General features: G+C 48.2%; 3 protein-coding genes across 4 annotated transcripts; 1 reads left to right on the top strand and 2 right to left on the bottom strand.

The window, feature by feature from the left end:
- The first annotated feature begins 25,197 nt into the window (after nt 1-25,197).
- LOC125513991 (dehydration-responsive element-binding protein 2B-like) lies at nt 25,198-28,800 on the top strand. Of its 2 annotated transcripts, XM_048679231.1 has the most exons (4): nt 25,198-25,414; nt 26,544-26,596; nt 26,708-26,795; nt 27,560-28,800. In XM_048679231.1, the coding sequence occupies exons 1-4, from the start codon at nt 25,344-25,346 to the stop codon at nt 28,518-28,520; spliced, it is 1,173 nt and encodes a 390-aa protein (XP_048535188.1). In that variant the 5' UTR covers nt 25,198-25,343; the 3' UTR covers nt 28,521-28,800. The 2 variants fall into 2 exon arrangements, with proteins under 2 accessions (XP_048535188.1, XP_048535195.1); XM_048679238.1 differs by lacking the exons at nt 26,544-26,596; nt 26,708-26,795.
- Nucleotides 28,801-29,964: 1,164 nt separating this feature from the next.
- On the bottom strand, nt 29,965-35,815 carry LOC125513979 (sorting nexin 2B-like). The gene is made up of 5 exons (XM_048679220.1): nt 34,744-35,815; nt 32,372-32,581; nt 32,024-32,284; nt 30,896-30,982; nt 29,965-30,156 (listed from the first exon to the last, which is right to left on the bottom strand). Exons 1-5 carry the CDS (start codon nt 35,680-35,682, stop codon nt 30,061-30,063), a joined length of 1,593 nt encoding a protein of 530 aa, XP_048535177.1. The 5' UTR covers nt 35,683-35,815; the 3' UTR covers nt 29,965-30,060.
- A 12,151-nt stretch (nt 35,816-47,966) lies between these two features.
- On the bottom strand, nt 47,967-49,557 carry LOC125513968. Its single transcript, XM_048679209.1, has 3 exons — nt 49,071-49,557; nt 48,714-48,976; nt 47,967-48,329 (listed from the first exon to the last, which is right to left on the bottom strand). The coding sequence occupies exons 1-3, from the start codon at nt 49,408-49,410 to the stop codon at nt 48,273-48,275; spliced, it is 660 nt and encodes a 219-aa protein (XP_048535166.1). The 5' UTR covers nt 49,411-49,557; the 3' UTR covers nt 47,967-48,272.
- Nucleotides 49,558-71,119: the final 21,562 nt, after the last annotated feature.

Genomic DNA, 71,119 nt, shown 5'->3' with positions numbered 1-71,119 from the left:
TTCCATTTTTGAACTACTTCAAAATATTGTCAAGGTATGTACTCATTGAAAAAACTTATCAAGCATCTTGATCTATCTCTATAGATTTTGATGCTTAATATGTAAGCAGCTTCACCGAGGTCTTTCTTTGAAAAACTTCTTTAAAAACACTCCTTTATGCTTTGCAGAATAATTCTACATTATTTCCGATCAACAATATGTCATTCACATATACTTATCAGAAATGTTGTAGTGCTCCCACTCACTTTCTTGTAAATACAGGCTTCACTGCAAGTCTGTATAAAACTATATGCTTTGATCATACTATCAAAGCGTTTATTCCAACTCCGAGAGGCTTGCACCAGTCCATAAATGGATCGCTGGAGCTTGCACACTTTGTTAGCTCCTTTTGGATCGACAAAACCTTCCGACTGCATCATATACAACTCTTCTTCCAGAAATCCATTCAGGAATGCAGTTTTGACATCCATTTGTTGGATTTCATAAAACGCGGCAATTGCTAACATGATTCGGACAGACTTAAGCATAGATACGAGTGAGAAACTCTCATCATAGTCAACACCTTGAACTTGTCGAAAACCTTTTTGCGACAATTCTAGCTTTGTAGATAGTAACACTACTATCAGCGTCCGTCTTCCTCTTGAAGATCCATTTAATCTCAATGGCTCGCCGATCATTGGGCAAGTCAATCAAAGTCCATACTTTGTTCTCATACATGGATCTCATCTCAGATTTCATGGCCTCAAGCCATTTCGCGGAATCTGGGCTCATCATCGCTTCCTCATAGTTCGTAGGCTCGTTATGGTCAAGTAACATGACATCCAGAACTGGATTACCGTACCACTCTGGTGCCGATCTCACTCTGGTTTACCTACGAGGTTCAGTAGTAACTTGATCTGAAGTTACATGATCATCATCATTAGCTTCCTCACTAATCGGTCTAGTAGTCACAGGAACAGATTTCTGTGATGAACTACTTTCCAATAAGGGAGTAGGTACAGTTACCTCATCAAGTTCTACTTTCCTCCCACTCACTTCTTTCGAGAGAAACTCCTTCTCTAGAAAGGATCCATTCTCAGCAATGAATAATTTGCCTTCGGATCTGTGATAGAAGGTGTACCCAACAGTCTCCTTTGGGTATCCTATGAAGACATATTTCTCCGATTTGGGTTTGAGCTTATCAGGATGAAACTTTTTCATATAAGCATCACAACCCCAAACTTTAAGAAACGGCAACTTTGGTTTCTTGCCAAACCACAATTCAGATTGTGTCGTCTCAACGGACTTAGATGGTGCCCTTTTAAACGTGAATGCAGCTGTCTTTAATGCATAACCCCAAAACGATAGTGGTAGATCGGTAAGAGACATCATAGATCGCACCATATCTAATAAAGTACGGTTATGATGTTCGGACACACCATTATGCTGTGGTGTTCCAGGTGGCGTGAGTAGTGAAACTATTTCACATTGTTTTAACTGAAGGCCAAACTCGTAACTCAAATATTTTACCTCTGCGATCATATCGTAGAAACTTTTATTTTCTTGTTACGATGATTCTCCACTTCACTCTAAAATTCTTTGAACTTTTCAAATATTTCAGACTTGTGTTTCATTAAGTAGATATACCCATATCTGCTCAAATCATCTGTGAAGGTCAGAAAATAATGATACCCGCCACGAGCCTTAACACTCATCGGATCTCATACATCAGTATGTATTATTTCCAATAAGTCAGTTGCTCGCTCCATAGTTCCGGAGAACGGCGTTTTAGTCATCTTGCCCATGAGGCATGGTTCGCAAGCATCAACTAATTCATAATCAAGTGATTCCAAAAACCCATTAGCATGGAGTTTCTTCATGCGCTTTACACCGATATGACCTAAACGGCAGTGCCACAAATAATTTGCACTATCATTATTAACTTTGCATCTTTTGGTTTCAATATTATGATTATGTGTATCACTACGATCGAGATCCAACAAACTATTTTCATTGGGTGTGTAACCATATAAGGTTTTATTCATGTAAACAGAACAACAATTTATTCTCTTACTTAAATGAATAACCATATTACAATAAACATGATCAAATCATATTCATGCTCAACGCAAACACCAAATAACACTTATTCAGGTTCAACACTAATCCCGAAAGTATAGGAAGTGTGTGATGATGATCATATCAATCTTGGAACCACTTCCAACACACATCGTCACTTCACCCTTAACTAGTCTCTGTTTATTCTGCAACTCCCGTTTCGAGTTACTAATCTTAGCAACTGAACTAGTATCAAATACTGAGGGGTTGCTATAAACACTAGTAAAGTACACATCAATAACATGTATATCAAATATACTTATGTTCACTTTGCCATCCTTCTTATCTGCCAATCACTTGGGGCAGTTCCGCTTCCAGTGACCAGTCCCTTTGCAGTAGAAACACTTAGTCTCAGGCTTAGGACCAGACTTGGGCTTCTTCACTTGAGCAGCAACTTGCTTGCTGTTCTTCTTGAAGTTCCCCTTCTTCCCTCTGCCCTTTTCTTGAAACTAGTGGTCTTGTCTACCATCAACACTTGATGTTTTTCTCGATTTCTACCTTTGTCAATTTCCGCATTACGAAGAGCTTGGGAATCGTTTCCATTATCCCTTGCATATAATAGTTCATCACGAAGTTCTACTAACTTGGTGATGGTGACTAGAGAATTCTGTCAATCACTATCTTATCTGGAAGATTAACTCCCACTTGATTCAAGCGATTGTAGTACTTAGACAATCTGAGCACATGCTCACTAGTTGAGCGATTCTCCTCCATCTTTTAGCTATAGAACTTGTTGGAGACTTCATATCTCTCAACTCGGGTATTTGCTTGAAATATTAACTTCAACTCCTGGAACATCTCATATGCTCCATGAAGTTCAAAACGTCTTTGAAGTCCCGATTCTAAGCCATTAAGCATGGTGCACTAAACTATCAAGTAGTCATCATATTGAGCTAGCCAAACGTTCATAACGTCTGCATCTGCTCCTGCAATAGGTCCGTCACCTAGCGGTGCATCAAGGACATAATTCTTCTGTGCAGCAATGAGGATAAACCTCAGATCACGGATCCAATCGGCACCATTGCTACTAACATCTTTCAACACAATTTTCTCTAGGAACATATCAAAATAAACACAAGGAAGCAACAACGCGAGCTATTGATCTACAACATAATTTGCAAAATACTACCAGGACTAAGTTCATGATAAATTTAAGTTCAATTAATCATATTACTTAAGAACTCCCACTTAGATAGACATCCCTCTAATCCTCTAAGTGATTACGTGATCCAAATCAACTAAACCATGTCCGATCATCACGTGAGATGGAGTAGTTTCATTGGTGAACATCGCTATGTTGATCATATCTGCTATATGATTCACGCTCGACCTTTCGGTCTCCGTGTTCCGAGGCCATATCTGTATATGCTTGGCTCGTTAAGTATAACCTGAGTATTCTGCGTGTGTAACTGTTTTGCACCCGTTGTATTTGAATGTAGAGCCTATCACACCCGATCATCACGTGGTGTCTCAGCACGAAGAACTTTCGCAACGGTGCATACTCAAGGAGAACACTTCTTGATAATTAGTGAGAGATCATCTTATAATGCTACCGTCAATCAAAGCAAGATAAGATGCATAAAAGATAAACATCACATGCAATCAATAAAAGTGATATGATATGGCCATCATCATCTTGTGCTTGTGATATCCATCTTCGAAGCACCGTCATGATCACCATCGTCACCAGCGCGACACCTTGATCTCCATCGTAGCATCGTTGTCGTCTCGCCAAACTTATCCTTCCACGACTATCGCTACCGCTTAGTGATAAAGTAAAGCATTACAGCACGATTGCATTGCATACAATAAAGCGACAACCATATGGCTCCTGCCAGTTGCCGATAACTCGGTTACAAAACATGATCATCTCATATAATAAAATTTAGCATCATGTCTTGACCATATCACATCACAACATGCCCTGCAAAAACAAGTTAGACGTCCTCTACTTTGTTGTTGCAAGTTTTACGTGGCTGCTACGGGCTTAAGCAAGAACCAATCTTACCTACGCATCAAAACCACAACGATAGTTTGTCAAGTTGGTGCTATTTTAACCTTCGCAAGGACCGGGCATAGCCACACTCGGTTCAACTAAAGTTGGAGAAACTATCACCCGCTAGCCACCTTTGTGCAAACCACGTCGGGAGAACCGGTCTCGTGTAAGCGTACGCGTAATGTCGGTCCGGGCCGCTTCGTCCAACAATACTGCCGAACCAAAGTATGACATGCTGGTAAGCAGTATGACTTATATCGCCCACAACTCACTTGTGTTCTACTCGTGCATATAACATCGACACATAAAACCTAGGCTCGGATGCCACTGTTGGGAAACGTAGTAATTTCAAAAAAATTCCTACGCACACGCAAGATCATGGTGATGCATAGCAACGAGAGGGGAGAGTGTAATCTACGTACCCTTGTAGATTGACAACGGAAGCGTTAGCACAACGTGGTTGATGTAGTCGTACGTCTTCACGGCCCGACCGATCAAGCACCGAAACTACGGCACCTCCGAGTTCTAGCACACGTTCAGCTCGATGACGATCCCCGGACTTCGATCCAGCAAAGTGTCGGGGAAGAGTTCCGTCAGCACGACGGCGTGGTGACGATCTTGATGTACTACCGTCGCAGGGCTTCGCCTAAGCACCGCTACAATATTATCGAGGACTATGGTGGAAGGGGGCACCGCACACGGCTAAGAATATGATCACGTGGATCAACTTGTGTGTCTAGGGGTGCCCCCTGCCTCCGTATATAAAGGATCAAAGGGGGGGTGCGGCCGGCCAGGAGAGGGCGCGCCAGGAGGAGTCCTACTCCCTCCGGGAGTAGGATTCCCCCCCTTTCCTAGTTGGAATAGGATTCGGGAGGGGGGAAAGAGGAGAGAGAGAAGGAAGGGGGGCGCCGCCCCCCTCTCCTTGTCCTATTCGGACTAGGGGGGGATGGGCACGCGGCCCAGCCCTGGCCACCTCTCCTCTCTTCCACTAAGGCCCACTAAGGCCCATATACCTCCCAGGGGGTTGCGGTAACCTCCCGGTACTCCGGTAAAATCCCGATTTCACCCGGAACACTTCCGATATCCAAATATAGGCTTCCAATATATCAATCTTTATGTCTCGACCATTTCGAGACTCCTCGTCATGTCCCCGATCCTATCCGGGACTCCGAACTCCTTCGGTACATCAAAACTCATAAACTCATAATATAACTGTCATCGAAACCTTAAGCGTGCGGACCCTACGGGTTCGAGAACAATGTAGACATGACCGAGACACTTCTCCGGTCAATAACCAATAGCGGAACCTGGATGCTCATATTGGCTCCTACATATTCTACGAAGATCTTTATCGGTCAGACCGCATAACAACATACGTTGTTCCCTTTGTCATCGGTATGCTACTTGCCCGAGATTCGATCGTCGGTATCTCAATACCTAGTTCAATCTCATTACCGGCAAGTCTCTTTACTCGTTCCATAATACATCATCTCACAACTAACTCATTAGTTGCAATGCTTGCAAGGCTTATGTGATGTGTATTACCGAGAGGGCCCAGAGATACCTCTCCGACAATCAGAGTGACAAATCCTAATCTCGAAATACGCCAACCCAACATGTACCTTTGGAGACACCTGTAGAGCACCTTTATAATCACCCAGTTACGTTGTGACGTTTGGTAGCACACAAAGTGTTCCTCCGGCAAACGGGAGTTGCATAATCTCATAGTCATAGGAACATGTATAAGTCATGAAGAAAGCAATAGCAACATACTAAACGATCGGGTGCTAAGCTAATGGAATAGGTCGTGTCAATCACATCATTCTCCTAATGATGTGATCCCGTTAATCAAATAACAAATCTTTTGTTTATGGTTAGGAAACATAACCATCTTCGATTAACGAGCTAGTCAAGTAGAGGCATACTAGTGACACTTTGTTTGTCTATGTATTCACACATGTATTATGTTTCCGGTTAATACAATTCTAGCATGAATAATAAACATTTATCATGATATAAGGAAATAAATAATAACTTTATTATTGCCTCTAGGGCATATTTCCTTCACATGCTAGGCTCTTCAAGTTTAACCCGAGTATTCCGCATGTGCAAAACTGTCTTGCACCCGTTGTATGTGAACGTAGAGCTTATCACACCCGATCATCACGTGGTGTCTCAGCACGACGAACTTTCGCAACGGTGCATACTCAGGGAGAACACTTATACCTTAAAATTTTAGTAAGGGATCATCTTATAATGCCACCGCCGTACTAAGCAAAATAATATGCATAGAAGATAAACATCACATGCAATCAAAATATGTGACATGATATGGCCATCATCATATTGTGCCTTTGATCTCCATCTCCAAAGCACCGTCATGATCTCCATCGTCACCGGCTTGACACCATGATCTCCATCATAGCATCGTGGTCGTCTCGCCAACTATTACTTCTACAACTATCGCTAACGCATAGTGATAAAGTAAAGCAATTACATGGCGATTGCATTTCATACAATAAAGTGACAACCATAAGGCTCTTGCTAGTTGTCGATAACTTTTACAAAACATGATCATCTCATACAATAACATATATCACATCATGTCTTGACCATATCACATCACAACATGCCCTGCAAAAACAAGTTAGACGTCCTCTACTTTGTTGTTGCAAGTTTTACGTGGCTGCTACGGGCTTCTAGCAAGAACCGTTCTTACCTACGCATCAAAATCACAACGGTGTTTCGTCAAGTTTGCTGTTTTAACCTTCAAAAAGGACCAGCTGCAGTCAAATTCGATTCAACTAAAGTTGGAGAAACAGACACCCGCCAGCCACCTTTATGCAAAACAAGTTGCATGTCTGTCGGTGGAATCGGTCTCATGAATGTGGTCATGTAAGGTTGGTCTGGGCCGCTTCATCCGACAATACCGCCGAATCAAAATAATATGTTGGTGGTAAGCGGTATGACTATGATCGCCCACAACTCTTTGTGTTCTACTCGTGCATATCATCTACGCATAGACCTGGCTCGGGTGCCACTGTTGGGGAACGTAGCATGCAATTTCAAAAATTTCTTACGCTCACGCAAGATCTATCTAGGAGATGCATAGCAATGAGAGGGGGGAGTGTGTCTACGTACCCTCGTAGACCAAAAGCAGAAGCGTTAGCTTAACGCGGTTGATGTAGTCAAACGTCTTCTCGATTCAACCGATCAAGCACCGAACATACGGCACCTCTGAGTCCTGCACACGTTCAGCTCGATGACGTCCCTCGAACTCTTGATCCAGCAAAGTGTCGAGGGAGAGTTTCGTTAGCACGACGGCATGGTGACGGTGATGGTGAAGTGATCCGCGCAGGGCTTCGCCTAAGCAGTACGACAATATGACCGGAGGAGTAAACTGTGGAGAGGGGTGCCGCACACGGCTAGGAACAATTGATGTGTGTTAGAGGCCCCCCCGCCCCCGTATATAAAGGAGGGGGAGGGGAGGAGGCTGACCTAGGCGTGCCCCAAGTGGGAGGAGTCCCACTTGGGCTCCTAGTCCAATTCGCCCCCCCCCCTCCCTTTCCTTTTACCGAAAGGGGAAAGGGGGAAGGAGAGGGATGAGGAGAAGGAAAGGGGGGCGCCGCCCCCTCCCCTAGTCCAATTCGGACTCCTTCCCGGGGGGCACCCCTTGTAGCCTTGCCTCCCTCCTATGGCCCATATGGCCCGTATCTTCCCCCGGGGGATTCCGGTAACCCCTCGGTACTCCGATAAATACTTGAAACACTCCGACACCATTCCGGTGTCCGAATACTATTAACCAATATATCAATCTTTACCTCTCGACCATTTCGAGACTACTCGTCATGTCTGTGATCTCATCCAGGACTCTGAACAATCTTCGGTCACCAAAACACATAACTCATAATACAAATCATTATCGAACGTTAAGCGTGCGGATCCTAAGGGTTCGAGAACTATGTAGACATGACCGAGGCACATCTTCGATCAATAACCAACAGCAGAACCTGGATGCTCATATCGGTTCCTACATATTCTACGCAGATCTTTATTGGTCAAACCGCAATGACAACATACATCATTCCCTTTGTCATCGGTATGTTACTTGCCCGAGATTCGGTCGTTGGTATCTTCACACCTAGTTCAATCTCGTTATCGGCAAGTCTCTTTACTCGTTTTGTAATGCATCATCCCGCAACTAACTCATTAGTCACATTTCTTGCAAAGCTCATAGTGATATGCATTACCGAGAGGGCCCAGAGATACCTCTCTGATACTCGGAGTGACAAATCCTAATCTCGATCTATGCCAACCCAACAAACACTTTCAGAGACACCTGTAGAGCATATTTATGATCACCCAGTTATGTTGGTGATTTTTGATAGCACACAAGGTATTTCTCCGGTATTCGGGAGTTGCATAATCTCATAGTCAAAGGAATATGTATAAGTCATGAAAAAAGCAATAGCAATAAAACTTAACGATCATTATGGTAAGCTAACGGGTGGGTCTTATCCATCACATCATTCTCTTAATGATGTAATCTCGTTCATCAAATGACAACACATGTCTATGGTTAGGAAACTTAACAATCTTTGATTAACGAGCTAGTCTAGTATAGGCTTACTAGGGACCCGGTGTTTTGTCTATGTATCCACACATGTATCAAGTTTCCGGTTAATACAATTCTAGCATGGATAATGAACATTTATCATGATACAAGAAAATATAAAATAACAACTTTATTATTGCCTCTAGGGCATATTTCCTTCAGTTAATAGGTTAGTTCCAAAAAATCATATAAAATAGCACAACAATGCATATAAAATAGACATGGAGTTTCTACATCCAGGAGCAAATACTCCTGGTGTGAACAGTAAAATCAAAAAAATCTGAAATATTTTTGTGGCATACTTTCACATATGTTTGTTGTGCATGCAAAATTTCATCGCAAAATCACAATGGTGGAAGGCGTGGTAAAAAATAAAATATATGCTCTGAAAATGTTACTTACAAAAGCATTTGGAGCTCTGGTTTTGTTTTTTTGGCACGACTTCCACCAATGAGATTTTGTAGTTAAATTTTGTGTGCACGACAAACATTTGCAAAAGTATGTCATATTTTTTTCAGAATTTTTGATTTTTTTTCTATTTTTTTGATTTTACTGTTCACACCAGGAGCATTTGCTACTGGGTGTAGAAAGACACTTTCGATATAAAACACCCAAGATTGATAATATAATGGCATGGAACAATAAAATATTATAGATACGTTGGAGACGTATCATCGACGTTCACATGACATCACTAAAGGAAGCAACAACATACATACTATCAAAATATCGAACGAATACCAAATTCACATGATTACTTATAACAAGACTTCTCCCATGTCCTCAAGAACAAAAGTAACTACTTATAAATTATGTTCATGTTCAAGATTAGAGGGATATTGAATATGATCAAGGATCTGAACATATAATCTTCCACCAAATAAACCAACTAGCATCAACTACAAGATGTAATCAATACTACTAGCAACCCACACGTACCAATCCGAGGTTTTCAGACAAAGATTGAATACAAGAGATGAACTAGGGTTTGAGACGAGAATGTGATGGTGAAGATGTTGATGAAGATTTGTCTTCCCAGGATGAGAGGATTGTTGGTGATGTCAATGGTTTCGATTTCCCCCTCCCGGAGGGAAGTGTCTCCGGTGAAATCGCTCCGCCGGAGAGTTAAGATGCTCCTGCTCAGGTTCTGCCTCGAGCCGGCGGCGATTCATCCTGAAAGTCCTCTCCTTATTTTTTTTTTCTAGGTCAAAACCCTTCATATAGCAGAAAATGGGGGCCGGAGGCCAACTGTGGACTCCACAAGGCATCAGGGCGCGCCAGGGGGGTGGTCGCGCCCTGTTGCCTTATGGGCAACTAGTGAGCCCCCTCTGGTAATTCTTTGCTCAAGTATTTTTTACATATTCCATAAAAATTCTTTGTGAAATTTCAGATCATTTGGAGTTCTGCAAAATAGATATCCCTGATGTAGTTTTTTCAGGTCTAGAATTTCAGCTATTGACAATCTTCCTCTTTGTGTAAATCTTACAAATTAAGAGAGAAAATGCATTAAAATTGCATCACAAAGTGTTATAATGATCAAAAATATTATAAATATTAGTAGGAAAACATGATGCAAAATGGACGTATCAGATATACATGCGTTCCCCGCCGCTGGCACCAGCACCCACCTCGTCAGCCCATGTGAGGAGTTGGCTTGGGCATCATGCTTCCCCTTCCCCTTCCCCTTCCCCTTCCCAAAGAAGCCAACCATGGCTAGGGTTTCCTGTCGCCGACAAGGGGGCGGGAGTTTGGATAGATGTGGACGGGAGTGGGAAGTGGGTGAGGCTGCCCTCCCGCACGCTTGCCATTTAAAATAAGCGTGGACTGCAAGCGCTTTCAGCGGCTGCCATGTGTGTCCGAGGTGGGTGGGTCGCATTCAATATGACCGCGGCGGTGGTTGGGTGGGCGACACGGGCGTCTGTGGACACAAATCGGATGCAAGTATGGACCGGGAATCCGTTTAGACAGTCAGCGATCAGACGGTATTTACAAGTAAAGAAACTCACTCGGCGAAGAATTAAGAATGGATCAAGGGACGACTGAAAAGGGAGTTGCTGTCATCACTCAGGTCCGTTGATCCGAAACAAGATATGCTCACGGCATAGAAAACGAGTCGGAGAAGTCCTCAACTCCTTCCCCACTCAAACCTCGATCCATTCGGGGGCTAATGATGAAGCTATGTACCTAGGGTAGGGTCACGGACCTGTCCTAACTGCCCTACCCAAGGACACCTCTAGAATAAATCACCTTTCAATCGACTTGGAGGTGTTCCACTCGACAGACTCGAAGACATTCGACCAAGAAGCAATTACTCGACCAAGATCCAACCACTCGACGGCCAGGAGACCTAAAGTCACTCCGCACGCTAACGGTCGGTCATTAAGTAGCTTTTATGGTCATCATAGCACTTTATTACTAGCGTTACCAGTAACGCCCTGCCTTAATGTACATTGAACCCTTCGTAACGTGGGCTGGCCGGGGTCCTGGCGCACTCTATATAAGCCACCCCCCTCCTCCGAGACAAGGGTTCGCACCTCTGTAACTCATACACACATAATCCAGTCGACCGCCTCCGGGCTCAGACGTAGGGCTTTTACTTCTTCCGAGAAGGGCCTGAACTCGTAAACCTTGCGTCCTTACAACCTCTCCATAGCTAAGACCTCGCCTCTCCATACTTATCCCCCTACATTACTGTCAGACATAGAACCACGACAGCTGGCGCCCACCGTGGGGCAGGTGTTTTAGCATTTTGTTGGAGGAGTTGCGATCTTTTCCGACCCGAATCATCATGGTTTTCGACGGAGTTTTGGTGGAGGGCCGCGAGATCCGTCTCGACGCGCTCACATTCATCGCCGACGACTCCGCCTGGCTTCAGGAGGCTCCGCTCGACGTGGACGCGCTCCCTGTCCGCGGGGCAACGCACTTTAGCGCATGCGTCCGCGGCGTTCTCCTGCGGCAACCGTCGACCCCCTACCGGTCGGCTCTTGTGTTGTCCTCCCTCCCCGCTTCCCGCCGGTGCAAGCGCTCCGGTCGGTCGAGGCTTCGGCGGTGGGTGAGACACGCGGTGGTCCGTCAGTCGGCCACCCCTCAAGTCGCGGCGATCGAGCCCGACGAATCCCTCTACGGCCTGTTCGACCTGTCGACTGGCTCCGAAGAGACTGCATCCGAGTGCGACAGCAGCGATCCGGCGGCGGAGGTTCTGATGGTCGATGGACCGCCCAGTCCCCCCGGTTTTACCTGCACCGACGGAGGCGCAGGAGGAGGCGACCCGTCGCGTCCCCATGAGGAGTATCTTCCCGAGCCTCTCACGTTGCTCCAGAGAGAAGAACTTCGCCGCCGGAACATGGATGCACTCCACACTCCTATCGTTGGAGAAACCCCCGAGGCTCGCGCCTTGGAGGACGCGCGCCTGGAAAACTTGGCCGAGTGCACTCGACTGGAGAACCTCCAGCGAGCACTCGACGAGCGGGCGCGACAACGGGTTCCCGAATCCAGTCGACGTCAGCTCTTCCTGCCCCAGCAGATATATCAGACTCCGATTCAAAATTTAGCAGCTGCGGCCCATATAGCGGAGTCGATTCAGCTTCCCAGTCGGAGGCTGGCAGAGGCTTGCTGCAGATCAGAGCATTACTCCGGGCAGCAGGAGATCAGAATTCCGCTGTTTCTTAGTCGCGGAACAGAATTCACAGCAGATCCGTTGCTGCGGACACAGTCCAGTCGGCTCACAGCCCGAGATCGCCCCTGAGGCGTGAGGGACGTGGAGACCGGCGTGACCAGTATGGGAACCATGAGCAGTATGATCACCGAGTCGATCGTGACGGTCGACGTCGAGTGCCCATGCCTCCCCCGAGGAGCGGGTCGTATGTGCCTCGCCAGTAGGATGACAGGCGCCCTCATAGTGGTGGGCGAAGGATTTCAGTCGACCCCAGAGGGCCAGGCTTTGACGCGAGATCTATCCTCGTCCAAGGTCTGGTCGACAGGAATAGGGCTCACCGAGAAGGCCACGACAGAGATGCGCCTGCAGCAGCAGAGTACATGTTTCGGGGCTAGGTGCTTTAGTAGAGCCATCAGGGCTGCTGTGACTCCTCCCAATTTCAGGTTGGCGACTGGAGTCAGTAAGTTCACTGGCGAGTCCAAGCCCGATACTTGGCTTGAGGACTACCGAGTGGCCGTCCAGATTGGCGGCGGCAATGATGAAGTGGCCATGAAGCACCTACCTCTCATGTTGGAGGGCTCGGCCAGAGCATGGCTAAACCAGTTAGCACCTAGCAGCATTTACACTTGGGAAGATCTCTCCCGAGTGTTCGTCGCCACATTTGAAGGCACATGCAAGCGACCGGCAGGACTGACAGAACTGCGGTCCTGTGTGCAAAAGCCGAATGAAACTTTGAGGGATTACATCCAGAGATGGATCACGTTACATCACTCGGTGGAGAATGTGCCTAACCACCAAGCAGTTTGTGCCTTCAAGGAAGGCGTCAAGTACAGAGAACTGAATTTGAAATTCGGTCGAACCGGAGATATGTCCCTGAATCGGATGATGGAGATTGCCACCAAGTACGCTAATGGCGAAGATGAGGATCGACTCAGGAGTGGCAAGCTCAAGTCAGTCGCCCAAGAAACCGGAGGCAATTCCAATCGGAAACAGAAGCGGAAAGCCGAGCCAGCGGCTCCCGGGGAAGCCTTAGCTTTGGCCCAAGGAAAGTCTAAAGGGAAACCTAAAGGGCCTTGGAACCCCAAAAAGGTTAAAGACCAGGAGGGAAATGATGTGTTGGACTTACCGTGTCTCGTCCACACGAAGAAAGATGAAGAGGGTAATTTTATTTACCCGAAACATACTACTCGGCAGTGTCGACTCTTGATCCAGCAGTTCCAGGGCAAGCAGCCCAAGGGTAAGGAAAAGGAGTCAGACAAGGTCGAGGACAAAGAGGACAGTGATGACGGATACCCTCAAGTCAATTCCACCCTAATGATTTTTGCTGATGTTGAGAGCAAAAGCCGACTGAAAGTTATTAACCGAGAGGTGAATATGGTCGCTCCGGCGACACCTAGTTACCTGAAATGGTCTCAGACTGCCATAACATTCGACCAGTCCGACCACCCAACGCACATCGCCACCCCTGGGAGGCAAGCTTTGGTGGTCGACCCAGTTGTTGAAGGCACTCGACTGACTAAAGTCCTGATGGATGGTGGCAGTGGTTTGAACATATTATACGCTGAGACATTGAAGGGGATGGGCATTCCGATGTCCAGACTCAGTGCCAGCAACATGAGTTTCCATGGAGTCATTCCTGGGAAGAAGGCTGAATCACTCGGCCAGATTGCTCTTGATGTGGTTTTCGGTGATTCCAAGAATTACCGCAAAGAAAAGTTGACATTTGAAGTTGTAGACTTCCAGAGTGCCTATCACGCTATTTTGGGCAGGCCGGCTTATGCACGCTTCATGGCCCGACCATGTTACGTGTATCTCAAATTGAAGATGCCTGGCCCCAAAGGTGTGATCACCATTACGGGCAATCGGAAGAAAGCGGAAGAATGTTTTCAGAAGGGTTCGAAGATCGCCGACGCACAGATGGCAGTGGTGGAGTTGCAGGAATACCAGAAGACTGCAGACCCGAGTGATCTGTTGCGAGCCAAGAAGCCCGCTACAGAGTTAGCTTTCCAGTCGACTGGCGACACGAAGACAGCTCACATCCACCCGACCGACCCCAGCGCCGCCCCGACTCATATCTCGACAACACCCGACTCCAAATAGGAAGAAGCGTTCATCCAGCTCCTCCGTGAGAACTGGGACATCTTCGCATGGAAGCCTTCTGACATGCCAGGTGTTCCCAGGGAGCTGGCTGAGCATCGCCTGAGAGTCGACTCAAAAGTAAAACCTGTCAAGGAACATCTTCGATGGTCCGCCATCCAAAAGAGAAAAGCTATTGGCGAAGAGGTGGCTCGGCTCTTAGCAGCGGAGTTCATCCGAGAAATCTACCACTCCGAGTGGCTCGCCAACGTTGTCATGGTCCCCAAGAAGGACAAGTCACTTCGCATGTGCATTGACTTTAAACATATCAATCGGGCCTGCCCAAAAGATCATTTTCCTCTCCCCCGCATCGACCAGATAGTCGACTCGACTGCGGGATGTGAGCGACTGTCTTTCTTAGACGCCTATTCCGGGTACCATCAGATCCGTCTGTATGGACCTGATGAGATCAAGACAGCTTTCATCACTCCATTCGGGTGCTTCTGTTATGTTACCATGCCGTTCGGCCTCAAGAATGCCGGAGCCACATTCATGAGGATGATTCAGAAGTGTTTACTCACTCAAATCAGTCGGAACGTGGAAGCATACATGGATGATATTGTGGTCAAGTCACGGAAGGGTTCCGACCTGCTGACTGACCTTGCTGAAACCTTTGCCAACCTCAGGAGGTATGATATCAAGCTTAATCCATCAAAGTGTACATTCGGAGTCCCTGGCGGAAAGTTACTCGGCTTTCTCGTTTCCGAACGGGGAATCGACGCCAATCCAGAAAAAGTTGGCACTATACTCCGAATGAAAAGCCCTGTGCGAGTGCACGACGTCCAGAAGCTTACTGGTTGTTTGGCCGCCCTAAGTCGATTCATATCTCGTCTCGGTGAAAAGGCATTACCTCTTTACCGATTGATGAAGAAGTCCGACAAGTTCGAGTGGACTCCTGAAGCTGATGCAGCGTTTGCAGAGCTCAAAGCTCTGCTCTCCACCCAGCCGGTGCTTGTTGCCCCAATCAGCAAAGAGCCTTTGTTGCTTTACATTGCAGCCACAGGACAAGTCGTCAGTATGGTACTTACGGTCGAGCGGGAAGAAGAAGGGAAAACCTTCAAAGTTCAGCGCCCAGTATATTATATTTCTGAAGTCCTGACCCCATCGAAGCAAAGATATCCTCACTATCAGAAGCTTGTATATGGGATTTATATGACCACCAAGAAAGTTTCTCACTACTTCTCTGATCATTCCATTACAGTCGTCAGCGACGCTCCATTGTCAGAGATCCTGCATAACAGGGATGCAACCGGTCGAGTGGCAAAATGGGCGATCGAACTCCTTCCCCTAGATATCAAGTTTGAGGCAAAGAAAGCTATCAAGTCCCAGGCAATCGCGGATTTCGTCGCCGAGTGGATTGAACAACAACTGCCGACTCAGGTTCACTCGGAGCATTGGACCATGTTCTTTGACGGTTCTAAGATGCTAAATGGTTCCGGCGCCGGAGTGGTGTTGATCTCCCCCAGAGGAGATAAACTCAGATATGTTCTTCAAATCCACTTTGATTCCTCTAACAACGAGGCAGAATACGAAGCACTTTTATATGGGTTGCGCATGGCCATTTCACTCGGCGTCCGTCGCCTCATGGTCTATGGCGACTCAGATTTGGTGGTCAATAAAGTGATGAAGGAATGGGACATCAGAAGTCCAGCCATGACTGGTTATTGCAATGCAGTGAGAAAGCTGGAGAAGAAATTCGAGGGGTTAGAGCTTCACCACATACCCCGACTGAAAAATCAAGCAGCTGATGATCTGGCAAAAATAGGTTCCAAAAGAGAAGCCATTCCCAGCAATGTGTTTCTGGAACATATCCACACACCATCAATCCAGGAGGATCCCTTCACTGAAGAGGCCCCGCAGCCAAAAAGTGCCACGGATCAGAGTGAAGTTGAAGTTCCAGCTGTGGTCGACCTGGTCATGGAAGTCTTGGTTATCACTCCCGTCTGGACAGAACCGTACATCGCGTACATCCTAAGGAAAGAACTCCCAGAAGACGAAGAAGAGGCTCGACAGATCGTCCGTCGATCCAAGGCCTTTACAGTCATAAAGGGACAGTTATATAGAGAAAGCGCGACTGGGGTCGGCCAGAAGTGTGTTACACCAGAAGAAGGTCAGATGATCCTTAACGATATCCACTCGGGGACCTGTGGTCATCATGCGTCCTCTCGGATCATTGTGGCTAAAGCATACCGAGCGGGGTTCTACTGGCCAAGAGCCAATGAGATGGCGAAAGAGATAGTCGACAAATGTGAAGGATGTCAGTATTACTCCAATATGCCGCACAAGCCCGCGTCAGCCCTGAAAACCATTCCACTCGTCTGGCCCTTCGCTATTTGGGGGCTGGACATGGTTGGGCCACTGAGAACAGGCAGGAGCGGCTTCACTCATGTGCTGGTAGTAGTCGACAAGTTCACCAAATGGATTGAAGCCAAGCCTATCAAGAATCTTGATGCTTGCACCGCTATCAGTTTCATCAGAGAGTTGATATTCAGATATGGAGTTCCACACAGCATCATCACCGACAACGGGTCAAACTTCGATTCTGACAAATTCAGGGCCTTCTGCGCCTCTCAGGGCACTCAGGTCGACTATGCTTCAGTCGCTCACCCCCAGTCGAATGGGCAAGCAGAAAGGGCAAACGGCCTAATTCTGAAAGGACTGAAACCCTGATTGATGCGTGATCTCAAGCACGCAACAGGTGCATGGGTCGACGAGCTTCCATCAGTCCTTTGGGGATTGAGGACAACCCCGAATCGATCGACCGGAAGAACCCCATTCTTTCTGGTCTACGGAGCCGAGGCAGTCTTACCGAGTGACCTGTTTCACAACGCTCCCAGAGTCGAGCTCTACTCAGAAGATGAGGCAGAACAAGCCCGGCAGGACGCAGTCGACCTCCTAGAAGAAGAAAGAGAAATGGCCTTGATTCGATCGACCATCTATCAGCAAGACTTGCGTCGATTCCATGCCAGAAACGTGAAGAGCCGAGCCTTCCAAGAAGGAGACTTAGTCCTCCGAGTGGATCAGCAGAAACCACACAAGCTCGCTCCTACTTGGGAAGGCCCCTTCATAGTCACCAGAGTTCTCCACAATGGAGCATACCACCTCTACAATGTCGATCGCCAGATTGATGAGCCACGAGCCTGGAATGCGGAGCTACTCCGCCCCTTTTATACTTGAATTCTCACTCGGATGAGATGTAATAAGAAAAACTCTTGTAGTTTATTTATCAAAGACAAGAGCGTTATAATTTTCCCAGTGATTATTATTGTTTTCCCCCAGTGGGTGGCTTAGTTGCGAATCCGCTTCGCCTAAGTTTGTAAAAACAGTTTCCTACCGAGTGGCGAGCCAGCCTCCCACTCGGGGGCTTAGCGGCGAATCTATTTCGCCTAAGTTTGAAAAAGTCCTACCGAGTGGAGAGCAATCCTCCCACTCGGGGGCTTAGCTGCAGTCCAGTACTCGCCTAAGTTCTCTCACTAGAAGACTTAGCTGCAGTCAGGCACTCGCCTAAGTTTGAAAAAATCCTACCGAGTGGAGAGCAATCCTCCCACTCGGGGGCTTAGCTGCAGTCCAGTACTTGCCTAAGTTCTCTCACTAGAAGACTTAGCTACAGTCAGGCACTCGCCTAAGTTTGAAAAAATCCTACCGAGTGGAGAGCAATCCTCCCACTCGGGGGCTTAGCTGCAGTCCAGTACTCGCCTAAGTTCTCTCACTAGAAGACTTAGCTGCAGTCAGGCACTTGCCTAAGTTTGAAAAAATCCTACCGAGTGGAGAGCAATCCTCCCACTCGGGGGCTTAGCTGCAGTCCAGTACTCGCCTAAGTTCTCTCACTTGGAGACTTAGCTGCAGTCAGGCACTCGCCTAAGTTTGAAAAAATCCTACCGAGTGGAGAGCAATCCTCCCACTCGGGGGCTTAGCTGCAGTCCAGTACTCGCCTAAGTTCTCCCACTTAGAGACTTAGCTGCAGTCAGGCACCCGCCTAAGTTTGGAAAAATCCTACCGAGTGGAGAGCAATCCTCCCACTCGAGGGCTTAGATGCAGTCCAGTACTCGCCTAGGTTCTCTCACTAGGAGACTTAGCTGCAGTCCGGCACTCGCCTAAGTCTGAAAAAAAATCCTACCGAGTGGAGAGCGATCCTCCCACTCGGGGGCTTAGCTGCAGTCCAGTACTCGCCTAAGTATGAAACACATCTCAATCCTCAAGGACGACGAGGGGCGGGTCGACTGCCACCTTCTCCTGGAGAGCTTCGCCACAAATACAAGACATGGGTCGACTACTTCCCTCTCCTTCGGAACTGCGCTGCGAGTGCAAAAGTTGTCTCGAATGAAGAATGGGTTCACTCAGCAGGAGATTCATAAAGATATTCAACGGTAAACCAAGTTCAGATAAATTCTAAAGGTTCCAGACCACAGATTGAAGTACTCGGGCATGCAGCCCGAAAAAGTTTAACGGTTACAAAAACCACTCGGCATTCCAAGGCAAATTTAAGGTGGGACATAAGAGTTTGTTCACTCCGCGGGAGGAGGGCTGGCAGGCTCGACGAACTCATCCAGGTCGACGCCGTCGGCTATCCGAGTGTCTGCAGCGATGAAAGTCTCCATAAAGGTTCGGAAGTCATGCTTCTGGGTGTTGGCGACCTTGATTGCTGCCAACTTGTCTTGTCGCACCTCCTTGCAGTGGACACGAACCAAGGACAGAGCCACATCAGCGCCACACCGAGCAGAAGACTTCTTCCACTCCTGCACTCGGTCAGGGATTCCGTTAAGTCGAGTCATCAGAGACTCGAGATCGTTTTGGAGCGTAGCCTCTGGCCAAAGTGCCTGGTCGATCCGTGACATGGCGACCTTCAGTCGAGCCAAGTAGTCCACGGCACCGTCAATGCGAGGTTCCAGTCGGAGCAGATTCATGGCAGTTTCATCTTTCACGGGAGAGTTGATTGGATCCAAACCTGGTTCGATCCGCCCAGTCTCCTCTTCAAAGTTCTGGCAAAACTCTGCATTCACGATCCAAGGATAAGTCAATTTTCATACACTGAGTCGACACAAAAAAACACCAGTCGGAACTAAATGTGCACCTTCAAGCTTGATGTACAACTTCTTGGCGAGGCTCCTCAAGTAGCTCTCCAGATCGCCCCTCCTGCGAGCGATGCCTTCCATCTTTTCGTTCAGGTTGAGGTTATCCTTCTTCCAACGTGTACACTCCCTGTTGGCTTCATTCAGAGCGGTCTTCAGCCTGGTATTCTCTTCTTCTAACTGGCCGACCGAAGCCAGCTTCTGTTCGGCCAGAGCGGTCTTGTCGTCAGCCTCCTTACGGGCAGCAGCCAAGTCCTGATCCTTCTTCGCTAGAGCTTCTCTCAGTTTTTCTGCAAAGAAATGATGATTGATTCGGAAATAGCAGAAGGGTACTCAAGCCTAAAACTAACCAGTCGACAAAATCGTCTTACCTGCGGCGCCGTCTCTGACCTTTTGCAGCTCTGTCCTGGCCAGCTCCAAATCAAGGTTCAGTTGAATCTGCTGCTTCTCCAAGTCAGCAAAGCGAGCTCCAAGATCGCAAGATTTCTGAAATCAAAGGGGAGATGTTATCGTTACAGCAAAAAAAGGCAATAAATACTAAGACTACGGTCGACTGCCAGCAGTCCACCATAGTCTCGGGGACTACACCCAGTGGGTGCACTTAGCGTGCCCCCACCGGTTCTGATCCCACTCGACCGGCCCGCCGAAGTCGAGTCCAAAAAAAAGAGAGAAAGAAAGTAGAACTCAGACTATAGTCGACTGCCAGCAGTCCACCATAGTCTCGGGGACTACACCCAGTGGGTGCACTTAGCGTGCCCCCACCGGTTCTGATCCCACTCGACCGGCCCGCCGAAGTCGAGTGGAAGATACAAACTACCAGTTTGGTTTATACATTCGCCAAAATACAAAGACTACAGTCGACTGCCAGCAGTCCACCGTAGTCTCCACTAGTCCAAAACTTCAATCGACGCACCCAGTGGGTGTACAGATGCAAAGATTTTCGGAAAGAATCTTCAGATAGCCGACTAACCTGAACGTTGCTCTGGAGAGCCGAGCTGGCATCATAGGCGGCTTGGCTGGCGTCCCGCACCATCTTCATCTTCTCCATCATAATGCCTGCCTGGCGTATGGCTTCCCTAGCAGCATTCACCTCATCCTCTGGGACATGATGGGTCGCAAAAACTGAAGGCGGGTCGATAGGGGCCTGAGCAGTCGAAGAAGAAGGCAAGGCACTCGACAGGGGCTCCGCGAAGGTAACAGAACCCCGATTGACGTGACCAGTGTCCTGAACGACTGGTTCCGCCCTCGGCGTCGACTGTAGCGCCTCACTTACAGGAGCTCGCCTACTCTTCCTCGTCAAAGACCTCTCGGGCTCTTCATCATCATCAGGGAGGTCAATAATGTTGGGAGCTGTGCAAAGTTCAAATTGCCAAAATCACATCACCCAGTGATGCACGATGCAGTTGAATCGACCAAAGAAAGATAGTATGGTAGAAATCATACCCGGATTAGAAGTGACCGCATCCTCCATTACCTCACATCATCCCTGTAAGCTGAGGTCCCGGAAGTGGAGCGCTAACAATTCCAAAGTTCGTCCAGTTAAAACAAGAAAAGCAAACAGCGCGGAGCGTCGAGTGAATACAAGGAGAGACACTCATGCGGAGGCGACAGGGATATCGATCTTGATCTTTGGCAGCGCCTTTCGAGTCTTCGGCTCTGCAACTTTGGGGTGCTTTGGCGCCTTCTCAGTCGGGGTTGGCGAAGAGACCCGGGGACGCTTCGAAGACTGACCAGCCTGAGCAGTTGCCTTGTCGCGAGCACTCGACCGTTCTTGGTCAAGCTTGGATCGTCTCTCTATGCGAGGAGGCGACTCGACTTCTTCCCCATCACTTGAGTCGTCACTTCCACCATCCCCTTCACCATCGGAAGTCCACTCGCCACTTTCGCCACCACTCGCCTCGCCTTCCAGAGCTTGCTCTTGCTCCCCGTTGGGCATCGAATACATTTCAATAATGGCCTGAAAGAAAGCAGGGAGAACAAAGTCAGTCGACGCAATACAGACAGCTGCGCGAGTGAATTCAAATTACAAGCAAAAACTCAGAATCAGACCTGCTCTGGTGCACGCGACTGGTCGAACGGGGGAACTCTCCTGGCTCCTCTGGGATTGTCCTTGTTCCCGGTAATGCTCGACAGCCACTTCTCCAGCGTGTCGTCATCGACCTCCTCCGGGTGGATCCGAGCGGAGTCTTCTAGACCCGAATATATCCACATCGGGTGGTCTCGGGCTTGGAGAGGCTGGATGCGCCGTTGAAGGAAGACCTCCAAGAGATCCATACTAGTGACCCCGTCACGAATGAGCTGGACCACTCGGTTGACCAACACCTTCACGTGCGCCTTCTCCTCCGGGAGCACCTTCAAAGGGGAGGGTTTTTCCACTCGGTCCATGGTAAAGGGAGGGAGGCCAGTCGATTGCCCTGGCGTCGACTGGTCTTTGCAGTAGAACCAGGTCGACTGCCATCCGCGAACTGAATCGGGAAGAATCATGGCCGGAAAGGAGCTTTTTCCCCTCGTCTGGATGCCAAGACCCCCACACATCTGGATCACTTGGGTCCTCTCGTCACTCAGATTAGCCTTTTTCACTGTCTGGGAGCGACAAGTGAAAATATGCTTGAAAAGACCCCAGTGAGGTCGACAACCCAAGAAGTTCTCACACAAGGAAATGAACGCGGCAAGATAAACAATTGAGTTGGGGGTAAAATGGTGGAGTTGAGCCCCAAAGAAGTTCAGAAACCCTCGGAAGAAAGGATGAGGGGGCAAGGAAAACCCACGATCGACGTGGGTGGCCAGAAGAACGCCCTCACCCTCCCGGGGTTGCGACTCGGATTCCTTCCCCGGAAGCCGCGCCGAGTCGTAGGGGATCAGCCCTCCCTCAGCCGGGTCGTCGAGGTCTTCTTGGGAGATCCTTGAGTGGATCCAGTCACCCTGGATCCAGCCCTTCGGCAGGCCAGTCCGCGAGGAAGATCCGCCCCGGCTCGTCGCCTTCCCCTTTGACCTCGCCGTCGCCTTCTTTGCCCGCTCTAGAGCCGCTGTCTTCTCCTTCACCATTGTCGCCGACGAGACGCGTGTGGCGCGGTGGCGCTGGAACGAGAGCGAGCGCAGAGGAGAGGCGTGAGGAGGAGAAGAGATAATGGGGCGCACTGTTCGGGAGACTCCGGTCCAACGCCTTATATGAGGCCGCTTCCGAGTGACTGACAGGTAGGCCCAGATGCCTCTGTCAAATCCCGTAATGACCGCACGAGCGATACGTGGCGAAAAAGGTGGCGCGGGGATCGAGGCGGCTCCGCTCTATCTCGTCCGATTACTGCGGCCTCCCCCGTCCCGCGCGCTTCCCAAAATTCGGATCCCACTAAATCCGCGGGCAGCAAATAACTTGTCAGACCAAAGATCTCCTCCGCACCGTCATTCGGAGCCTTACAAGTAAAGAAACTCACTCGGCGAAGAATTAAGAATGGATCAAGGCGACTGAAAAGGGAGTTGCTGTCATCACTTAGGTCCGTTGATCCGAAACAAGATATGCTCACGGCATAGAAAACGAGTCGGAGAATCCCTCAACTCCTTCCCCACTCAAACCTCGATCCATTCGGGGGCTAATGATGAAGCTATGTACCTAGGGTAGGGTCACGGACCTGTCCTAACTGCCCTACCCAAGGACACCTCTAGAATAAATCATCTTTCAATCGACTTGGAGGTGTTCCACTCGACAGACTCGAAGACATTCGACCAAGAAGCAATTACTCGACCAAGATCCAACCACTCGACGGCCAGGAGACCTAAAGTCACTCCGCACGCTAACGGTCGGTCATTAAGTAGCTTTTATGGTCATCATAGCACTTTATTGCTAGCGTTATCAGTAACGCCCTACCTTAATGTACATTGAACCCTTCGTAACGTGGGCTGGCCGGGGTCCTGGCGCACTCTATATAAGCCACCCCCCTCCTCCGAGACAAGGGTTCGCACCTCTGTAACTCATACACACATAATCCAGTCGACCGCCTCCGGGCTCCGAGACGTAGGGCTTTTACTTCTTCCGAGAAGGGCCTGAACTCGTAAACCTTGCATCCTTACAACCTCTCCATAGCTAAGACCTCGCCTCTCCATACTTACCCCCTACATTACTGTTAGACTTAGAACCACGACAGTGATATCAATGGTTTCGATTTCCCCCTCCCGGAGGGAAGTGTCTCCGGTGAAATCGCTCCGTCGGAGAGTTAAGATGCTCCTGCTCAGGTTCCGCCTCGAGCCGGCGGCGATTCATCCTGAAAGTCCTCTCCTTATTTTTTTTTCTAGGTCAAAACCCTTCATATAGCAGAAAATGGGGGCTGGAGGCCAACTGTGGACTCCACAAGGCATCAGGGCGCGCCAGGGGGGTGGTCGCGCCCTGTTGCCTTATGGGCAACTAGTGAGCCCCCTCTGGTAATTCTTTGCTCAAGTATTTTTTACATATTCCATAAAAATTCTTCGTGAAATTTCAGATCATTTGGAGTTCTGCAAAATAGATATCCCTGATGTAGTTTTTTCAGGTCTAGAATTTCAGCTATTGACAATCTTCTTCTTTGTGTAAATCTTACAAATTAAGAGAGAAAATGCATTAAAATTGCATCACAAAGTGTTATAATGATCAAAAATATTATAAATATCAGTAGGAAAACATGATGCAAAATGGACATATCAGATATACACGCGTTCCCCGCCGCTGGCACCAGCACCCACCTCGTGAGCCCATGTGAGGAGTTGGCTTGGGCGTCATGCTTCCCCTTCCCCTTCCCAAAGAAGCCAACCATGGCTAGGGTTTCCTGTCGCCGACAAGGGAGCGGGAGTTTGGCTAGATGTGGACGGGAGTGGGAAGTGGATGAGGCTGCCCTCCCGCACGCTTGCCATTTAAAATAAGCGTGGACTGCAAGCGCTTTCAGCGGCTGCCATGTGGGCCCGAGGTGGGTGGGTCGCATTCAATATGACCGCGGCGGTGGTTGGGTGGGCGACACGGGTGTCTGTGGACACAAATCGGACGCAAATATGGACCCGGAATTCGTTTAGACAGTCAGCGATCAGACGGTATTTGAATTTGCATCGAAGTGTTGGACCAATGTTTTCATCCGTTTTAACCCAAACAAACACGGGCATATCAAATACATCGGGGCGTTGGAGTTGCCATTACGACGGGAGAAGGAGACCACGCTGGCCACCACTGATCCATGCAACCAAAGACGTCTCATACCGTCTCAACAAAACAAAAAAAGATGTCTCACGATCCACCGTGTCATCCCGACCGCCCACGTGTCGTCTCCTATATCGACTCAGCCCCCCAGCCACTGGCCACACGTAGACCGACACGTGGAGCCCACCCAAGAGCAGCACGTCCAATCCACCCCGAAAGAAAAGCACTGGTAGCACTCGAAAGCGTGAAGGAGAAGCCGAGTTTCCTTCGGCACCAAGTCTCGGGAAGTTTCCCCGCACCACGGCACTGCTGACGTCACGCGCCCGCGGCCTCACCCCCCACGCACCGCGCCCACGCGGACCGCGTCGCTTACATCCGGGCCCCATGCGCCAACGCCCCGCACGCGAGTGACCTAGATAATTCCGTGAGCCCGGAGCACGGAGCGCCCCGACCCGGGCTATAAATAGGCGGCCCGGCGTGAGCCCCTGGGGTTTCCGACTTTTCTTTCTCTCCTCCTCCACGCCTCTCCCCAACTCTCTATCCAAGTCGACGCGGCGAAGAAACCAGGCGACAAGATTGCGAACGCTAGATATCTGGACCCGATCCGGATCGGGCCGGCCATGACGGTAGATCGGAAGGACGCCGAGGCGGCGGCGACGCCCTTCGAGATCCCGGCGCTCCAGCCTGGAAGGTGAGATCTTCTGTCCGGTGCCTGCTTCTTGTTAGGGTTTGCTCTGGGGGTTCGAAATCGATTCGGGATACGGTCCCGGGAGTGTTTAATTCTCTGTTGGCTGGTCGATTTGGGTGCTTGGAGTTGGGAATTGTGGGGTTCGGTGGTAGAGTTGGCCGGTCTTGGTGCCTGTGTTGTAGGGATTTGGGGATTAGGGTTTCCGGTTATGGTTGTATTGGCAATTGGGAGTTACTTTCTAGTTCCAATTTGGTGATGAGCCCCCTGATTGGGGGCGAATTGGGGTCATCTACGTCCTTTGGATTGGATGCTGCCGCGAGTGATGTGTGAAATCAGAATAAATCAATTAAATTGTTGGTGCTTTAGTGGTAGTAGTAGGTAGAAGAGAATTTGTTAACTGTAATCAGTACCATCTCCAAAGAAACAATTGTACCAGTTGTCCTGCTCATAGGACAAGGTTCCTTTACTGCATTGGGAGCGATGTTTATGGCACCTAGCATAAAATTTGTTAAATTCATTCAGTACCATCTCCACAGAATGTTTGTACGAGCATGGGACCATGTATATGTCTCCCTAGGATAAAAAAGTTGTTAGCTTCAGTCAATACCATCAGTTTGTATTGGTATCCTACCCTTGGGGTCTGTTTGTTCCTGGATTAGGAGTGATGTTTATGTTGCCTAGCATAGAAGTTTTTAACTTCAGTCAGTACTAAGTTGGCTGGACCTTTCTAACTTGTTCCGTTGTTTCATCCTGTTGTCTTGTTTGTCAATTTTGTTGTTTTATCCACTCCAGTCTCCGATATGTCTTGTTTGTCAGTTTTGTTAGTTTATCCAGTCTCTGATATGTCTTGTTTGTCAGTTTTGTTAGTTTATCCAGTCTCTGATATGTCTTGTTTGTCAGTTTTGTTAGTTTATCCAGTCTCTGATATGTCTTGTTTGTCAGTTTTGTTAGTTTATCCAGTCTCTGATATGTCTTGTTTGTCAGTTTTGTTAGTTTATCCAGTCTCTGATATGTCTTGTTTGTCAGTTTTGTTAGTTTATCCAGTCTCTGATATGTCTTGTTTGTCAGTTTTGTTAGTTAATCCAGTCTCTGATATGTGTTGTCCTGTTTGTCTTTTCTTTTCGGTAACTAGAACTTGTGGAGCAGAGGAAAGTACCCGGAGTCATGTTCTCGTCAAACCAATAGGTATGCTGCTTTGATCACTCCTGTAAACAGAAGCATGAACTATGACTGAGATGGGTACCTCGCGTTTGACTCTAGAAAAGTCAGCAGGAATAACTGTTTGTGTTTCAGCAGGAAGCAGTAATCTTCCCTGTAATGAATATGCATTCTTGGCGCGGCAAAACCCCAAGGGAGATGCGCTGCCAGTGGCATCTATTCTGCGGTGTGTTTAACCGTTCTATGTCTGGCTGCTCTATCTATTATAGAGCATGTGAGCTATGACTAAGAGTTCCAGCCAACCTTTTGGCCGTTTTGCCATATCATTCTAACAGTTGGTTTCATAGTGGCTGCTGTTTAACCATTTTCCTGCTGTTGGTTGATGGTATCACTCTCTGTGGATGTGATCTCATTTAAACTGACTGTACGTTGTACAGTTCCGTACTGAGAGGTCCAGCCAATATTTGGACTGTTTTGCATTGTCATTATAATAGTTGGTTTTTGAACCATTGTCTTGCTGTTGGTTGATGGTACCACTCTATCTGGATGTCATCTCACCTAAACTGACTCTAGGTGTTGTTAACAGTTTTGTAGTGGCTAATTTTTGCCATGTCCTTTCTGATTAATCAGTCTTCAAGTATAGAAGTCAGTTCTCATCCTGTTCTTTTTTGTCATATTTTGCTACTTAAACACATTTAGGGGTGGCGCCGATTAGTACGATTTATCATGGTATTGTTTTCTGTGGAGATGGTACTTCCGCAAGGAAGTTTATATGTCCCTGTTGCTGTACATCTGTTCCTGTGGGCATGGTCTGTTTGTGCCATTTAGTAATAGTTTAGTCATTGAACAAAATGTTTCTGTGGAGCTGGTCTGTTTAGGTGCCTCAATTGTTTTGCGTTCTTTCTTGATTGTACCTTGTGCTTATATTGGGTGAAAAAAATCTGAAGAGAATATAAGGTACTAACTGCTGCCCTGCTCTTTGTTCTACAGGAAAAAGCGACCTCGGAGATCACGTGATGGGCCTAATTCAGTCTCTGAAACGATCAGGCGATGGAAAGAAGTGAACCAACAACTGGAGCATGATCCACAGGGTGCAAAGAGGGCGAGGAAGCCACCTGCAAAGGGTTCAAAGAAGGGCTGTATGCAGGGGAAAGGAGGACCTGAGAATACACAATGTGGATTCCGTGGTGTAAGGCAACGTACTTGGGGGAAGTGGGTTGCTGAAATTCGGGAGCCAAATCGGGTGAGCAGGCTCTGGTTGGGAACGTTCCCCACTGCTGAGGATGCTGCCCGTGCTTATGACGAGGCAGCAAGAGCAATGTATGGTGCCCTGGCTCGTACCAACTTCCCTGCGCATCCTGCACAAGCTCCTGCTGTGGCTCTACCAGCGGCAATTGAAGGTGTTGTACGTGGTGCTTCAGCATCATGCGAGTCTACTACAACATCAGCCAACCACTCAGATGTTGCTTCTAACTTGCCGCGACAAGCTCAAGCTCTTGAGATTTACTCCCAGCCAGATGTGCTTGAGTCCACCGAATCAGTTGTGCTGGAGTCTGTCGAGCATTACAGCCATAAAGACACTGTTCCTGACGCTGGCTCAAGCATTGCAAGGAGCACATCCGAAGAGGATGTGTTCGAGCCATTGGAGCCTATTTCCAGTTTGCCGGATGGGGAATCAGACGGTTTTGATATAGAAGAATTACTGAGATTGATGGAAGCCGACCCAATTGAAGTTGAGCCGGTCACTGGGGGCTCCTGGAATTGTGGAACCAACACTGGCGTGGAGATGGGCCTGCAGGAACCTCTCTACCTGGATGGCTTGGACCAAGGCATGCTGGAGGGCATGCTGCAAGCTGATTATCCTTACCCAATGTGGATATCAGAGGATCGGGCCATGCACAACCCTGCCTTCCATGATGCTGAGATGAGCGAGTTCTTTGAAGGGTTGTGATCCCCCTTTGCGGCGGCCAAACCATGTCTATGGTGTTTGGTCGGCTTGCCCTTCGGTGTCCGCTGCTGTGCTCCAATGAAGATCAAATGGTGGACCAGAAGATTGGATTCCTCTGCAGAACTAATAAGCTCCTAAGCTAGTTTTTTGTGCTTCGTTTGTAGTTCTGTTAGGCATGGGAACTCTTCTCTGTTTCGATGTTTCTTGTGATAAGAAACCTTGATTGTGCATCACGATCTTTGGAAGGTGGGAAAAGAAAATGTGAAAATGCATTTCCGTGGCATGTCTTCTTATGGAGTATTTTTTTTTCACTGTCTTTCTAAAATACTGTCTGGTTGCACTGCACTTGTGTGTTCCTTCCCGTCGTTGGAAGGCTGCCGCCAAAACTGTTGGATTTTGAGGAGCTTGTATCAATGGAGGAAAATTATATGTTATGAAAAATCCAACCAATCAAATAAATCGCGAACAGCCACCATACATAATCGTATGGCCAATATACAAAACGCACTAAAAACACCAAAACGCATCTATAGATTTAGGAATTAGTCACAACATCTAATAATTCAGGAACGTAAAATTCACATAGGTTTCCGGGATACCCTCCAACTACGGAGATCGCTTCCACCATCTTTGAGGCTATTCCGTTGAACCCATCCCAACAAATTTTCAATCTATTGCATCAATTTCACCTAGATGAGCAACTGAGGATGACATCGTTTGCAAACACATCCGACTGGACGCTATCAAAGGTTTAGTTCCACCGATAGGTTAGTCAAATGTAGGTATTCAAATCGTAGACTTTGTCCCCTTTGTAAGCAAAACAAGAGTCTGGGACACATACGTTTCTTCAAGCTATACGCTTGGGCTTTGTAATCTATCATCAAGAAGCTCCATCTCAAGCATATTGCTTTCACTTGGCATTTGAAGGAGACCGAAGGACTGGTGGGCTAATAGGACCAATGGCTTCTCTCAAGATATCGATCTCTTGAACTGTTTGGAGTGAAAGGAACGTTCAGGTCTTCTGCCATAAATGCGCCCCACAGCCGATCTTGCTCAACATCATCATAGCCAATGCAAAACTTTGGAATTTTGGATCACCGCAAGAGCCAAAAATCTAGGGACGATTATATCTGCGAGAGTAACCATTCACATTTTGTTTGAGGATTGTTTGTAAAACTCTATTCTCTCCTTAATTCCTTAATATCAAGACAAGGCAAATCTTATGCTTTTCGAAAAGGAAAAAAGGATGTGAACCTGGAGACGTAACATTTTGTTTGAGTATCATTTGTAAAACTCTATTCTCCCCTCGATTAATATCCTTAATATTAAGATGAGGCAAATCTTATGCCTCCATTTCAAAAAGGAAAAAAGATGTGAACCTGGAGACGTAACGGAGACAGAGCAATCAATGGGTACATTCCAGACAATGGCAAAGCGATGCGACAGATAACTGAAAAACAAATTGAATTTAGGTTCATCTTTCTTCTATTCGGATCGCATCCTAAATTACATTGTACATACATGTACCCCAACAAAACACAGACTAATATGTTGCGTCATTTGATGATCTTCGCGCATATCCGCTGGTCTCCTCCGCCACTGTCTCCCAACCGTCAACGATCTTCTCTGCATATGAAGCCTGTGTACATGCCAAGCAGATATTTTCCATCAACGACAGGTAACAATGAACACCACGCGGGGTAACCACTGGACAAAATAAGCACAGACGCAGCCAGAGTTGGCTGGAAACAACCAGATGGAGCAAATTACTGCAAAATAGGGATGTTTCTGGAGAAACGGTTTGTGTGCAACTTCGAATGTTAGTAAGCTGTTGATGGTGAATCCTGAATTCAACATCTAAACTGCTGAGGGTCATATGTTGGCTGCTCTGAATGGCGGAGCACCTGGGTCAGCATGTGAGTGGTAGTGTTGGACAAGGATATGTATCTGTCGTCTCCTCGGTCCTCGCCATAGATAAGCTGTGCAATGTGCAAAGTTATCTTCTTTGGAGAAGGACTGGTGCGACCATGCTGGGATCTTTGGTGCACAACGCACGGGAGTGGCAAACATGCAGGCAGCAGCGGCATACAGAAAATGAGGCAAAGACCCAAGGGGTCTAGCATACGGCAAATGAGGTGGCACATGGTTTAGTTAAATTTGACTGTAATAGTTCCATGTTTTCATTGTATAATGATTCTGTCGGACTACTCTGGTGAATGAATAAAGGCCAAGGCTTCTCACAAAATTAGTTCAATGTAATAATCAATTATCTAATCACTGAGGACGATACAGAGCAATGTCATGTAATAGACTCCTAAAAAGGTTTTGTAACTACGATCGTTGGCACAGAGGAAGTGTTTGGACATCTGAAATAGTACCTGGCTTGTAACATATCCTTTCAGCATCTCCAGGAAATCTTCTCTCCTTTCTCTATCTAATCTGCTGAGTTCAATTTTGTTATTTTCCTGCATAAAGAGTAACCACGACGTAAGATATCTGCCACAAATTTGAAATATCCTTACATTGGTCACTGCACCAAAGCAAGTGTTCCTCTAGAAGAGAAAGTGCAGAACAATAAAGACACTGCTTTACAACAAGCTTATTGACGCAATTTTGAGTGAAGCAGAGGTACTGCGGCACTATTTAATATTTTCCACCTACACGCCAACAAGTAGTAGCCTCTGCTTGGAACAAGATAATTTTCCACAGTTCTGTGTGTATTCCAGTGAATTTCCTGGTCCTAAATGGATCTTTGAGGGAACTATTGAAATAGTTGAGGATTAGGATTCATGCAAACAGGTACTACCTCCTTTCTGGTTTATTAGGCCTGCGCGTGTCCCTAGATTGATAATTTGATCAACATAAGATGAGTTGTATATTCCAAAAATTATACAACTAGAAAGTATACGTTTTCAAGTTTCTAATGATATATTTTGTTGTGATATATAACTTGTGTTACGTTGGTCTACTTGTCCATCTAGAGGTACGCGCAGGCCTAATAAACCAGAAAGGAGGTAGTAAATAAGATTATTCATGGTGTGCTCACAAATATTAGAAAGAATTCTACAGAGTAGAATATCAAACATTGTGGAGTAACTCCCGCAGGTACCAAACATGAGCAAAATTTTGGCACACCAGGTTAGAGTTAATGTATTAACCGATCTATAAAAAAAGCACAGGAAACACCATAAAATGGTTTTACAGCAGAGAAACTAGTAGTTTCCTACCAATATAAAACATCGCTGGAGTGCAATGTTGATAACAAAAGTGAACTAGGAACTAGAAACTTCAACACAAACTAGTAGAATGTATCTATTTCAAAGCTGAGCTAACCATTGCAGGAGAATAATTCCTTATGAAGCAAAGAAACTAATGATATCTCATATCATCACACTTTTATGAGCTAAAGGTGGTGGAGCTTGAACATCCATTGGACATGACATGCTCATTGCTAGTTATGAAAGCATCCAATCAGTTTTTCGTTAAGCAAAGAACATGTCAGTTACCTTGATTCTCTCATATTCCCTTAACGCACAGCACTTAGCATCTTCAGTAGCTCTTATTGTTTCTCTCAGCTCGTGAACTTTCCTTAGCCTAGTTCTATCACCACCAAATACTTTCGATGATGCAGCTTCAAGTTTCTCAATCCTTGATTGTAATGATGCAAGGTCTGACATAAGTGTTTGAACAGTCAATAATGCACTAGCCCGATCAGAAAATGCAGTATGGACAGACAGCATTATCCCAAAATGTTCATGCAAAGTATCCTGCAAAAAAGAAACAAGACATGTAAAATGATTACTAAATAGCCAGGAGAGACTATAAAAACACAATTTGAGGATTTGAAATAGTACCAGATATTTAACAGTTTGTGTATTCAGATCTCGACATGTCCTGCTAGCTTTGACAGCTGCCGTTGCTATACGTTTGCTGTCAACAGCTCTTATCCTCTGAGATTCATAAATTGCCTCCTCAGTCTCAAACTTTGTAAGTTTGACGAATGCCAATCCAAGAGCACCCATTGTGTCACCCATATCTTGCTGAGCCTTGACAAGTGCTTCCGCCTATGGAGAAGAAGCAAACAAAATCAACTCATAAATAACTGTTAAAACTACCTTCAAACATACCATGTGCATACTACCAAAGTACCAATACTTGCTCAAGACTCAAGAGCACCCACCAAAACAATTCACGCACATTTTAGCATGACTTGACTTCTTATTTTTATGTTCAATCCGCCACCAATTATTTGCCTCATGCTATCAGGTACACCGCAATCTTATGACTGCCGGAAGTGGGGTTCTGGGCTCAACTGACATGATCATTCCTCTCCAGTGTCTAAACATTAGTGCATATCTTGGAATAGGGAAATTTCCCCTAAGACCAGAAACTATACCATTCAAATAGGACTCTTGACGCATAGCAACCAGAAACCAAAAGAATCTTGGAAATCCACACAATAAACCATAAATTGCCATTACAGAAAGAAGGAAAAGAATTGAATGGGTCACTTTCAAACCATATTAGTACAAGTTGACTGCAGGGAAATGACTCTAAACCAGGATTTCATTACCTCGCCCTTGGCACTTCTCTATTTTTTACGTGAAGTGTCAGATCCAGCATTTGAACTAACACCAGCATCACAGCTTTCATATGAAACCCTATCGATCTCATCCTCCATACAATTATTGTGCTACAGCGCTACATGCATTGGCGGTGTATATGGGTCATGATTTAAATATTTAATTAGTAAGCAGGTAGTATTTCAAGCAGCATATTATAACAAGGATCAAAGTAGGACCACCATGTTACCCGAAAAATGGATCCCAACCACAATGGTCGTTTGAGTGGTGTATACCGCTTACACTCGCTAATTCTAGAAAAACACAGTGCTGTGCTCCCATATTCACCGACCGGTCAGAAAGGAAAGAAAGCGAACATTTGTCTAGTCAACTAAACCAGCTTTGTGATCCACAACTAATTACACATTAAATAAAGTCATTAACGCGCAAAAGCATTGAACCTTTTTTTATAGAATTGGACATTTTGCATAGAACGAACAATATGCAAGCTGACACGCCACTCTTATGCACACTTATGTCTGGCTGGCAAGAACTATAAAACAAGTACTTCCTCTGTAAAGAAATATAAGAGCACTTAGATCACTAAGGCTCTTATATTTCTTTACAGAGGGAGTAATTCATAAGATGGTAGACATCTGTGGCTAATTGATTGCCCGGGCATAAGGCACAAATGAGACTAAAACTTGCAGGCTGTCACTTCTGTGTACTCAAATATGGAGGCCAAGAGGAGAGGGACCTTATTTTCACACACAAAAGTTGCAATTCATTTCCACCAATAGCTATCCGAATTGTGATAATTATTGCCCTGCTGTGGTGTGACCAATTTTGCACCTAAGAGCTAAGATGTGTTTCTTCTTCCCTTTCCATATCTTCTTCGCCCATCAGCTCCCATAACTTAGTGATAAACTGACCTTACTAATACAACAAAACCACATCCTACGTTAAATGCTTCCATACAGTAGTCCACCTCGCCTGCTTCCAAACTCATCCCAGCTCAGCTTTTGGATGAGGTGGGGGAAGGCAAGTTAGCTTTTATCTTGCATTAGATACAAGCTATTGAGCAAACAACAAGTCGAAGTGGAGGATTCTTGTATCGATCTTTGTGGCCCAAATATCCCCTGATCCCAGCGACAAGCTGATTGAGAAACCCAAGAATTGAGAAACAACCTGAGGATAAAACCTTATTGTAGAGGTCGTTCCATTAGATGACTTGAGCATTACACCTCACCTAGATATACTGGATACACACCATTCAGTTGGTCCAAGTGGTACATGGCATTCTGGTTCTTGACAAAGTGACCAAGCACGACACTGCTTAAGATGTACTCCCTCCGTCCCATAATGTAAAACGTTTTTTGACACTAGGGAGTATTGATTACACAGTGTTTGAAGAGGAAAAACATTTACAGGAACAATGTTACAATGGGGCGGAAGGTTGTAACTTTTATCTTCAAAACGTACAATGACTTTTTTTTTGACGAGTCAACGGCGGGCTTACGCCGGCCTATGTACAATGACTTACAATGTCAAACACAAGTAGAAGCAGCGTATATAACAACTTATAATGTGTTGATAGTGTATGATCGAGAACATGAAGTTCAGCAGTGTGCTTTATATATTACGAAAGATGGCCCGAAAATTACCTGCTGCGATGCGCTACTGAGCTGCTGCTCCCAATCCTGCATCTTCTGCTTCTTCTCCAGGAACTCCTTGTCCTCCTCCACCAGTGGTGGTCTCACGCCACCCCAGTCCGTGACCATCGACTGCTTCAGCTCCTTAAATATCCGCAGCAGGTCCCTCCCGCCCTTGGCCGGCTGAACCACGTCCTGCGGCGGGGCCACCGCCTCCTCCCCAAGCAGCTGCCTTGGCAGACGCGCCGCGCCATCGAGCATCCGCGAGGCAACGTCAGTGCTGCTCGGCAGCGGCATCTTGCCCTCGGCCTGCAGGAACACGCGCAGCTCGTCGCTGGTCCCGATCGCGGGGTGCTCAGCGAGCCGCCACAGGTACCTCTCGAGAGCCGCGCGGCGCTGGGCCACGAACTCGTCGCGCTGCATGACCTGGCTCTCGACGGTGTTCTTGTCCGGGCGCGGGGGCACGAAGTGGCCGCGGAAGGACTCGGCGAGGCGGTCGGCGAGGGTGACGAAGTCGCGGAAGCGGCGGCGGACGGAGTGGCGGCGGTGGTCGCCGCGGCGGGCGCTGGTGACGAGGTAGGAGATGTAGGTGGGGGCGGATCCGGGGACGAGGGAGGTGGCGGCGGCCTCGGCCTCGGTCTCCGGGTCGGAGACGGCGATGTAGGAGTACTCGGACGTGGCGGCGCGCGCGGATCTCGGGGAGGAGGAGGAGGAGGCCGAGGCGGAGCGCGGGGAGGAGGCGGCGACGTCGGCGTAGGAGGGCGGGTCGACGAAGGAGGAGGAGGCGCGGGAGAGGGGGGAGGCGGCGGGGGTGGGAGGGGAGGCGGGCGAGGAGGAGGAGAGGAGGGGGTCGAAGGTGGAGACCACGGAGGCGTAGTCGGAGGCGGCGGCGAGGGGCAGCGTCTCCATGTCGCCGTCGGCGGCGCCGGCGGGCGGCGACGAAGACATCATGGCAAGAAGGGTTCCGGCGAGGCGAGCGTGCGGGTGCCGGAGAGTGGAGGGTGTGGGGATGGGTACGGCGAAGACGAAGACCAAGATGAAGGTTCCGGCGGTTTGTTGCGGTGGGGTTACCGCGTGGTTGGGTTGGGATACGGGAACGGGACACGCTCACGTGGCCCGTCGTGCCGGGTGCCAACTACGAGCTGGGGTTTGCCGTGCACGCAAGCAAAAGCAAAACAGAATCCCATTGAATTTTAAAATAGTGTACCGTACATAAAATTTCACTTGGTATATTAAGCTCATTTATCATAGTACATGTTCAATGGAGGGATGATATCTGTCCGGTTATTTCTACCGGACCGGTCACAGTATATAGAGGTGTTAATTTAAACAGTTGGAAGATAGCTAGGGATGCATCGAGTTCGTTTCACTTCCCGACTTACCATTGTGGTATGCATGTACCCGATACCTTGAATAGAGGATTTGTGGAATCTGGTTTTTTTCTAGATTCTTCGCTACCTCTCTCCATCGATATCTAAACGCAATATTGAATAACTGGTGGTTACCGAAATTGAAACATTTGTTATGTCCTTGTCATCATTTTATCATGTCTTGTTTATTTTATGGCGGCTGCTAGGCGTAAGCCGGCTGATCTTAGCGCAGCCGTCTGATTTAGACGTAGGTGGCCGTTAGATCGTAGGCTCCCAACAACGCGTCTTCCTCTTCTTCTTTCGTATTCTTCTCTCGCAGTGCTCAGTTGTTGAAAGCAGCAGCCCCCTCCTCAGCAGGCAATGAAGCGCTGCCGTTTGCCAGAGTCTCGTCTGGTCACAGCAACCCCGCCATCGGCCACAGACGCAACACTGGCCGGCTGGCCGCCGATGCTCCAACGCAGCATCGGAGCCTCGACAAATACTTCATCGCAGCACTGGCGAACCCGAGGATGCTTCGTCGCAGCTCCGGTGCCTCGGCAATGTTTCATCGCAGCACCAGCGCCTCGACAATGCTTCATCGCAGCACCGGTGAACCCGACGATGCTTGGTCGCAGCTCCGGCACCTCGGCAATACTTCATCGCAGCACCGACGAACCCGACGATGCTTTGTCGCTGCTCCGGCGCCTCGGCAATGCTTCATCGCAGCATCGGCAAACCCGACGATGCTTCGTCGCTGCACCGGCTCCTCGGCAACACGCGGCGGCGACGGCGGCGGATGCTGCTACGCAGCACGCGGCGGCAACGACGGATCCAGCGGCGGCGCATGCTGCGATGCAGCGGCGGCGACAGCGGATGCAACGACAGCACGCGGTAACGATGGCGGATGCAGCAACAACACGTGGCGGCGATGGCTGCAACGGCAGCAACAACACGATGCAACGACGGCAAAAGCTTGCTACGATGCAGCGGCGGCGACGGCACATGCTGCGATGCAGCGAGGACGATGGATGCAACGGCAGCACGCGGCGCCGGCGATGGCGCGGTTCCAACGGCGGATGCTGCGTTAGAGCATCGTGTGTGGCAGTGCTGGTGGGTGCGGATGAGAAGCAGCCATCGCTGCCATGCACCTGGAGAAAGAGCAGAGCAGTTTGAGAAGACGAGCGGCTCACATGCTCTCATCGAGGGATGAGGTTGAGGCGGCTTGGGTGGGTCCATGGGACAGAAAAGCGTGTGTACCGCATGATGAGCTCAATCGGATGGCTTGGGACGCGACTTACGCAACGCAAAGATCAGTCGGTTTACACAAAGAGTTTTCCTTATTTTATTTCATGGAATCATGAGTGTTTTGAGTTGTATAGTGCGCTATTATCAATAATCTATCATGCCTCTGGCATAGTAAAATCACCCATGCATGACAGTAAGATTGTCAGAAAAAAAACACAGTATGGATATAAGAAAGTACTCTCTCCGTTTCAAAATAGATGACTCGACTTTATATTAACTTTAATACAAAGTTAGTATAAAGTTGGGTCATCTATTTTGAAACGGAGGGAGTACATGATAGTACTAAGTAAAATCTACATAAGAAATGGCACGATGCTACAAGGATGGTGATAAGTTGTGAAGGGGGTTGACATGTAAGGCGGCCATAGAGGTGACAGCCATGTCAATAGCCTCTATCCTCGAGGCTAACCAACGATGGGATGGGTAACCCTGACGTTTCTCCACCTCCGACATGGAGTGAAGTCTGAACGAAACACTATCATGGCCTCGACTTGCACGGGCATGCATCCTGAATGTCCCCTCCTTTATCTCGTCTTCTTCACCTATCCTCCATACCCTCCATGCATCCTCTCTCGAGTACTAAATCGTCGCCTTTCCCTTCCTTGATTTCTCCGCTCTTCTTCCCACAATACCATCATGCCATTGTTATCCAGATATGGTGCGTCCACCATTGACGATCTTAGGTGATATACTACGATATCAACATCAAACAATTTCTACAACAAAGCTAGGGGAAATCACTAAGATGAATTTAAGAACATTTTACAAGTAAATGGGTGAGAAGAAAGGGCAAACCAACATCTACATCCTATCATCAAGTCAAAAACTCTCAAATCGAGGCTCGATATATATTATGGGAGACAAAATGTATACGGAGTATTATCTCCCAACTGCCTCAAAAATAGCTATGTCTTATTTGTCATTCATTGTCCGGTCAAGGTCTCATCCTTCATGTGCACTCGCACCAGTCTCAATCTTCAAACTGAATAATTATTGGTGTTGATTATTTTTCAGTTATTTGAAAAACAACAAAAGTGTAATGGTCAAATCCCGGTTGCATGAGACACCATAACAAAAGCATAAGAAGAAACACAAATTTAAAAATCCATTAGAAAGAATATGAGATCATGAGAATGCTCAAAAGAGTCAAAATATGATGGTTTACCATAACAGATTTGATAGAGAACCCATATCACGATATAGAGGCACACACGCATACGACCGCCACATGGACACATTCACACATGGCCTAGATGACCGAAGGGTGATCTCTTGTGAGTTGGGGTACAACTACCCTCCTAACCATCACGAGCACATGTTAGTTCTCGTGCTATAACATTGTTTGTGTCTCCGTTAGATTGCCATTGTTGGTTATGTATTTAGGGTTTGCTATTGCCGCATCCAATAAGAAATATATAGCCGTCAGATTATGCGCGGAGATTCGTACTACTTTTCCCTCTCTATGAATTTCCACCGCAGATCCTTATTTATCTTTCTCCTCACGCATTTGTATTCAATAGCTTGCTGCTAACTGCTTCCTCACTCTTCAAACAAGGGAAGATGCATCGTGGTGTCTCACAATAATAAAATTATGTAAGGCCATTTCATAATTTAGGCCTAGCCTTCATTGTTGATTTGACCAACAAAACATATGTATGCAAAATGAAAATACAGCGCTTCCATGAGAGACAGATAAACTTTGAGTTATAGACGGAGAAGAGCCTTTAGAGAATCAAGAGTGATTCCTCAATAAAACAAATGAGATTTTGAGGAAGGGCTGAACGCGATGTATTGAAGGGTTCGCTTTCGCTGATCGGCGCCAGTCTTTCCTGCTGTGAATTTTCCAGATCGGGAGAGGCCCTTTCCTTCTATACTACTTCCTTCGTTTCAAAATAAGTGTCAAATTTTAACAAACCACGACACTTATTTTAAACCAGAGGAAGTACAATATTAGAAACTTCTTCAAATACGAACCCAAGGATACTTCTCTGCCGAGTATAACACGGGTGAATTTGAGAAATGCCGCTCACTTTCAGTCCCCATACCTAGACGAAGGCCGAGCCAGGTCGATGCGGTGAGCCCACCGGGCGGTGTGGGCAAGGGCGCCGGAACCCAGCGACGTAACGAATGGTGCACCTGGGGTCCGTGGAAAACAGCGGCGATGCCTCGGATCGGACGGCCGTGACGGGTCCGGCGCATGCCCCTGGTTCTTCACGGGAGGCTCGCGATTCGTGGGGCCCGGCGGATTCGTCCTGTGGTGGAGGATGCGCCGTGGCTCCTTGCGTGCTCCGCCAACCCGAAGACGAGGAGGGCGATGCACGGCGGGGTCCTCGCAGTGACGGGCCCACCTGATGGCCCTGGAGCTATCGCCGCCGCTTGCCAAGATGCGCGGAGCGCTGCCCTCTGTGGAAAATCCTATTCGCCTTTCGCTGCGGCGACAGGGGCAGCGCAGCGAGCGACAGAAATGGGCCGGCCCACACATAATGCGTCCAAACCGATTTTGGAAACCTTCTAGAAGATTCTCTGAACCGGGTTTTTTCCTGTATCGTTTTTTTCTACTTTCTATTGTTTTTTATTTCTTTTTTTCGTTTCTGTTTCTTTTTCATTTTTTCCGTTTTTGTTTTTTGTTTCACTTTCTTTTTTAAGTTTAATTTTCTTTTTCAGAATATGTTCGCAGTTTTACAAAATGTTTTGTGATTTCCTTGTTTATTTCTTTTTCTTTTCTTCTCTTCCTTTTTAAAAACCTCAAAAATTTAAATTTTGTTCGTGTTTCCAAAAAATGTTCAGCTTTTGAAAAAAAATCTCAAAAATTAAAAAATTGTTCTCATTACACAAAAAAGCACAAAACTTCTGAAATTCAGAAAATGTACTGGATTTCAATTTTTTCACATATTCAAAAAATGTTCTCGCTTCCAAATTAGTTTGGGATTTTTCAAAAAATCTCTCCAGGCCAAAATATGTTGTCAAGATTCAAAAAATGTTTGTGCTTTAAAAAATTGTTCGCACTTCCAAGTTTTTTCGGAATTTTTCAAAATTTCTCTCCGTTTCAAAATATGTTCTCAAGATTCAAAAAATTCTCGTGCTTTAAAAAATTGTTTACGCTTCCAAATTTGTTCAGGATTTTTTAAAATTGTTCACCGTTTCAAAATTTGTTCTCAAGATTCAAAAAAAGTTTGGGAATTGAAAAAAATGTTCCAGATTTCCAAATTTGTTCACAAATTTAATAATAGTTCATGGTTTTCAATTTTGTTCACAAATTCAAAAAATGTTCTGGAAGTTTTAAAAATGTAAACATTTTTATATTTTGTTCAGAAATTCAAGAAATGTTCCCCTTTTTCAAATTTGTTCACATCATCAAAATGTTCCTGTTTTACAAAAATTGTACGAAAATTCGGAAAATGTTTTTATTTTGAAGAAAATATTCGTAATTTTGAAAAATTCAGTTGTAGGAGATCATCGGTTCGACCCAATAAATGGATTGTAGTCTTTAACTGTCGCGCTGCTAGTTGAACATGAGAACGTCTACATGGCAGTGGTTTGCACGGCAGGCCAATTAGATCGAAGTCGTGTGTTCGAGTTATAGCGGTAGCGCCATTTTCTTTTTTGGGATTTTTCATTTCGGGAACGTGCTGCCGCGTGCCACTGTAAATGGGTCGGCCTACGCTAGACGCTCCTGTGCGAAGCGCCGGCATTTCGCCGCAGCGAGCGGCCTATAGGAGCTCCCGCCGTCTGTCGCTTATAGCAAGCACCAAAGCAGACGTCGCTCACGGCCCCCTCTTAAATGGCGAAATCACTAATTAAGGAGTACTCGTTGCAAAGAACACTTCATTTTCTCAGGTCGTGACAAGTGGCGCACATGCAGCGCGCCACTTGTCGCAACCTAGGAGTTTTCCCTTTTTTCTTAGATCCGTTTATTCAAAACGTTTTATCTCTTAAACCGTGCGTCCAAATCTCGAACCGTTTTCATCATTGGATTCCTCGCGTCGAGATTTTCAAACCTAGATCCCATGTTGATAAGTTTCGACAAATTTTTTTTAACGAAAAAAACCGGACAAAAAACCGGGTGAAAAAACTGAAACGGGAACACGGTTTTTCCCTTTCTGAAAGAGGCACGCCCGTGCCTCTCGCGAAATCACAACCGTGCCTCTCGTGGAAGCAAAACCGTAACTCTCGTGAAAAAAAACAGAAAATGCGGTTTTTTTTCGTTTCCGAGAGGCACGGCCGTGACTCTCGCGAAAGCACAACCATGCCTCTCGCGAAAGCAAAACCGTAACTCTCGCGAAAGAAAAAAAACAGAAACGCGTATTTTTTCCCTTTCCGAGAGGCACGGCCGTGACTTTTGCGTAAGCACAACCGTGACTCTCGCGGAAGCAAAACCGTGACTCTCACGAAAGAAAAAGAAACAGAAAACGCGTTTTGCTTTTCCCTTTCCAAGAGGCACGGCCGTGACTCACGCGAAAGCACAACCGTACCTCTCGCGGAAGCAAAACCATGACTCTCGCGAAAGAAAGGAAAAATAGAAAACGCGTTTTTTTTGTTTCCGAAAGGCACGGCCGTGACTCTCGATAAAGCACAACCATGCCTCTCGCGGAAGAAAAACCGTGACTTTCGCGAAAGGAAAAGAAAAAAGAAAACGCGTTTTTTCGCGCAAAAAAAAAATTTTCAAAATTTTTTTTGATCGAAAAGCTAAGAAAGACGGGGAAAAACCAAAACTAAAAAAACGTTTAAAAAGACGAAAACGCGTGTGAAAAAATAAAAAAAATAAAATCCGAAGAAGCGTCCAGAGCGCGACACGTGGCGAATGGCTGAGAGCGCGCCAAGTGGCGCTGATCGTTGCGAGGCTCCCGAAGAAGCGCTCGTTAACTAGTTGCTCCCCTCAAATGGGCCCCGCCCATCGAGCGGAGTAGCCTGTTCACGAATAGGCCTTCTCAACTTTTAAAAAATGTTTGCCAATTAAAAAAACGATGAATTTCAAAAGTCTTCATTAGATTAAAGAACGTTCACATTTTTTTTAAAAAATATGCGGCTTTCAAAAAGTTATTCATGAATTTTAAAAATGTTTGTGAATTTTAATACAGTATAAACCAAGAATTTGAAAATTGTTCACAAGTTTATATAAATGAATGTGGATTTTAAAAATCCATTCATGTTTTTAGAAAATGTTCACAAATTTCAGAAAATTCAAATTTTCCTAATAACACGAATTTCAAAAAATATTATGACTTAAATAAAGAACCAAAAACCGAGAAAAGCCAGTAAAAAACAAAGAAAAACACAAAAGAAATTCGGAAAACCTATCTCACTATTTAAAAAATGAGTAGCGTTCCTTTTCTATGAACGCTTGGTCAACTGATTCTCCCTTTCCCACCACGTCCCTCTAACGATATTTTTTCAACCGGTTTATTAGTCCCTCCACACCTTTTTTTGCACCTTCCCTATACGCTATTCAATTATTCAATTACCTTAATTTACTTACATTCTACATCAATTTCACCTTACCTCACTTACGAAACTTCTCATCAAACTATATGGTAAATCACAGGCAAGGTTTGCCAAATATTTATTTATACAATCATAATAATATGGGCAGGCAAATCACAATCTAACTTACTAAAATATTTATATCTCGTTGCAATGTATGTGCACTGTCCTAGTGAAAAGAAAAGAAAACAACAAATAGAAGGTTCTAAAACCAGTCTGGAACCTTCTCAAAACTGTCCCCCGGCTGGCCTAAATTATGTTCCCCAAATTTTAAATCGATCACTGTCATCAATTTAAATGATGTTCCCAAAATTTTAAAATATACCTGATTTCAAAAAGTGTTCCTTAGTTTGAAAACAAAACTGAAATACCAAAATAGAAAACCTGCAGTTAACCAAAAGAAAAACATAGGAAAAAGAGAACAAAAAACGGTCGATGGTTCCGGAACCTTCCCAAAACCGGTGGATGAGGGTGCGCGTTGGATGTGTATGTGCCGTGTCATGCAGTAAATAGGAATTGCTTTGTACGTGCTGGTCGCCGGCTTGCAGCGGCAGGTAGCGGTGGTCGGGGGCATGCGGGAGAAGGTGAGGTGTACATGAAGAAATGAGAGGAGGAGAAAATGCGTTCGAGTGGATAAGTGCATCTACATCCAGGGTAGGCAAATTCAGGCCCTCAAAGCCCGCGGATGCATCATGCGCGTCCACGGACATTGATCAGTTAAGTCTTAAATTTTTATATCTCCATCCGGATACTTTGCAATGAAAGTCTTAAATTCATACAAAAGCATGTAAAAAAAATCCAACATACCATGTAGATCAACTAGCCTAGTCTTTGTCGGAGAAGTCCACTATCTTCATGCCTGGCGGCGGCTACATGGACGACAGCTGCAGCTCCGGCTCCTGCGGCTCCTTCGTGGCGGCATGTGCATCCATCTCGCTTCGACCTCGTCGAAGAGGGCGTCGTCGCCGTCCATTCGAGTCGGATGAACCGTCGATTAGCTTCCACATAGGCCTCATCCTGGATGGACTCCAGGATGGCCTGCTGCTCCGCCATCTCGTTCGCTTGGGCGATGGCGAACTCCGCCTCCGCTTGCTCCATGTGAAGCCCGGAGCCAGCGGCAGCTCCTGCTCTGGCTGCTCCGCCTCCTCGTCGTCCTCCATCGGAGCCGGTTGCTGCTCCTCTCCCTCCTCCTCCTTCGCCTGCTCCTCCACCTCCTCCAGCTCCGGCAAGTTCGGAGGCAGCCTGAGAGCGATGCGTGCAGTGCGCCTTGCCCAGATTTCTTGCTGGATCTCGTACCGACGCTCCGGCATGAGCATGGCGTAGGTGGTTATCTTCTTCCGGACCATGGCGAAGGTGAAGAGTGTGGGAAGAGAGCCGGAACGAGAGAGAGGAGGTGGGCGGGCTCGAGCTGGCGGTGCGGAGCGGGAGAGAGGAGGTGAGCGTTGGGGGTACACCGGCCGGCTTAAATAGCCGGATTTGGCCACGGGCAGCTAGCCGAACCGGCGCCACACGGCGTTCACACCCCCACCGGAGGAGACGTCCGTCGGACTGTTGGGTTTCCGTGAGATTCTGCGTGGGACCCCGATGTCAGTGTGACATGGCTAGCGCACATGGGCGCCCCATATCCGCTCATTTTTAGGCTGGATAAGAGGGGTGTCGGTTAACTCGGGCGTTTGAGACCCGTTTGAGGCGTCCATCTGAATCAAAATTTCGTAATCGGTCAGTGATCGAGCGGCCCACCCAGACTGCTGGATGATCTAAGGTGAGCGGTGCGTGGGCTCAACGGACGCATGGTGCGCGACGAGAGCAACCGATCCAGGCTGCAATCGGTCACTCGATCTACATCATTTGCAACAACGAGAAAAGGTTCCTGTCGTTTGGCAGGAAATAGGTTCTTGCCATTTGGTGGTCCAACAAAACCGTCCATCCACAATTAAGCAACATGACAGCCTATCCTAAAGAATCTTCTAGAAAGGGCGAGGATGGTACAGTAGATTCATAAGAAAAGAAAAACAAGTTATGATCATTTTCCTCCAGGAAGAGGCAGATATGATCTGCGAGTTTTCTTCCAGAAAAGCGTGCAACTGGTGGCGAGATCGTGCCTGGCAAACGAACGGCACTTCTCTCCCGTACACGTAGGCCGTAGCTGTAGCTTCGCACTACTATAGGTAGCAGTACGTAGGTCGCACGTCCCCTTGCCACGCCGCCGATAAAAACGCCTTGGCCGAGCGTCATGGCAGACGACATATCTGCACTTCCGCTTGGCCTCGGCAAATGAGGCTCGCCCGACGTGATGCCATCAAATCGCTAGTGCCTCTTTGAAAACACTGGCTCGTTTCTGAACTCTACAGCCACAAACGGCAAACCGGGGAACAGATCACAAGTTCAGACTTGTAACAGCGACATATGTTCCTAGCTTCAGAAGCAGGCCTGTTTTCTTCAGCTTCCGTCGTCGACTAGTTTTCTCTGAAATTTCGCCCAAATTTCCTTCTCCGCGTGTGACATTAGAGAAGCAAGTGGCATGTTTCTGGAAAAAAATAGGACCTCTACTCTAAGAAAGTCTTGTTTTTTTTCTTTTTTGCGGGTGAAAAAAACTTGTATTACTCAATCTCTACACTTGTACAGTCCATCGCAGCCAACTCTATGGATATGTGAGGTCCAGAGCCCAACCAAGTCATGGTTTTACCCTCAATACGAGCAAAATTAGCTAGGCTATCACTAACCTTATTCTGGCTACGATTTACATGAGTAATACAAACTTCATGAAGAGACATAAGATATTTAATCTCCTTTCTGATGGACGAGTAAATGGATCGGTCAACCTCCGAAGCTTGGATCATCTTCACCGCCACAATTGAGTCCATTTCCACGATCACCGGTAGCTCACTTCTCCGGATGGCAAAGGACAAACCTTCCATACAGGCACATAACTCAGCTTCCAGTGCCTCACGGCAAGAGAACAATTGCCTGCAAGAGAAAAAAATTATCGCTCCCTTATCATCACGTAGGACCATTCCAGCGCCAGCTGTTCCGTCGTCCGCAAAAGACCCATCAGTATTAAGCTTCACCCATCCGGACTTTGGCGCTGACCACTTAGTAACCTTTTTTTTCCATTATCATATGCGGACTTCGTCTTTCATATGTGATGGCAGACTTGCCTTTGCGTGGATCAGTAGAGAGATCAATTTTAATACCAATCAGAGAGTCCAAATAGCTTACCAAGAATCTTTTTGACGCTTCCATAGGCGGGGCTGGTTTATGGTGTACGACCTCATTGCGTATATGCCATACCCTCCACATGGATAGCAATAACATAGATCTCTCAATCTCCTGTAGCGGTTCAAGTGCATGCAACAGCCACTCATCCCCGTTATTTTGCAGGGTAGATAAACATGGGAGAGGCCAAACTTCAGACATTGCATCCCATAAGATCCTCGCAAAGGAGCAGCGACAGAGAGCATGGTAGCAGTCCTTTGGTTCACTAGCACATACCGGACAAAGGTTACTTGTTTCAAGTCCACGCCTGTACTTGTTGCACCATGTCGGCAGCGAGTTTGTAGCAACCTGCCACGCAAAATTCTGGACCGTAGGAGGAACATCCGAAGACCATATGAGCTTCCAACAAGAGCGTCGGCCATTAGGTCGCGAGCTAGAGCCCGTTGCCGAACTCCTGTGAGCCTCTTCAAAACCCAATTGGTATGCACTCTTGACCGAAAAAACGCCAAACTTGCCCGGCCCCCAACCCAAGGTGTCGTCCTCATGTCTAGGAGACGCCCTTATTTTCAGTATCTCATTTACATCAGCCGGGAGGAAATACTCCTGCAACAGCCCAACATTCCATGAGCCATTATCATTAAGTAGATCAGACACGAAGCGGATTCTGCATCTTCCTTGTAAGGTGATGGGTTTATAGGAGAAGGGTCTTGGAATCCAATTATCGCGCCACACACGAATACTTCTGCCGTTCCCCACTCTCCAGATTAAGCCCTTTTTTAACAGATCAAGGCCATGGCTGATTGCTTGCCACGAAGAAGATGCATTGCCGGAGAAGACAGTATCCTCTATGTTTCCATCCGGATAGTACCTGGCTTTGAGCACTTGTGCACACAGGCTATCAGGTTTTGAAATCAATCTCCAAGCTTGTCGTGCTAATAAGGCTTGATTAAATATTCTGTAATCTCTAAACCCGGCACCTCCTTTACTCTTTGGTTGTTGTAAATCCTCCCATGCACGCTAGTGTACTTTCCTCTTACCTTTTTCAGCACCCCAATAAAAGGCACATACCATCCGTGTTAATTCATCATACACTGAGAATGAAATCTTGAAAACACCCATCATATATGTAGGAAGAGCAAGCGCAACAGATTTAATAAGAGTCTCCCTCCCCGATTGGGCAAGGTGACTGTCTCCCCATTGGACCAAACGCTTGGTTAAACTCATCTGAAGGTTTTGGAATCTCCCTTTTGACATGCGACCCTCTGGAGTTGGAAGGCCAAGGTACTTCTCCTCAAACACTAAGCTAGTAACATGCAGCACCCCCCTAACTTCCTCCTGAATATCTTCGGGGCATGCAATACCAAAGAGGATGGAACACTTATCAAAATTAAGAGATTGTCCCGTTGCTACCCCGTATTGATCCAAAGCCAATTTAACTTTCTCAGCCTGGGCTCTGCTTGCCTCAAAGAAAAGCATGGTGTCATCAGCAAATAAAAGATGTGAGATACCCGGTGCTCTTCTACACACCTTGATCGGAGATATATCACCAGAAGACACATAATGCTTCAGAATAGCGGACAGACCATCTGCCACGAAAAGGAACAAGAAGGGGGATAGAGGATCGCCTTGCCGAAGACCACGCGACGGTGCAAATGAATCTAAGAGGGTCCCATTAAGTTTGACAGAATATCTCACCGATGTGACACAAGACATTATCCAGTCCACCCATCGTTGAGACAAACCCAACTTTTGCATCACTTGCTTCAAGAACTTCCAATCCACCCTATCGTAAGCCTTTGAGAGGTCCAACTTGTAGGCACAGAAACTTTTTGTTGGATCCTTCTTTTGCTTAATATGGTGAATACACTAGATAGGCACAGAAACTATCTAAGAAAGTCTTGAACTGCAGGAAAGCATGAGAATGAGCACACAAAACAACGGGTGGTCGGCCACACGGCTCGTCCTGCATTTCGTTGCAATTGCATCGCAGGAGGCCGAACTGAGCTAAGCACGACTGTTTGTTCCGTATTTACAGTATCTCCTTCACTTACATGTAAGCACCGTTCCCAATCCCAAATGGACCTCACAATTTTTGCATAATAACTTGACAAAATTTTGGCTAGCAAGAAAAACTATCTCCACCCACTACTACTGTACTACAAGTACGGATCAGAAGTTGAGAACACCATGTCAGACGCTGCACTGCTTCAGCCCCTTGGGTGTCTGGTGGCCCCCTTTCAGCCGTACCTGCATTCACAAATGAAAATGGCTCTTTTTTCAGATGCTGGTTGAGTATAAGAAAGTAAAAGCTCACTGCTTTTCTCGTCCGGTGCAGAGTGCCAGAAGCGTCCGATCCATTTGTTTAGATGACTTCATTGTTAGTAAGTAGAAAAGCACTGCTTTTGGCTTAAACATATCGGCAGCTACGCGCTAATGACTTGGCGAGCGAATCGTATTTGGTTCCTCGACCCTCTTTCTCACCGAAAGCACGGACGACAGCCCAGCCTAATAATGTCTGGTTTGTTCTCAGGAATCACGCCGTCGGCTCGGCGCCGGCGGGATAATATTGTTTTTCGTCACGCAAACGTGGATTTTTCAGAGAAGCAAAGGCGAGGGGGCGAGGGTACTCACGGCCTCCACGTCGATCCGGTAGACGAGCAGGCGGCGGCGCTCGCGGCAGCTGGCCCGGTACGCGACGGCGAGGTGCGCGGCCGCGAGCGACAGGGAGAGCAGGAGCATCGGCTCCGGCCCGCCGGCGCCCTTCCCCTGCGGCGCGGCGCCGCGCGGCAGCACGGCGGCCGCCTTGGCCAGCACGTACGACGCGGACGCCGCGGCGCTCGCCGCCACCACCCACAGGTACGCGCCTCCTCCTCCCCCGCACACCGTGTACGCGCCTGTCGCCGCCGGCACAAGAAAAAACTCAACCGGTCAGCTCGGCCGTGACCGAGAAGGAAGGAAACCGAGGTTGCAATGCCAAGAAGTACTCACAGAGGATGAGCAGGGCGCGCGCGGCGGAGACGGCGGGCAGGTCGACGAGGGAGGACCGGAACTCGAACGCGCGCGCTTGGTCGAGCATGGCCGGCACGAAGGACCGGTGCGGGGGCTCGGCGCCGGCGTCGGCGCGGAGGTGCGCGGAGAGGAGCATGGGCGGGAGGGCGAGGTCGAGGAGCACGACGAGCAGGGGCGGCGCGCAGACGAGCAGCAGCGAGGCGAGCATGGCGACGAGGAAGAAGGCCGTCTTGGCCCACCGCCACGGCCGCGCCCACGCGGGCTCCCCGGCGCCATGCTTCTGCGCCAGCGCCAGCGCCAGAGGCAGCTTCTTCTCCATGCCCCCCGCGCCGTCGGAGCCTGCGCGCGAGGACGGCGGCCCGTCGTGGGCGGTGCGTCGGGTTGCGGTAGACGGAGCTGATCGGGCAGTGGGGTTGGTTGGTTGGCCGGATTGTTTTAGGGGCGGGGCGGGGCGGGGAAGTGGATAGATGGAGGCAGCTGCGGCCTGCGGGCGAGCGTGGAGCCGGCGAGATGGTTTAGTTTGCTTCGCCGCGTGGAGTCCGACGGTTGATGGGGACGTGGCGTGGTGACTTGCGAGTTGAGTTTGACCCACCCTGACGGACTCACGCGGCAGCAACCGCCTTGTTCACGCCGGGTTCCGCGAGGGTGAAACTGCCCGCGAAGGCCACGATTCCCACCGTGTCACGATGGATGCATCGTGTAGGTGAAGACCGAGGTATCTCTACGACCCTTTCTTGTACGTACGTAGTACGTATGTCTCAATGTGGGAATTCACATGTACAGTTTTTCTCTTCTTCGGGCATTATTACTATCACAAAAAAATAGCAAAGTGATTAAAGCAGGCCGGTGCAATGGCGCTGGAACACATGGCGTCCATGCGTCACGCACGTTACGTGCGGCGCCGTGAGAGGCAGAGCCAAGCAACAAGATCCAGAGGCCGGGACAGACACGTCTGTTACCATACGTAGGCGAAAAGATGCCAATCGGCAGTCCCACACGCGCCGCCCAGCCACCGAGCTCAAGCTTAAACTGGCACGGCGGGCGCCGTCCAGGTCCGGTCACGATCCGGCGGCCCCCTGCCCAACTAGCTCTCCGACCTGCCGGTATCTGTCGTATCCGATGATCTGATGCCATCCGTTAGTGGTGAGGTTTCTTAATCCGGCTCTTCTAGTGCGTGACGGCTCGGGTCTTGGAGTTGGAGATGGAGCCGGGGTCGCGTTTGGGATGGCTGCTGAGGATATATACTACTCCGTCCGGAAATACTTGTTCTCAAAATGAATAAAATATACGTATCTATAACTAAAATAAGTCTAGATACAACCATTTTAAGGACAAGTATTTTTAGACGAAGGGAGTATAACAAAAGAAAAACTGATGGAGCTGGCGATGCGTCTTGTGCATTGTGGACGTCCTTTGTGTACTAAATTCCTACTGTGAGTAGGCTTCCGAATGGAGCTCGCTAGGTGGATAGAGCTGGCGCGCGTACGGACGAGAAGACGACGTTTTCCTGGGTTTCTTGTCTCGTTTAGCCAAAGAAAAAGGACCAGGTCAGATGAAGCCCCTCGGTATCATAGAGCCAAAACTGTTTCTAGTGGACCAGCTCGAGGTTGGGAGGCACAGCCGGGGATTATACTATGATGATGATTATGATGAAACAAGACTGAATACGTACGGAAGCATGATTAGAGCAACTCCTACGGCGGCCGACTCAAACTGACGGCGCATTTGTTCGTTTTTTGTCTGTTCGGGTCGGCCGCCCGCCCGACGTCCGCCCAATTTTGTATTTGGGTTGGCAGTGCACCCAACGCGCCGACTCATTTTATGCCCGCATTCAACTTTTAAATAAAAATGGCCCATGGCCGATTATGCCAGCGGCCATGTCTCATGCCGGCATCATGCTAGCGCCGGCATACAATGCCGGCTTCAGAAAATATCACCCTAGTTCATGCTGGCGCACTCGCCAGCCGTCCGGCACACATGTCAGCACACAAAAAAGGGTGGGACTTGAGTTCGACCACGCCATGGCGGCTCCCGTGATCATGTCGGCACACCTGCCGGTATACAAAAAAGATGGCCCTCGCCGCCATAGATCACTCGTCGTCGAACTTGAGCATGTCGGCCTGCATCTTCTCGAACCACGGCCTCTTCCTTGGCGACACAGTGTTGAGATCCACCTTCATGATCTCCACCCCGGTCATCATGCTCGCAAGAGCCACTTCTTTCGCCTTGGTCTTGGCGTTGGCGGCCTCGATCTCTAGCATCTTGGCTTGCTTCTCCGCCTCGAGCTCGAACATCTTGGCTTGCTTCTCGGCGTCAAGATCAAGCCTCCTCCTTTGGATCTCCATGAAAGCATCCATTTTGCTCCGCCTTGAAACGTCGGCGCTCCTCCTCCTTTGAGTCCTTCTTATTCATCATGCCGTCCACGCTTGCGATCAAGGCGTTGGTGGCCGCATCTCTCTTGTCCTCCTTCTTGGAGTTGGTCGCGGCGGCGGTCTTGCGTGGGGCACGAGGCTTGCCTTTCCCGGAGGGGGCGACGGCGCCGGACAAGGCGAGGGAGGCGAGGCCGGCGGCGGCGTCGAGGTCGAGGTCGATTGCGTCCTCCATGGCTGGTTGGGGGGCGGGGGCGCGCGCGGGCGTGAGTGTTTTTGAAAAAAAATGGGGGGAAATGGTGGTGGCTGCCACCGACCGGCGGTGCCGGGGTGCTGATCCACTGGCACCTATGGGACCGGCGGGCCGGGTCCCTTTCGGTTCGGCGGGGGCGGAGATCGTGCAAAGAGCAAATCGAGGCGAAGCACGCGAGCGATTTACCCAGGTTCGGGCCGCACGGATGCGTAAAACCCTACTCCTGCTTTGTGGTTTTGTATTGATTTCTAGCTCGGGAGCGCGGAGTGCTACAGTACACACCAGCGGCTAGCAAGACCGAGCGTGAGTGTTCGAACTGGCTAACCCCCCTCTACGTTGCACACGGGCCTCCTTTTATATGCTCAAGGGGCTACCGACAGGTGGCAACGGAGGTAAAGGGCAAAAATGGAAAGGTGCTGTGGTAGGCACAGCTACCTGCTACAGTGTATCATACCTAACCCTGACGGCAGGGGACAAGGGTCTTAAATGCCCGTCTGTGTCGCCTAAACAGTGCGAAAAGGGACCGCCAGGGACGCCACCGTTCGCCACGATGGCGATCTTGTCAGCGCCGCTTGCCACCGCACGTCCCTAGCTGCACAGCCTTCCGCCACGTACGCCTGGAAGGGCCCCAGAGCGACACGTTGGTGGATGTGCTGGAGCGCGGGCGCGGAGAGGTGGCTTGCCGCGGCGAGCGCCTTGCCGCGGTCGTAGTCTTGCCGCGTCCGGGAGCTTGTCGCTCACCGGGTCTTGCCGGAACGCGTGGTGCGCCGCGGCAAGTTCCTTGAAATGCCTTGAGTGGCCTTCCCGGCAAGCTCCTCTTGCCGGGGTCTTGTCTTCTTGACTTGGACACTTTGTTCTTGAATGGCTCCAAAGGAACCACGGAGGATCTTGGCGGTCACCCGGCAAGCCTTGCCGCGGGATGCTGCGACTGCCCGTGCACAAGTTCGGGATACTAGGATATCCCTACTCTAGTACACCGACAGGAGCCTCCGGGCCTGGGCCATACATGGTGCCGAGCGCTGTTGGGCCAGGCCCAAAACAGGGCACGGGCACGCGCGGCCTAGGTTACGCCGTATCTCACTCCGTATCCACTGCGCCCTCCCCGAACGGCACGCGTTGAATGCGGCGTCGTGGGAGAGGTCGTGGGGGTTTCTTTATTCGGAAATGCGGAACGTCCGCCCGCTCCCCCTTTATAAGCAGGGGAAACAGGGGCAGTTGGCCCACTCGCCCGTTGCCGTTCCCAATCTCAGAAATCTCCGCCGCTCCCTTGCCTCCCCAAAGCTGAGAGAGAGAGAGCAGCGCTCCGCCCCCCATCGCCACTAGCACCACCAACGCCGTCGACCTCCTCCACTACTTCCGCCATGGCTCCAAAAGCCGACAAGGGGAAGACCGTGAAGACGACCGAGGCGCAGCGGCTCGCGGCGCTGCGGAAGGAGCGGTCCGTTTTCCCTCCCAAGCTCGGCGCGAAGGAGCTGAGGGAGAACTACTATCTGTTCTGGTCGGCGGAGACGCGCGCGCATCCGCGCACAAAGGTTCTCCCCGCCGCCGCTTGGAAGAAGGCTCCGAATGGGTACCCCTTCTTCGCATTGTTCTTCTATTGCGGGCTCTGCCCGCCCTTCTCTGATTTCTTCTGTGACATCATGAACACCTATGGATTCCATCTCCTTGACTTCACCCCCAACGCCGTCCTGACAATGGCAGTTTTCGCACACCTCTGCGAAAACTTTGTCGGAGTTCTACCCAACGTAGCCCTCTTCCGCCACTTTTTCATACCCCGAGTAGAGAGAGGAGAGCCTCTATCCGGCGGGATTGCCTGGATCTCAAGGCCCAGCAAGAAAGAGACCTATCTGGAGGGAGAATTCCGCGGCAAGTGGGAGGAGTGGAGAGCTGATTGGTGCTGGATCGACGAGGAGAGCCCGCAGCCATTCACCGTCCGACGCTGAACCCCAGTAGCACGCGACAGCGATTGGAGTGACATGGCTCCGGAGGACGCCAGGCTGAAGATTGCCGTCACCAGGATCCTGCGCCTGAGGCTTGCCGGGCTTACTGTTGGCGCTGTTGGCGCAGACTTCCTTCGCCGCCGCATCGCCCCCCTGCAGGAACGAGGGAGGCCCACTTGGGAGTTCAAGAACGTGGCAGACATCATGAGGCTGCGGCCAGGCCTCAATTACAACTTCACAGTTCTGGAGCTCAACGCGATGCTGCAGGAGCTGTTCAAATATGACCCCCAGCATCCCGAGGTGTTCAGGTTGCCGGGGGGCGTCGTGCCTTTGTGCAACAATTCCACGCTCGACCGCATCCGTGCAATGATGCCGGAGTGCGACTCGCACGGGATTGTGCCAACTTGGCAGAAGCCTGCAGACGAGGTCATGCAGCAATTCTTCGACGACTTGGTGGAAGTGCCAATCCGCCTCGACGAGAAGGACGGCCTCACCCGCGACACCACGGATGCGGAGATGGCGCTCATCGCCACTAGGCTGGAGGAGGCAGCGGCAGCCGCAGCCGCGGGCGAGTTCGGGTTCACTGTGGAGGAGGCCGATGCAGCAGAAGCGGCAAGCCGTGCTGAGCGAGGGGAGCCTGCCGGCAAGAAGGGACTTGCCGGGCAAGACACCGAGCCGAGCGAGCCCACCAAGGACGCGAGCGGCTCGTTGCAAATCGACTCTTCTTCCACCTCGTCTTCAGACAGCCCACCAGAAGCAGAGCCTCCATCCCCACCAAGAAGGCGTCTCCGCAAGGTTGGTGATGTGGCGGAGCGGCAAGCGGGCCAACAGTCGCCACGCCGCATGACACGCTCGACCATGGCAAACACCGTTGCCGCGGGAGCGCCTCATGCTACGACGGCAACTGGAGCGGAGTCTAGCCGGACCACCGCTTCAGTCCCTGCCGCTACTCACGCCGCGCTGACAGCCAGAGCGGGGTCGTCTCAGACCGCCGCCACTGCTCCCGCCAAGCGGCCAAGGGAAGCTTCTCCTCCACCTCCTCGCTCCGGGCGCGCGCCAGGCTTTGACTTCTTCGCGTTAAGCTCCGACGAGGAAGAAGAAGAAGAGTAAGCTTCTCTTGTTGTACTTGCATTTCTTCAACTCTTGCTGTTGGTCTTGTTTCTCACTTGCTTTTCCCTGAATCTGTTCCTCTTTAGGACTCTGGCCCAGAGAGCGGCAAAGAGAGCTAAGGCTCCGGTGATCATCATCGAGGACGAGCCCACTGTGACAACAGGTGGCGTGGCCGAGACAACCTTGCCGGAGCCGGCGACTTTCCTCCATGGCAGCCCCCAGCGTAAGTGTGAATTATTTTCCGCGGCGAGGCGCGCATGGGTACTTGTCTTTGCTGATATCTGCTTATTGACTTGTGTAGGAGCCGAGCAGCCCCACCAAGAGCCAAGGGAGAATCCCCTGACAAGGGAGAATTCTCCGGCAAGGGAAGGCTTCCCGGTGAGGGAGAAGTCTCCGGCAAGGGAGGGTTCTCCGGCGAGGGACAGCGCCAGCGGCCCCCCGACCACGGAGACCACAACCGCAGAGCCTGGTGCAGGTACTCCCCTTGCTTCAAAACTTCTCTTGGATCCTTCTTTTCTTGATCTTTATGGGTTTCTGCTGGATTCTGTTTGACTCTTCTCCCCTTTTCCGGCTGTCAGATCCATCCGCTGTGGAGCAGATGGAGACAGAGGTCGCCGCCGATGAAGCTGAAAGTGCGTTATATCGAATAGAGGGGGGGGGGGTGAATAGGCGATTTTTATGAAAAGTCTTCAAAACTTGGGAGTTATGAAGACAAACAGTGAAGATTATGCCTATTACTATGCAGCGGAAGTTAGATTACACTAGGCCAGCCATGGTCATGTATTCAATAGAGTGAAAGCACAGTGACAAACAGCTTCAGTGTAATAAGGATCAATTAGAAAGAAGTTATGAAGCCAAACAGATCATGCATTCACGTTGTGAAGACAAATGATAAAGCAAGCATGCAATGACTTCACAATGAGTAACAGCAAGAGAAGGAAGTGAAGATGAAACCAGTGACTCGTTGAAGACAATGATATGTTGGACCAGTTCCAGTTGCTGTGACAACTGTACGTCTGGTTGGAGCGGCTAGGTATTTAAACCTTAGAACACACAGTCCCGGACACCCAGTCCTGAACACATAGTTCGGGACACCAAGTCCTCACCGTAATCTCCTTGAGCTAAGGTCACTTAGTCCTCGCCCAATCACTCTGGTAAGTCTTCAAGGTAGACTCCCAAACCTTCACAGACTTCGTTCACTAGCAATCCACAATGTCTCTTGGATGCTCTGAACGCGACGCCTAACCGTCTGGAGGATTCACAATCCTCAAGTGTAATAAGTCTTCAGATCACACAGACAAGAAGACTTAAGTGATGCCCAATTTACTCTGGCTCTGGGTGGTTAGGGCTTTTCTCCTCACTAGGAATTTTCTCTCAAAGGCTTCGAGGTGGGTTGCTCTCAAACGACAAAAGCCGTGCACTGAAATCTGAGCAGCCAACTGTTTATGGTTGTGGGGGTGGGCTATTTATAGCCACTTGGCAACCCGACCTGATTTGTCCGAAATGACCCTGGGTCACTAAGGAACTGACACGTATCTCAACGGTCAGATTTCGAACTCTCATGGCAACTTTACTTGGGCTACAAGCAAAGCTGACTTGTCCGGCTCTAGACAAGATTTGCTCTCATTGTCTTCACTCGAAGACATAGGTTTTTGATTTAGGCATCACTTAAGTCATTCTGACTTGTTCTCCTGGACCCCACTTAACAGTACGGTGGTTCCTATGACTCAACAAAAATAAAAAGAACTACGAAGGATCTAAGTCTTCGAGTTCCATAGGCTTCATAACGTGTCTTCTGTTGTCATAGTCTTCAATGTGAATATCTTCATATACCACCTTTGACTTCAATGTCTTCATTCATTTTTAGGGGTCATCTCTGGTAGTAAACCGAATCAATGAGGGACTTCTACCTGTGTTTTCCTGCAATTCTCACAAACACATTAGTCCCTCAACTAGGTTTGTCATCAATACTCCAAAACCAACTAGGGGTGGCACTAGATGCACTTACAATCTCCCCCTTTTTGGTGATTGATGACAAACTAGTTGAAGTTTTCAACGGGGAATATAAAGTGTGAAGTCTGTAAAGGAATTGTCATCATAAGTTGCAAGTGCTCCCCCTGAAGATGTGCATATAAATTAGTTTGCTTTTGGAATGCAAATGCACATGGCAGGTTGTACTTGTGGAGATCAGCTTCAGCTTATGATGACAATCTACTATGCATGTGAAAGTATATGAAGATAATAACATGCATAATGGAAAATGGACGTCTGCAGAATGAGATGAGTGTGGAATTTATCGTCGCACATGCGGAATTTATCTTCGCAAAAGGAGTGGTAAAACAAGTAGCAGATGACCATCGAGTTTTAGTGTTTACAACTCAAAAGAACCAAATGAAGCAAAACAAGAGTTGCAAACACGAAGCAAGTATAACAAAACAAGGCACCCGCCCATATTGACCCGCTTGAAGACTATAAACATCATATGCTTCTACCCCTTTTGTCAGGAATGACCAAAAAGGTTTGAAGACATAGAGTTTTCTACGCGTTCCCAGGCGCAGTAGGGTCGGTGGAGTTGTTTGGCGGTGCTGAGCTTTGAGGTGCTGAAGCGGGTGGTGGTGAAGTAGCATCATCATCTTCATCAATGATCCTCGCAGTGACAGTGGCAGCAGATGAGGAATACTCAGAGTCTTCAAGTGACGGTGTGTTGCGCATCACAGCCCTCCTAGGAGGTGTGGTGTCAAATTTGAAGCGCTCTGTGAAGCCATCCTCTACAAGTTCAGCTTCAGTGCAGATCATTGAGAGCCCTTTCCACGTACGACGGCAAGTCTCATGCGTAACGAAGGCATTCTTGGTGGCCAAGTTTCGAAGACGATTGACATCCACCAAGAGGCTCTTCATATGACGTTTCAGCCAGTCGTGATGCCTATCTTGCTTTTGGTGAAGGGCCACAAGAAGCTCTCGGTCAGTGAGGACACGAGCACGCTTCTTGGGTCTTGGAGCGTTTGTGCTATCTGTGGCTTCGGTTGATGCTGGTGCACGTGTAGTGCCAGCCATAGGATAGACCCTGGACATGGCTTCAACACCTTCAACATTCTGCGTGAAGCTCTGGTGTTCAGCATTCTGAAGACTTATTGGTTGCTTGGCAGGCTCAGGGTATATTGCTTCAACAGAGATATCCACATCTGGCAGGAAGATGCGATGGTTTCAGGCTGAGGGCTGATACGAAATTGTAGAGTGCAGTTTGATCAGCCTCATCACCCAAGGGGCATAGATTTTTAGACCAAATAAGTCCGAGCCTGACACAGCCAGTTGTCGTATGAAAAGATCCTGTGCATTGAAGCATTTGCCATGCATGATATAGAATATGAGAGTCTTCATTGCACCCTCAATCTTGGCATGTGGAGAGTGTCCCTTAATGGGCCAGAGAGTCCGCCAGATAATATGATATATGGTCCTGGGCAGGTACTCTAGGTCTTCAACGAAGAACTCAGTTGGATAGGGTGCATCTTGAGGCAATGGCTTCATCATTGAGAGCATCTGACTCATATTGGGTTCAGGTCTCTGAAATATGCTATCAATAGCTTCAGAATGAAGTTGACACCCTTCCTCGAAGAATTCTCCTGGAGTGGGCAGGCCAGTGAGCTCAATGATATTCAATGCATTGGCTTCATGATGGACATTTCCGGTCATCCACTCCAGGATCCAAGTCTTAGGATCTCTGTTGTAGCCTTTGATGTGGAGAGTGGCATAAAACTGAAGCAGAAGCTCTTCGTTCCAGTGCTCTTCATCAGTCACGAACGGCAGCAGACCCACTTGCCTAAAGCAGTCCAAAGCTTCCTCAAGACATGGCAGACTAGCAATAGCTTCAACCTCAAGGCGCTTGTGTGGGAAGATGCGACCTTGGTTGTATAAGATGCAAGAATAATAGCTGCGCTGTGAATAGCTCCAGAACCTGTCTGATACAATCCTTTCCCTTGAATAGGGGTTCTTGGAGCTATCAAAAAATGTGTTGTCTGCCTTGAAGCTGTTTACATCAAAGGAGCCAGGTGCTGATGCAGGACCTGGGAACCTTGGAAGCCTTGGGACTGGCTTCTGGACATAAGGCCTGTGCTCTATGTGATAGTCAAATTGTGGACCTGCAGCAGACTCAGGAACTGAAGTGTCTGGCTCAGTGGCTTCGCTGTCCGCTGAAGCATTTGGTTGGGCGGGCTCCACATTGGCTTCAGTGTTAGTAGTTTGAGGGACATCTTCAGGCACGTTCTCTTGGGGAACTGCATCTTGATGGAGCGAGGGAGTGAGTTCTTGAGGTGCTTCTTCATTGTCTTCGGCTGATGCAGCCGGAATTTCTGCAGACTGGACTTGAGGCCGTGGACCTTTGCGAAGCCTACGGAACGCAGACGACGCTTGTGGTGTCGGAGTGGGCTAGGCCTGAATGTCTTCTTCCTGCTGAGGGCGATCCGCCCATGACTCATCTTGTGCCATTGGCGTCAGAGGACGACCAATGCTGATGGGTTCGCTTGTTTCAAGCTGAGGAAGGGCTGCATCACCTTGCACATTGTCCTGATGACCAATGTCTTCAGCAGCTAGTGGGTCGGCTGCTAGAATATCTTCAGCGTCAGGTGCCTCTGTGGGAGCAGGCTCATGAACTATTAGTCTTCTTTCTGCATTGGGGTGAATGACAGAAAGGGGTTCAACCATCAAGGGCTCTGTGGGAGCAGCCCTAGATTTCTTAGTCTTGCGCTTCTTTTTACTGGGGGCAGAAGGAGAGGCTTCAGAGCTCTTCCTTTTTCTGGCTTCAGCTTCTGCAGCTCTTGTCTTCTTTAGCTCTGAAGCTGTTGACCGGCTCTTTGGCTTCGAGCCAGTCGTGGCGGTTGGGAAGACAATGGAAGTGGCTGCTTGTCTTGACGCCTCTGGTTCACTCACAGCAGGCTGCTTCTTCTTCTTTGCGGTCATCTTGGGGTCGATGCCTGGACGCCCAAGTGCCTTGCGCTTTTCAGCCTTGTTGTAGGCTTGAACACATTTGTCAGCCAATGACTTCATCCTTTCACGCGAGCCTTGAGCTTCAGCACGCTTCTTCAGAAAGTTTTCTTTGAGATCATGCAGCATGATTTTGAAGCTTCTCACTTCCTGCACGCTGAGACTGGCCATGTGCTTCTTGAACTGAGCTTTTTCGTGATCAATTTTCTGCTTCAGCTCAACAATGCGCTGAGCAATGGCCAGTTCTGAAGCAATTGCGCCTTGGAAGGCGACGCTGAGTCCAACAGGCAGCTGCAGATCATTGAAGCTTATATCTGGTGTGTCAAACCATTCATCGATGAAGCTGTGGATGATGCCGACATCAAAGAGAGGCAGATTGTTGAAGATTTCCGCTTCCTCCTTGCTTTTGATGAGCTGTTCTAGTGCGTCATCGCCCAGATCTTCATCGCTTGATAGATCAATGACTTCACTGCGCAGAATGGCAGTAGCAGTGAGCTCTTTGCCTGTGTGTTGCTGGGGCTCCTTATCCTTCAGGGGCTTGGAGATGCGGGATACATCTTCAGACTGCACACTGACTTCAGGAGGTGCAGTTTTCAATGGCTTCGCCCTTGAGATTTTTGAGGCAGGGGCCGGCTTCGAAGCTTTTGGTTTCTTTGTCTGCTTTGGCTTCGGCACAGCAGGAGCTTCATTAGACTCAGAATCAGCTGGAGGGTCATTCACAGCAGTCCCTTGGATTAAGATGTGGGTGATCAGGCCCTCAAGATTGGCAAACGGACCGATGATATTGGGTTCCGCGTCGCGTGTGCCATCTGCCCTTGGTGAGGAGGGACCAGGATTGAAGTCAAGCCCAAATTTCTTCTTGTTTAGCTTCACAGACTGTTGAGCAAACTAAAAGTTGCGTTTGAAGAGATTGTCATCACGACACCAGAGAAGTGACGACGGATGTGCATCATCAGGCTGTGGTCCTTGGACCATGCATGGGTAGAAGCCTTGAGCAATGGCTTCATCTCTGGTTCTGGGTACAAGGTTCTTGTATAAGATATCCCCCCATGGACTCTTGATTGCATTCTTTTCAGCATACTCCTGGGTGACGAAGCGGTATTTGAACCACTGTTCTACCCAATAGCGTCGAATCCATTGGATTCGGGTTTTACACTGCCCATAGCTCTCTTCTGGATCTGTTTTGTACATTTCTGCCAAGTCTTCAGGCAGATCCTTGGAAGTTCCCTCACGTCTCTGTCTGCCCCCCTTTCTTACTGCTGCAACTGAAGCCATAAACTTTAACTTGAAAGGCTTCAAAACTTTCAAAGGCTTCAAAGGCTTTCTTTTTCTGGACAAACAGGAACTGGCTTCAGGAGAGTTTATGTGATGCTGTAGGAATTCTGCAAATGAATGCAGACTATGAGAACCGAAGGATTCTCCCACGGACATGTACCTGTGACAGCATTAAGGTGCGAGGGAAGGGGAAGAGGTCATATGCATTCTCAGAAGGTCTTGAAGATTAATCAGTTTAGAAGACATTGACCTCATTGTGCGAAGACATTCACTTATAGATAAGAAGTTGGTTCCAGATTTGTACGAACCCATAGATCAGTACAAGTGAGGAATCTAACTACTTTATGAAGCACAAGTGAATATACTAGGCATGTTATGAGATGCAGCGAGAGATCTAACTGGTGTGAAGAGAAACTTCTTATGGTTGAAAGTGACAGAACCAAGAGATCAAAAGAGGCTGTAAAAAGAAGTTTTATTTACCACACTGGAACTGCTAGACGGAAGGAAGTTGATGCCGAGCAGTTCAGTCCTCCGTGCCCTAACTTGGCGACGGAAAACACCTACGGCGACGGTGGAGAGGACGATGTCCGCGATCGGCGTGAGCACGGCGTTGGAGAGGTTGCGGCAGCGAAGCGCTTCGTCTCCGGCGTCGTCGAGTGCTAGCGGTGGCGCTAGGGTTCGTGCGAGGATGGAAGAAGGAGATAATGACTGCGGTAAGTGTGAATTTATAGACTCAGAGGCGGCACTGTGCTATTACGCAGGTGCCCCTGGCGGTTCGCATTTGAGGCACGCGTGGCCAGTTAGCGGAAGTTTGGGGTTTGTTCCACGTCCCACGCACGCCTAAATTGTCGGGCGGTCGTTCCTGCTTCTCCGGATCTTATGTGGAGGAATGAGCATTAAAAACGGACTTTTATGGTTGTCTCTATGTCTTCAGCTGACAAGGACACAGTGAAGACATTCGACAGTTTCAACAGAATGCATATGACTTGGAGAGATAGAGTTTGAGATAGAAAGCACAGAGAGGTTAGGGTCCGATCACATTCACTTAGTTCAAAAGATTCAACCAAGAAGACATAGCTATAAGTGAATGCTGTAGAGGACAGAACACTTAGAGCATATATATATATATAATCATCGTAGTGAAGATAATCATGAAGACATGTTAAGTTCAAAGCCAAACCAATGTGAAGATATTGCAAGGTAACGCCATGAGTTAAACACTTCAAAATGGAACGTTTAGTGGTGGCGTTACCCACCGTATAGGAAGTATTAGACCCAGACACGGTGCACAATTATAGTGGCGCTCCCAAGTCAAATTCCACATTAATGTATTCACACTTAGAATGTATGTCTTCATTGATTGAAGATATACTTTACTTTGTGCGTTGCACATCTAAGTCATCAATATGCATAAGTGTTAGGATGTGTGCCTGATCACAGGACATTTGAGGATTCCAAGATATTTAGCTCACACTGTAACTTGCAAAACCTCTTCTCATCCAAGGGCTTGGTGAAGATATCTGCCAATTGCTCTTCAGTGTTGACGTGTATGATATCAATGTCTTCCTTCACAACATGATCTCTGAGAAAGTGATGGCGAATTTCAATGTGCTTTGTCTTCGAGTGCTGAACTGGGTTGTTGGCAATCTTGATGGCGCTTTCGTTGTCGCAGTAAAGTGGCACTTGCTTCAGATGAATGCCATAATCCTTGAGTGTTTGCTTCATCCACAGAAGCTGAGCGCAGCAAGATCCAGCAGCAATGTATTCAGATTCAGCAGTGGAGAGAGATACACAGTTCTGCTTCTTTGAAGACCAACATACAAGTGATCGTCCCAGAAAGTGACATGTGCCTGATATAGACTTGCGATCAACTTTGTCACCAGCATAATCAGCATCCGAAAATCCAACCAAATCAAACTCTGAGCCCTTTGGATACCATAATCCTAGAGTTGGGGTGTGAGCCAAATATCGAAGAATTCGCTTCACAGCTAAGTGATGCGACTCCTTTGGTGCCGCTTGAAATCGAGCACACATGCAAACACTAAGCATGATATCTGGCCTAGATGCACATAAATAAAGCAAAGACCCAATCATGGAGCGGTATACCTTTTGATCGAACTCTTTACCATTGTCGTCAGGACCTAGATGATGTTTGGCTGGCATTGGTGTTGTGAAGCCTTTGCAGTCTTGCATACCGAACTTCTTCAGGCAATCTTTGAGATACTTCTCTTGAGATATGAATATGCCATTGCGCTGTTGTCGGATTTGAAGACCAAGAAAGAACTTCAGCTCCCCCATCATGGACATCTGATATTGCTCTTGCATCATATATCCAAACTCTTCACTGTACTTCCGATTGGTGCAGCCGAAGATAATGTCATCCACATATATTTGGCACACAAACAGTTCACCATCGTATGTCTTCGTGAAAAGAGTGGGATCCAGGGAACCAGGTATGAAGCCTTTGCTCTTCAGAAAGTACTTGAGTGTATCATACCAGGCCCTAGGGGCTTGTTTGAGGCCATACAGTGCCTTGTTGAGCTTGTATACCATATCAGGATGTTTTGGATTTTCAAAACCAGGTGGTTGTGCAACATACACTTCTTCTTCAATCTTGCCATTGAGAAAGGCACTTTTCACATCCATTTGATATAGAAGTATGTTATGATGATTTGCATAGGCCAGCAGTATGCGTATGGCTTCAAGCCTAGCCACAGGAGCAAAAGTTTCATCGAAGTCAATGCCCTCTACTTGAGTATATCCTTGAGCAACGAGACGGGCTTTCTTTCTGACAACTTGACCATGCTCATCTTGCTTGTTGCGGTATATCCATTTGGTGCCTATTATGTTGTGCTTCCGTGGATCGGGACGCTTAACCAGTTCCCATACATTATTCAGCTCAAACTGTTGAAGCTCTTCTTGCATAGCTTGAATCCATTCAGGTTCCATGAAGGCTTCTTCAACTTTCTTGGGTTCTGATATTGAGACGAATGCGAAATGCCCACAGAAGTTTGCTAGCTGAGTTGCCCTTGAACGAGTGAGTGGACTAGGTGCATTGATGCTGTCAAGTATTCTATCAATCTGCACTTCATTTGCAACACGAGGATGTATAGGGCGAAGACTTTGCTCTTGCTGATCTGCGTTGTTGTTTGGAGGAATGTCTTCATGCTGAGCATTGTCTTCATGTTGATCAGGTGCTGAGATGATGAGTTCTTCTTCAGGATGAGCTTCAGAAGGCATAATCTCTCCAGTTCCCATAAGCTTGATTGATTCACTAGCTGGGACTTCATCTAGCACATTTGGCAGTTGCTCTCTTTGTGAACCATTTGTTTCATCAAACCGCACATCCACTGTTTCGACCACTTTGTAATGGAAGAGATTGAAGACTCTGTAGGAGTGTGAATCCTTTCCATATCCAAGCATAAAGCCCTCATGTGCTTTTGGTGCAAACTTTGAGGTGTGATGTGGGTCCTTGATCCAGCACTTTGCGCCAAATACTCTGAAGTAACTGACATTTGGCTTCTTGCCAGTTAGGAGTTCATAATATGTCTTGTTCATAAGCTTGTGAAGATAAACACGATTGATTGTATGGCATGTAGTATCAATGGCTTCAGTCCAGAATTTTCTTGGAGTCTTGTATTCATCTAGCATTGTTCTGGCCATTTCAATGAGTGTTCTGTTCTTGCGTTCGACGACGCCATTCTGCTGTGGCGTGTACGGAGCTGACAATTCATGTGTGATGCCCAAGGTATCAAGATATGTATCAAGGCCAGTGTTCTTGAATTCAGTGCCATTGTCACTTCTAATGTGCTTTATCTTGGTGCCAAAATTGTTCATAGCTCGATTGGCGAAGCGTCTGAAGACATCCTGCACTTCAGTCTTGTAAAGGATTATGTGTACCCAAGTATATCTAGAGTAATCATCAACGATGACGAAGCCATAGAGGCAAGCAGTAGTAGTAAAAGTTGAGTAGTGAGTGGGACCGAAAAGATCCATGTGGAGCAGTTCGAAGGGTTGTGTAGTAGTCATGATTGTCTTCGAAGGATGTTTTGCCCTTGTCATCTTCCCTGCTTCACAGGCACCGCATAAATGATCTTTCTTGAACTTGACGCCCTCGATGCCTATGACATGCTTCTTCTTCGCAAGGGTGTGGAGGTTCCTCATGCCAGCATGCCCAAGCCTCCGATGCCAAAGCCAGCATTCTGAAGCTTTTGCAAGAAGGCATACCGCAAGTTGTGGTCCTGCTGAGAAATCTACCACGTACAAATCACCTTTCCGATACCCTTCAAACACTAGAGATTTGTCAGATTCCATTAGCACCAGGCAGCGGTATTTTCCAAACATTACAATCATATTCAGATCGCAAAGCATTGAGACAGACATTAAGTTGAAGCCAAGGGATTCAACAAGCATGACTTTATCCATGTGTTGATCCTTTGAGATTGCAACTCTACCAAGACCCAATACCTTACTTTTACCAGTGTCAGCAAATGTGATGTGGCTCTTGTCGGATGGACGTAATGTTGAGTCCATAAGAAGGCTTCTTCTGCCAGTCATGTGATTTGTACACCCACTGTCAATATTCCATTCTGAAGATTTTGAAGTCGCTGGTGTCGTACCCTATAGTACAGTTAGGGCGATAGGCTTCACGAAAGAGAATTGTGAAGCATAAACATTTGACGAACCAGTGGGTTATGAAAACTTAAATCCAGATTAGGACTAATAGGGAGAGTAGCATGCGATTCAGGAACGAAGTACATATTGATCCCATTCGGGCATTTTATCTTGCGCCCTACAAGATTTTTAAGGTCCCCAGCAATAGCATCAGAAGATTTTGTTTTTCTGCTGGAGACCTTTCCCTGCAAAAGAGAGTTAAGCTTTCTTAACCACCCACATCTTCAAGGGTGGCTTAGAAGCAATAAGTCTAAGTGCAGCATCTGAGAATTTTGGCTTTGAAGCCTTAGCAAACAGTCTAGCAGGTGGACAATAATACTCATAGGAATAAGCAGAATAATTTTGGTCACATGAACACGGTTCGATGAACCGCTCTCATACTCATGTGCCTGAGTATGGTTTCCCTGCAAAACATTTGTGTTAGTGTGACTCAGGTGAGTCCTCTGTTTGTATGAAGCCATTGGACCGTATGAAGCCTTTGGTCTGAGATTTGTCTTCTTCAAGTGAGGTGTCATGAAGACATTCACAGGAAGATTTTCCAGACACTTTTTGGAAACCCAGATCTTCTTCATAGGCGGTCCATTCCTGCAGTTAGTACCAATGTACCTGGCAAACACTTCACCATTCTGATTCTTAAACAGTTTATAGTTTGCATCAAAGGATTCATCAATGATAATGGGGTTAGCACAAGTGAAGCCAGATAAGTTGGATGGATCTGCTAAAAGTTCCTTTGCAGCAACCCATGTGGTTTTGGGGTACTGCTCAGGTTTCCAGTAAGAGCCATCTGCATTGATTTTCCTCACAAATCCAACACCCTCTTTCCTAGGGTTTCGATTCAGGATCTGCTTCTTGAGGACATCACATAGTGTCTGATGTCCTTTAAGACTTTTGTACATCCCTGTTTCAAGCAATGTCTTCAACATAGCATTCTCATCAGCAATAGCAGTGGTATCCTCAGCAGAGGGGTTAGTTACCACGTCAACAGTTGAAGATATTGCAATAGCAGTAGAAGTGGAACATTCAGCAACAGAATTAGCATTATCACGCTCAATGCATTTAAGACATGGTGGTTCAAATCCTTCCTGAGCGGGACTGATCTGTTCGGAGCGAAGTGACTCGTTTTCCTTTTGAAGATCTTCATGAGCCACCCTCAATTTCTCAAGTTCTTGCTTCCTTTGAAGATAATCATAGGAAAGCTTTTCATGAGTTGTTGAGAGAGTATCATGACGATCTTCAAGTTCCTGATACTTAACGTGAAGGTTTTTTATGTCTTCAATTAAGGATTCAGATCGAGTCATTTCAGCACCCAACAGATCATCGCTTCTGTCTAACAGTTTTTGAATATGTTCCATAGCTTTCTGTTGTTCAGTTGCAATTTTAGCAAGTGTTTTGTAGCTAGGTTTTGAATCACATTCAGAGTCATCGTCACTAGATGTTTCATAGCGAGTAGTGCGTGTGTTTACCTTGGCACCGCATGCCATGAAGCAGTAGGTAGGAGTGGAGTCGTTCTTGTCATTTGCGTTGGTGTCGGTGATGCAGTCATTGTCTTCAGTGTTGAAGATGGACTTGGCGACGTATGCTGTAGCCAGACTCGCAATGCCAGAATCAGACTCCTCCTCAGACTCCACCTCTGGCTCCTCAGATGCGGACTCCTCCTCTGAATCCATCTCCTTTCCAACAAACGCGCGTGCCTTGCCAGATGAGCTCTTCTTGTGTGATGAAGACTTGGAAGAAGACTTTGAGTATTTCTTCTTCTTCTTGTCGTCAGAATCATATTCCTTGCTCTTCTTCTTCCTTCTGTTCTCATTGTCCCACTGTGGACACTCAGAGATGAAGTGTCCAGTTTTCTTGCACTTGTGACATGTTTTCTTCTTGTAGTCATGAGCAGAAGCTTCATCATTCCTTGAGCTTGATCGTGAAGATTTTCTGAAGCCTTTCTTCTTGGTGAATTTTTGGAACTTCTTCACTAGCATTGCAAGTTCTCTTCCAATGTCTTCAGGATCATCAAAACTGCAGTCAGATTCTTCTTCAGATGAGGAGACAGCTTTTGCCTTCAAGGCGCGAGTTCGCCCATAGTTTGGACCGTAGATATCTCTTTTCTCAGAAAGCTGAAACTCGTGTGTGTTGAGCCTCTCAAGTATGTCAGACGGATCGAGTGTCTTGAAATCAGGACGTTCTTGAATCATCAGGGCCAGGATGTCAAACGAACTATCAAGTGATCTCAGCAGCGTTTTGACGATTTCATGTTTGGTGATTTCAGTGGCGCCGAGAGCTTGAAGCTCATTTGTGATGTCAGTGAGTCTATCAAATGTGTGCTGGACATTCTCATTGTCATTTCGCTTGAAGCGGTTGAAGAGATTGCGAAGGACACTGATTCGTTGATCTCTCTGGGTTGAGATGCCTTCATTGACCTTGGAGAGCCAGTCCCAGACCAGTTTGGATGTCTTCAAGGCACTCACACGGCCATACTGTCCTTTGGTCAGATGACCACAGATGACGTTCTTGGCAGTAGAGTCCAGTTGAACGAATTTCTTGACGTCAGCAGCAGTGACACCTTCTCCAGCCTTGGGAACGCCGTTCTCAACGACATACCATAGGTCGACGTCAATGGCTTCAAGATGCATGCGCATCTTATTCTTCCAGTAGGGATATTCAGTTCCATCGAAGACGGGGCACGCAGCGGAGACTTTGATTATCCCTGCAGTCGACATAGCTAAAACTCCAGGTGGTTAAACCGAATCACACAGAACAAGGGAGCACCTTGCTCTGATACCAATTGAAAGTGCGTTATATCGACTAGAGGGGGGGGTGAATAGGCGATTTTTATGAAAGTCTTCAAAACTTGGGAGTTATGAAGACAAACAGTGAAGATTATGCCTATTACTATGCAGCGGAAGTTAGATTACACTAGGCCAGCCATGGTCATGTATTCAATAGAGTGAAAGCACAGTGACAAACAGCTTCAGTGTAATAAGGATCAAGTAGGAAGAAGTTATGAAGCCAAACAGATCATGCATTCACGTTATGAAGACAAATGATAAAGCAAGCACGCAATGACTTCACAATGAGTAACAGCAAGAGAAGGAAGTGAAGATGAAACCAGTGACTCGTTGAAGATAATGATATGTTGGACCAGTTCCAGTTGCTGTGACAACTGTACGTCTGGTTGGAGCGGCTAGGTATTTAAACCTTAGGACACACAGTCCCGAACACCCAGTCCTGAACACACAGTTCGGGACACCAAGTCCTCACCGTAATCTCCTTGAGCTAAGGTCACTTAGTCCTTGCCCAATCACTCTGGTGAGTCTTCAAGGTAGACTCCCAAACCTTCACAGACTTCGTTCACTAGCAATCCACAATGTCTCTTGGATGCTCTGAACGCGACGCCTAACCGTCTGGAGGATTCACAGTCCTCAAGTGTAATAAGTCTTCAGATCACACAGACAAGAAGACTTAAGTGATGCCCAATTTACTCTGGCTCTGGGTGGTTAGGGCTTTTCTCCTCACTAGGAATTTTCTCTCAAAGGCTTCGAGGTGGGTTGCTCTCAAATGACAAAAGCCGTGCACTGAAATCTGAGCAGCCAACTGTTTATGGTTGTGGGGGTGGGCTATTTATAGCCACTTGGCAACCCGACCTGATTTGTCCGAAATGACCCTGGGTCACTAAGGAACTGACACGTATCTCAACGGTCAGATTTCGAACTCTCATGGCAACTTTACTTGGGCTACAAGCAAAGCTGACTTGTCCGGCTCTAGACAAGATTTGCTCTCATTGTCTTCACTCGAAGACATAGGTTTTTGATTTAGGCATCACTTAAGTCATTCTGACTTGTTCTCCTGGACCCCACTTAATAGTACGGTGGTTCCTATGACTCAACAAAAATAAAAAGAACTACGAAGGATCTAAGTCTTCGAGTTCCATAGACTTCATAACGTGTCTTCTGTTGTCATAGTCTTCAATGTGAATATCTTCATATACCACCTTTGACTTCAATGTCTTCATTCATTTTTAGGGGTCATCTCTGGTAGTAAACCGAATCAATGAGGGACTTCTACCTGTGTTTTCCTGCAATTCTCACAAACACATTAGTCCCTCAACTAGGTTTGTCGTCAATACTCCAAAACCAACTAAGGGTGGCACTAGATGCACTTACAGAAGCAGTCGGTGCTAGAGACGCCACCGGCGCAGAGGCCGCCAAGGCTGACGCCGCAGCAACTGGCGAGGAATCTGGCGATCATACTGACGGCCCTGGGGCCGTAGGAGCGCCAGGCGCTACGCCGACCGCCGACCCATCCGCCGAAGCCGCAGCGCCAAGTTCCAAGGAGCCCCAGCCGGGCGTTTATTTGAAGGCCGGCGACGATGTCTTCATCAATCTTCCCTGGGCATCAAGCTCCAGAGCGCCGGTCGAGGGGGAGGTCTTCGACGGAGAAGTGCTCACCTCCGCGGGGCTGAAGCTGGTCGACGCGCCAAGCAGCAGCAGCAACGAGCCCGAAGAAGAGCGGCTGCTGCGCAGGTTGATGTCGCTCTACCGCGCGCGACAAGCCAAGCTGGAGTCCCGCGAGGCGCTTGTCGCGAAGGCGGGAGCAGACATTGAAAAGCGCGCGGAAGAGCTCAGAGGTTTCCACCGGGAAGCCCTCCGATCCCTGGCGGAGGAGCTGGAGCAGCTCGCTGAAGCGCGGAAGGTCTTTCTCCTCGAGAAGGCTGAAGCCGAAGAGCGCCAGCGACTTGCCGCTGTGAAGCTAGCCGCGGAAGAGGGCGAGCTGGTGCAGCGGAAGGTCAATCTCGACACCCATGAGGAGGAGCTTGCCTCGCGCGAGGAGAAGCTTGGCGGAGCCCTCAAGCAAGCGGAGGACGCTGCCGCCACCGCCGAGGCCGCCAAGGAGGAGTTGAAGACGAAGGTGGCGCGGCTGGAGGCCGATCTCTCTGAGAAGGGCAAGGAGCTCAGCGTCACCAAGGCCTCCAACGTGGATCTTGAGTTGAAGCTAACCACTTTGACCAAGACTTTGGACAGTGCCAAGAAGCGGGAGGCGGCCTTGAAGGAGGAAATCAAGGCCGACAAGGCGCTGCTGGAGAGCGCTGCCACCGCCCAGAACACCTTCAGGGAGACTGTGACGCACTGGACGGAGAGTCTGGTGAACGCCGCCACAGATATCGACAAGGAGCTGGCGCAGCTGGGGATGGAAGATCTTGGGTATCCCTCCGACGACAACCTCCAGCCCAGCGCCAAGCTCGTCCTATTCTTCAAGGGCGTGGCGACGGCCCTTCAGCGACTCCGAGAGAGGATCCCCAAGCAACTAGCTGACGAGTCGCGCGAGATCTGCGCAGGAGCCCTCGAGAAAGTGTTGATGAAGGTGGCCTTCCGCAATCCGGGCCTCCGCCTCACCAACATCCTCAGGTCCTTGCCGCCAGAAGCTGATCTGGAGGAGCTC

The sequence above is a fragment of the Triticum urartu genome, chromosome 1 (assembly GCF_003073215.2).
Source record: "Triticum urartu cultivar G1812 chromosome 1, Tu2.1, whole genome shotgun sequence".
In the NCBI taxonomy this organism is placed as follows: Eukaryota; Viridiplantae; Streptophyta; class Magnoliopsida; order Poales; family Poaceae; genus Triticum; species Triticum urartu.
This window is presented reverse-complemented; position numbering and strand designations above follow the sequence as displayed.

Coding starts and splice junctions, on each gene's coding strand:
- LOC125513991 (XM_048679231.1), top strand. CDS start 25,344: ATGACGGTAGATCGGAAGGACGCCGAGGCGGCGGCGACGCCCTTCGAG. Junction 26,597..26,707: donor TGTTCTCGTCAAACCAATAG/GTATGCTGCTTT, acceptor GTGTTTCAGCAG/GAAGCAGTAATCTTCCCTGT. Junction 26,796..27,559: donor CCAGTGGCATCTATTCTGCG/GTGTGTTTAACC, acceptor TTTGTTCTACAG/GAAAAAGCGACCTCGGAGAT.
- LOC125513979 (XM_048679220.1), bottom strand. CDS start 35,682: ATGATGTCTTCGTCGCCGCCCGCCGGCGCCGCCGACGGCGACATGGAG. Junction 32,285..32,371: donor CACAAACTGTTAAATATCTG/GTACTATTTCAA, acceptor TCTTTTTTGCAG/GATACTTTGCATGAACATTT. Junction 30,157..30,895: donor AAGGATATGTTACAAGCCAG/GTACTATTTCAG, acceptor GCATGTACACAG/GCTTCATATGCAGAGAAGAT.
- LOC125513968 (XM_048679209.1), bottom strand. CDS start 49,410: ATGGAGAAGAAGCTGCCTCTGGCGCTGGCGCTGGCGCAGAAGCATGGC. Junction 48,977..49,070: donor GCGCGCCCTGCTCATCCTCT/GTGAGTACTTCT, acceptor CGGCGGCGACAG/GCGCGTACACGGTGTGCGGG. Junction 48,330..48,713: donor ACCGGATCGACGTGGAGGCC/GTGAGTACCCTC, acceptor TTGTGAATGCAG/GTACGGCTGAAAGGGGGCCA.